At 41.3% G+C, this 60,948-nt stretch overlaps 4 protein-coding genes across 6 annotated transcripts; 1 reads left to right on the top strand and 3 right to left on the bottom strand.

Moving 5' to 3' along the window:
• Positions 1–262: 262 nt before the first annotated feature.
• On the bottom strand, positions 263–8,083 carry fem1c (fem-1 homolog c). Its single transcript, XM_085425755.1, has 6 exons — positions 6,699–8,083; positions 3,635–3,804; positions 3,361–3,549; positions 2,557–3,068; positions 2,076–2,252; positions 263–1,908 (listed from the first exon to the last, which is right to left on the bottom strand). The coding sequence occupies exons 1-6, from the start codon at positions 7,240–7,242 to the stop codon at positions 1,644–1,646; spliced, it is 1,857 nt and encodes a 618-aa protein (XP_085281881.1). The 5' UTR covers positions 7,243–8,083; the 3' UTR covers positions 263–1,643.
• Positions 8,084–10,248: 2,165 nt separating this feature from the next.
• On the bottom strand, positions 10,249–15,407 carry tmed7 (transmembrane p24 trafficking protein 7). Of its 2 annotated transcripts, none has more exons than XM_085425754.1 (4): positions 15,268–15,407; positions 14,789–14,984; positions 13,161–13,406; positions 10,249–12,193 (listed from the first exon to the last, which is right to left on the bottom strand). In XM_085425754.1, exons 2-4 carry the CDS (start codon positions 14,945–14,947, stop codon positions 11,957–11,959), a joined length of 642 nt encoding a protein of 213 aa, XP_085281880.1. In that variant the 5' UTR covers positions 14,948–14,984; positions 15,268–15,407; the 3' UTR covers positions 10,249–11,956. The 2 variants fall into 2 exon arrangements, with proteins under 2 accessions (XP_085281880.1, XP_085281879.1); XM_085425753.1 differs by having other exon boundaries at positions 15,260–15,355.
• A 1,637-nt stretch (positions 15,408–17,044) lies between these two features.
• Positions 17,045–24,689, top strand: LOC146657568 (RNA-binding protein MEX3B-like). The gene is made up of 5 exons (XM_085425752.1): positions 17,045–17,789; positions 18,709–18,947; positions 19,138–19,183; positions 21,750–22,465; positions 22,782–24,689. The coding sequence occupies exons 1-5, from the start codon at positions 17,201–17,203 to the stop codon at positions 23,190–23,192; spliced, it is 2,001 nt and encodes a 666-aa protein (XP_085281878.1). The 5' UTR covers positions 17,045–17,200; the 3' UTR covers positions 23,193–24,689.
• A 3,899-nt stretch (positions 24,690–28,588) lies between these two features.
• On the bottom strand, positions 28,589–43,744 carry LOC146657567 (SMAD family member 4-like). 2 transcript variants are annotated; one of them, XM_085425749.1, is made up of 10 exons: positions 43,465–43,744; positions 42,086–42,444; positions 38,819–38,993; positions 38,020–38,277; positions 37,760–37,864; positions 37,614–37,664; positions 37,185–37,368; positions 34,132–34,300; positions 33,871–34,009; positions 28,589–31,596 (listed from the first exon to the last, which is right to left on the bottom strand). In XM_085425749.1, exons 2-10 carry the CDS (start codon positions 42,323–42,325, stop codon positions 31,385–31,387), a joined length of 1,533 nt encoding a protein of 510 aa, XP_085281875.1. In that variant the 5' UTR covers positions 42,326–42,444; positions 43,465–43,744; the 3' UTR covers positions 28,589–31,384. The 2 variants fall into 2 exon arrangements, with proteins under 2 accessions (XP_085281875.1, XP_085281876.1); XM_085425750.1 differs by lacking the exon at positions 43,465–43,744 and adding an exon at positions 42,788–42,933.
• Between the last annotated feature and the right edge of the window lie 17,204 nt (positions 43,745–60,948).

Raw genomic sequence — 60,948 nt, 5'->3', positions numbered from 1 at the left:
GCCCTGGGTGTCCTCAATACATTTGCTATGTCTGCTTTTTTTCTTTTTAAACTGTAATATGAAATCCTAAGAATTATGAAAAGCCCTTTTTTAAAATTTCCAACCCACACATCTAAAGCTAATGTGCAAATGAGATAATTCACAAAGCTTTCCTATTCTGTATGTAGAGGCATCCTCCCACTCGTGTCTTCAACTCCTCACACAGCTGGATGACAGCTGTATAAGACAAACAGATCTACCCTTGCTCTGCTCTAGTTTGGAGTGTAGGTGTTGTCATGAAAGGTCTTCTGCAGTGATTGGTTGGTTGATATGTTGCTGCACGCGAACAGTGGGACAATGTTTACCCAAACGTTTTTTTGGGGGGGGATAAAAATTATTAAAGAACGACAGTATTTAAAGGTCGGCCATGTATGAATGTTAAAGAGGTCACTTCTGTGTACGAGCCTGCACTCGCCAGCGGTTGTGAACTGTTAGTTTGGCCGCTGTGGTTTCTACTGGCAGTCACGTGCATTGTGGAATCTCCATGAGCGCCACTTCACCAAAATTCCCATTGTCAACAATTTGTGTAAAGTCAAACAAAAAACAAAAGCAAAAAACCCACTCTGCTTACAAGGAACGCACCGTGGGGGGGCACTCGCATTTCTTTCACACACGCACTCACGCAAAAAAAAACAAAAAACAGTTGCTCAAATTCATTCACTCGTCTTACAACAATCAGTACAATGTTTTTTTGCACCCCTCTCCCCCTCCTTTTTGAGTGAAGTAGGTGGATACTGAAGAAAACGGCAGCAATGAGGTAAACACAAAAACTCATGAGAGATATTGCACAGACAAGTGCCGGCACAGAATACAACAGTCTCTCTTTCCAACAGCCTAGCCTGTGCATAGAAAGAATAAAGCACTTATGGTGTTTGCACGCATTAAACCCTTCTTGTAAAGCTTTGTTGTACACTTAAGTGGGAACGACAAATGAGTCTCGAATCCACAGCACTTGGCAGATGTCCAGATTTGCATGACCAAAAACTAGGTGTATTTGTAAAAGTACAAAAGAACTAAAACAAACAAAAAACAAAAAAAAAATTCTAATGACTGAGGAAGGGTCCATGACTGTTGGCAAACCAAAAATATTTTTTAAAAATAATAATAACAACCTGAACTCCCAGTATATGTAGAAATGCCTTGAGACTGAGAAGACGTGAGCAGGCAATGTTGAGACTGGGTTGCAGCCAGCATGGAGAAAAATCTCTCAAGTTTCATTTAATAAATAGAAGTCGATGAATATGCAAAAAAAAAAAAAAAAAAAAAAAAACCTCAAGCAAAAATACATAAACCCCTTTGCTCAGTTCATCCAGAGATGCAGCTGTTTGTGTCAATGTTGCAATCCACTCCTGATGCATCCCCAAAAAAATTGGGCCAGTTAATCCAAATCATTTTAAGTCCATCCTGGTTAGTTGAGGACTTTTTGTGTGCACTTAATTCTTCCAACAAGTCCATACTCTCCATGTAGTTTGAATTTGCAAACCTAACCCACATAATTGTCTCTGTTTTTCAAGCACCCTGTGGGTGAGGCGTTGAGATTATGTTGCTCCTTTTCACACTTTTCCCCGTGCACCCATCCATTCTTCTCCACTCCTTCACAATCATTATCTGTGGAGCAAGACGAAGGCCTCCAGTTTCTCTGGGATGTTTCCCCGGTAGTCGAGGCCGTGCTTGATGATAGCCCTGGCGGCTAGGCACTGCAGAGTGGTGTGGTTAATGGGCTGGATGACATTCCTGGCCAGCTCCTTCTCATCCAGGAGGTCGCAGGCCGTTTGCTGGAAGGCGTTGGTGCTGTCGAAGTGAGTCCCGCAGGAAATGAGCAGGTTCATGATGTCAGGGTGACCGTTGGATGCCGCTATGTGGAGGGGGCTGGTGGATACAAAGATAATAGATCTGTAAGAGGATTATCCTGTACAACATACAAGCACACATGTCTTCTTATCCACTTTCTGCCATTTTCCCCCAGAACAAATCTAGGTGAAAACTAAAAGCTGGAGAGTGTGGGTGAAACAGAAGCGCGATATTTAAAAACAGACCTGTTGTCATCGTCATCTCGACTGTTGACATCTGCCCCACACTCAAGTAGGATTGAAGCGACCGTGAGGGAAGGGAACTTGCAGACGGGATAACGGCCCACGCAGGTAGTGTTGCGGTCGACTGCCAAGTGCAGTGGGCTGAAGCCATTCTTACCACATGGGTGGAGCTTCAGGAATCTAGAGATGCAACAGTGTCAGAATGAAAGGCAAAGAATTATGAATATGAACAATAAGTTTGATTAAACTAATGTTTTTTTTTTTTTAAATCAACATTACTGACAGAATTGCAAAAAGCCTGTGGCAAAGGTCAATTAACATCCTGCCGGTTTGCTAAAAAAACGGTTGTATATGTGACTGAAAGGAACATTAACAAAAATCACTGTCACAGGAAACTTTTAGACCCTTCCAACTGCCATATTGTGTACAGAGACATATGTGACCTTTATAAACAACACTGAGGAGATTTTCAATAGGAACACACCTATAGATGGTCTCCTTCTTGAAATGGTCCTGCTCTGCAGTACATGGCACCTTCTCTAAAAGACAAATGAGGTGGAGAATAATTGAGAGGGCCTTGCTGAGCTGAGCAGGGTCAGGAGGCATTGGTCCACTTTGTTTAATGGCTCGTTCAATCTCCATCACACTCTTGGACAGTATCCCCATCAAGTCCTCAAACGACACCGATGTCCCCAAGAGCCCCTTGGCCCTGTCCTGCAGCATGAAGGAGAAGAGCTCAGCGAATGACAGCAGGCTGGAGGAAGTCATGGGACTGAGGGGGTCCAGGTTGCTTTGTTGCATGTCCAGCGCGTACTTCCACAGATTTATGCAGCGTTCGAAGTTTCCAGAGTCAGCATAGACGGCACCACGGTAACGGATGTAGTAGGAAGTGTCTGGGTGTTGTGGACCGAGGATTCGCTCTCGGATGAGCAGAGCCTGCATGCGCATCTCATCTGGGTCAGAAATAAGTCCATCCAGCTCTTCTGCGTTTGTTACCTAGAAAGCAGATTTAAAAAGTAGCAGAGTGACTTGTGACTTCAGCACCAAGACGCATATCGATATATGGGTCTTGGATTTAATCTATATAGCTAATTAACAAAGTTTTAGGCTACATCTCCAATACTAAAGACCAGAGTGTAACATTAAAGGTTTTCCCCAGAAAAATGAAAACATTTACTTTTTCCATCTTGATATCAAAATGTGACATCATGTGAAAAGAAAACCTATTTCAAGAGCTTTAAACACATTGCAAGCCCACTTTAAGGTGGTGCTGGGTAAATGCACTCACCTCTCTAGCATAATCGTATGCCATGATCAGCTGCTTGGGTTCCGGCTTCTGGATGATGTTGTTACTGTCCATGTACCTCAGATCCATGGCTCTTTTCCAGTATTTTAAAGCTCCAAGCAGATCTCTTTTTTTGTCTACAAACGTAGCTCCCAAGAGCTCCAGGGCATCAATGCGCTCTGTGTGCCTCGTCTGCAGAGACAAAATATGTGATTTATGTGATCCTCACACAACTCTACACAAACAAACTTTAACTGTAGGTGACAGGAAGCCTGACCTGCTGATGCGTAGTCAGGTAGTCTACAATATTAGTATGGCCTGTAACACTGGCAGAAAGTAAGGGTGTCATGCCGTAGCCATCCTGCTCCATGGTTGCGCCATACTGCAGTAACATCCGCATGATCTCCAGGCTGCCTGACTCCGCACAGTCGTGAAGCGCCGTGTTGCCTGTGAACAAAGAAGACGCATGTTGTGCAGTGAGTTAAACATAAGACCTAGATTAGCTCACAGAAGACTAGCAGGAATTCAGTTTGCAAATCCATGACTACATCCATCCTATTACCTTGATATAGACTTAAGGAATTTCTCTCTCCATGTTATCATAAGCTGGTAATTAAAAAAAAAAAACATTTAAAAGGCTCAATGACTGATGCTAAAGTTCTTATGGATGCTACCACTTTACATTTATTTATTCCATAAGATGAGTCATATTCACTTTTTTTAGCGGTTTCATCAGTTTTAGAACAGAAAAAGAGAATCAACTTCTACAAAGGATTTGAGCAAACAGACACACATCACATGAAGTATTTTTCAGCACAACACGGACAAAGAAAAACAACAACAACAACAAACAAACCAAAAAAAACCATGCAACACAATAAAAAAACTAACAAAAAAACAAATAAGCAGTTCAAAAGACAAAGACAAATATGAATGTCTAACTAGGAAGAGCACAAAATGCATTCTTTAAAAGTTTAATCCATTTAATTTAGTTTCCTTTTAATTGATAATGTTCCATTCCAGGGATACCAGAGATCTAGTTTAATCCAGTTTAGCAACAAAAATAAGACATCTCTCCACCTTGGGGGTTTCCCAGGAATTTACCAAACTCAAAACAAGGAAGTACTCCCAATCACACTTCTGTTTAACTCCATTCACTACTGAGACTAAATACAACTATTAAGAGTCAATAAGAAGAAGACAATTAGTCACCAAGCTTCGAGTACCTTGGTGTTATTGTGGTGCTGAATTTCAGAGAAGCTGTTCTGATAACAGTTTCTTACGACTGCAAACTTACAGAGTGAAAATGCCTGAAGCGCGCTTAAATTAGCATATCAGACCACCGTATGGACCTATGTGGTTCACCATTAAGGAAAACACAGGGCCAGACATTTGTACAACAGAAAAGTCTGAGAAACTCCACTGGTTCTTTGGACTGCAGGACGTAAAGGTGAGTCAAGGGCAGATAACTTCCATCATGAATTGTAAGAATATTTAGGGATGACCACAAACTTCCAATGCCACATTCCTCAGATAAAAGGGAGAAATTGCACTTTGTAAGGTGAGCTAAGCTATTGTTAAAAAGAAAAAGGGAGAACCTATTACAAACAATTACAGTGAAAAATGAAGTTCCACCAGCAGTGTTTTCAGTCTTGACTTGTTTGCCTTCGTTGGAGGGTATGTCACATTGTCAGTGAAACCGTGCAAGAGTCACACAGTGGTATTGTAGCCAAGGAAAAAAACAACAACAAAAAAACAATAAAACAAACCCACAATTTGAAAGTACAAAAAATAACATTCAAGATCACTCATGGAGCAGAAGCAGGACCATTTCCACCACTGCTACATTTACTCAAGTCTGGCATGTTAAAAGTAGGTCACTCAGTCCTGAAAAATCAGGTTCAGTTTTCCCCAAAGAGGAAGGGATCTACAGACACACACACGTGCTTACTGAACTTTGAGTCCCATAAAGATAAGTAAATCCCTTTGAGGAAATTCAACACATGCCATGACTGGGAATTATAAACACTTCAAGCTCACCCCCCCTTTTTTTTCTTCTGGTTAACAGTGCGTTTGTTTTTCTTTCTGCTCTCTGAGGCTACTCCACACTCAGTCAGATGAGACCAAACAGGGTTAGTTTGGGATCAACCAGCAGTTATATTCTTTGGTTTCTGCAAACATAACAATTCTGGACAGAAAACTGCAGCAGCAGCAGCAGCGCTACAGTTTCCCCCCTCAGTTAAATATGTACAAGCAAAACTGGGTAAACAACAAGAAAGCCATGTTTATACTAAAAAATGGTTTAAACTGACTTTTGATTATATAATCAGTGTTTTAATGTGGTTTGGATAAATAACACTGATTGGAAAAACTTCAAGAAATGATTTAAGATTTGTTTGTCTGCATTAATCGATTCAAGATGACACCTCACCAAACAGGTTATTTACTGAAAGTCTTTCATGAACTGAAAAGTGATGACTTTTCTGAGAAGGAAGTGAGCAGGGCACAACTTCTGAAGCAGTCTAGTCATCTGTGATTATTTTGTCAGGACTGTTTTTCTCCTCTAACTTGCTCACTTTCCTGCCTAAACATAAGCTTTATTGTTTTTGAAATGTTTCCAGTCATATCTAATAATAGAGATTTACCCTCTTATGTCAATACAGCTGTTTTGTGAAAAGCAGTGTAGAGAGGGTGGTTTGTGCCCTGCTCTTGAGTTTAGTGCTAGTCACAGGAAATTAAGTATAAGCTTCAACTATATAGTTCTGATCACACAAGAGCTAAAAGTAGGGACTTTAATGTGCCAATCTAGGTAGGTATCCAAAGGTCTGTGGTTGTAATTCACTGTAAAACCGTGAATTCAAGCCTACCAAAGCAGCCGTTTCCATAGAAAGAGAAAATAATGAACATCCTGAGCAGTTAAGTGCTTTTATTTTTAACCACACGTATAAAAGACAATGATCTTAAAGACAAATTCTTATTGTTCCTGTATTTAGAAAACACCATCCAAAGTATGAGCTTCCAGACACACCCTGACACACACGCACGCATCCAGGCTGACGTAGCTAGCTTGCAACTTTCCACTGTGAAACCAGAAGTTCATGATTTGCTGTTGAGTCATTTCATACAGGAAAAAAAGCAATTGCAAATTAGTTAATTTTGTCATCCGATAACAAACCCTATATTTGGATGCATGCGTGTCACGTGCATTTTGCCCATTTGTTGCTCGATTTTCTCAAACTATCTGCTATCGGCTCAAAAAAATAAAAAAAAAGGAAAAAGAAAATAGGGCTTATCATCCATGTAGTCAACATTTTACTGTGGAAAGCTTTTTACAGACTCACCTTTGATGCTTTTCCTGTTGACATCTGCCCCTTTCTCCAGCAGGTACTGCGCTATCTCCTTGTGCCCCTTGTAGCATGAAATCATGAGACAAGTATGGCCGTGTCTGTTGGCTACTTCCAGGTCAGCATTGTGCTCCACCAGGTATTTCACAATATCCAGGTGGCCGTCAAAGCAGGCCGCCCTCAGGGGCGTTGAGTTGGTCAGCGTTGTGCTGTTGACAGAAGCTCCGTGACCCAGCAGGGACTGGACTACCTTCAGATGTCCCGCTGCCGAGGCAGCCCAGAGAGGGGGCGCCCCCTCGATAGTCTCCCCGTCAAAGTTCACCGATCCACCGACCTCGACAGGAGCACTGCAGCACTCCAGCAGATACTCCACCAGGTCCAAGTGGCCGTACCGGGCAGCCATCAGGAGCGGGGTGGCCCCGTTTGTCTTCTCGCCCATTAACTTGGTCACCTCGTGCCCATCTTTGTTCTCCAGCAGCTTCTGAAGCAGCCGGAGCTTACCATCTCTGGCTGCGTTAAACACCGCGGTCTTTAAATCCATCCCCGAGACTTAAATTCACGGTTTAATGGTAGTTAAAAAAATGGCAGCGCTGTCTGTCAAACAATGGGGTCGACGACCCGTGGATGTGTATGGTCGCTGTGGACAGGTGAAGCTTGGCAGCCTTTGTTTATAACAAGCTTCGACTTTCTAGCTAACTGTTAAACCAATGCGCTACCTTTTCTTGTTGTTGGGGATTAAAATCCGCAAATAGTTCGTGACTTTCTAAATCTCCAGCTTTAAAAAGTTGACACCACTTAAATCTTAATCTATATTACTAACTCAGACGTTTTTAGCCCAGTTAGCAAAAGTGGCTAGTCAACTTCCTCGATCCGTTTAGCTAACCGACTAGCTCCGCTTAGCCGAACCACTCTTCACCGCTGCTCATCCACTGACATGTCCGCTCCACTCGAGAAGCCCTTCTTCCTTAGATCTGTCCCCTTCGCTGGTCATTGTTCCCCAGCATAACGTTACTCCTCAGTGGGTTATTTATATTTGCTTTCCAAGGGCCGAAGCGTAGAAATCCACCCCCACCCGTTTACGCTGCTGCTGCTTATGCTAGCTTAGCCAGGAAAAACGACGTTCAGTCAAACAAGCGAGGGGATATCCCCCACTAACCGTGCCGCGTTTCTCTCTCACAGACACACCTCGTCCCCTTCCAAAAACCAACAGGCGTTACCACAAAAACGGCAGGTTACCAGTCGTCCACACAGCCGCTCAACAAGCTGGCAGGTCCGCCAAAGGAAAAGAAGGTAAACAGGGGAGGCTAACTAACCACCCACGGCTCAACCGGATGATCACGACTCGGTTTGTGTCAAATCACAAACCCGACGCAGTCTTTTTTTTTTTCTCCAGTGGAGCACATGATTGACAGGTGGACAGCCAATCAGAGAGCTGGAAGCCCTGTTACGCAGACAACAACAAAGAGTTAAAAGAGAGTGTTTTTCAAGCACCAATGAATTTTCTTACTACCATAGAAAGAGAAACAGAGGCACAGGAAAGACTCAAATACTGCACTGATAGCTGAGGAAGACACACGGTAATGCACATCCTCAGCAGCTTCCAGAGGCAGTTTGAAATTAAAGAGACAGCATGAAAAATGATTAAAAAAAAATTTATATTAATGACTATACTTATTTATTTATGTATGAAGTTATTCATTCAGTCTGATCTTTTATTTTTCCTTTAACTTATTTGTTAGGGTTAGATCAACTATTGCAATAAAAACGCGGGACTCACAGTCATTTGGAGATTCCAGTCCCACTAACATCTGCATCAATACCCTGTAATACATTAATCATATATTGTATGCTTTATTTATTTAGTTTGCAAATTATTGTTTTTTGTTAATAACTGTAATATGCTTGGTCAGGACAGTGAGACAGGTTGATGAGGCCAGACAGGATTCTTTGTTGACACTGATGTTTGCAGATGACATTGTGATCTGTAGAAAACAGTAGACAGTAGAAAACAGGTGAAAGAGAGGTTGGAGAGGGGGGAGTTATCACCTTTTTTCAAGCATTTGTCTTAGGTGAATGTAACTGACATGTATAGATAAACCACAAGGCATATAAATATACAATCATACTGAAAGTAAAGTTAAGTCACGTTTTCCTATATGGATATATATTTAATAGAATAAAATCTTGTATAACAATTTTTCACCATAAACTTAATGGGGATAGGTGCCTGATGAGTGTAGTAGCATATAGTTATTTTTGTACACATACCAAGGTCTTGTAATCATATGTAGATGTATGCATACATTTTACTGTATATAAACAGAGAACGAGTCCCTATTGATCTTCTAGTTATATAAATAACATCTACCACCTTTTTATTTCAACTTTTCTCACTTTGATTATGCACATCAGTTTGCCAACAGTACAAATGCACCAAATAATACTATAACTTGGGATATAGTTATAGTTTATAATAACAGAACCCAGAAAACATATCAAGTGTTCAAGCTGTGTTTACCCCTGCACAGCATCCACTCTTCTTTGACAATCTGTAAATATCTGTGAACTTATGAGACCAGGTGTTGGACTTCTGGGAGATGACATCTGTAAAAGTCCCATTCATGTCTGATTCTAGATGCTCAACAGTTCTGGGTGGGTCTGCTTTTTCATATTTATTCATTTAGCTGCAAAATGTTTTCAGTTGGAAAAAGGTCTGGATTGCATGCTTGGCAGTTCAGCACCTGGACTTTTCTACTATGATGCCACGCTGTTGTAATAGCGGAATTATATGATTTAGTCTCGTCTTACTGAAATATGCTATGTGCAGGATCCATCCATCCATCTTCTATTGCTTAGCCAGGTCTGGGCCATGCGGACAGCAGTTTCGGCAGAGATGCCAAGACCTCCCCTCCCCAGCCACTTACTCCAGCTCATCCGAGTGAACACCGGGGCGCTCTCAGACCAGCCAAGAGACATCATCTCTCCAGCGTGTCCTGAGTCTACCACGGGGCCTCATCTAGAGCTTTTCCACATTCTACTGTGAATAAAATGCAGGTTTATGAGTTTTTCTACACAACATTCTACACACTTCCTAAAGATCGAGCTGTGTGTAAATTTGTTTTTTAAAATGAGAAAAATAATTAAATAAAGAATAAGACTGCATGTGACAAAGGAAATAAACGGAGTCTTGACACCCCTGACCTAAAGGAAACCATGAACATGCTTTAGAAAATTGTGATGGCCTTGACAATATCACCCCCCTCAGGATAAAAGAAGCATGAGCAGATTGTGTTATCTAGAAACCCAACACCTCAATGTACAGTTTATTAATTAATGGTGACTAAATAAGTGCAGAATTTAACATTTAAACAAAAAGTTTATTCATCCATCCCACAATAACTTAACAACTTCCCACAATGCCTCGGAGCTAAACCTGTGCAAATGGAAATGCCAAAATTGCACCACATAAAACATGGCGACCTCTGGAGAGAGAATAACAGATCAAATTGATTGTTCTTGAAGTTTTTGTTGTTTTTAATCACTTCTATCCCAAGTAGGACACTTCTATAAACCTGGACAATAAAATGAAACAAGCTTTTTTGGCTTCTTTCAGTGGGATAATATTTGTACACTGAATTTTTTTTTCCTTTTCCCATCCCTGACTGAAAAGGTTTAACATATAACCACAATCTTTTAGCTTTCGATCTGTTCTCATCTCTTTTCATATAGCTGTGTATAGTAAAATTATGTAGGTTAAAACAGCTTCTTTATACTTGTGCTTTAGCCAATGTCTATGTGAAAGAGATACATTTACAGTAAGATGTTTGTAAACCACAAATAAAGATCCACGTGATTCCTGCCTGAAAGTCAAAACCACCCAGGTGAACTAAGCCCATAAACCATTGCATGTGACCTACACTAGTACAAAAAAACTGCTCACCGAAATTTGTAGTGAAACCCCTAAAAATAAACATGCATGTTTAAGATTTCTTTCTGCACTGCTAAATAAATGTCAAAAAAGGGTGAGATGAGAGTTTTGAAACATCAAATTATAACTCGTATTCACTTGAATTATCTTCTATTCAAGCAACAATTCTTCCAACCACACAAATGTTACAATATTGTTGTACAAAACCAAATGGACAGCGTCGGCTCAAAGAAAGACAGTGACTTAAGGAACTGGTGCACCTCTAACAGCTGGGATTGCCACTTAACAGACAAAACGATGCGGTTTTAAATACAAGAATGAGTCATTTCTTTTTTGTCTGCCACAGAGTCACACAGATGTAATAATAAAAAACAACAACAACAAAAAAAACCTACATCCCATATGTTAGAATTTATGTTGCACACTTAAACCGATCAATATTTCCCCCAATGTAAAAGAGAGCAAATGGAAACAAAGCAAAAACGTACTTTTAATTTATAGAGATTTTCTTTAAGGAATTAGGTTTGCAGTCACTCGTGGTATACCTTCTGCACTTTAATTCAATCCTTCAACCCAACAACCACCTTATGAACAAAGGGTGTCAAACTAATATTGGATTAAAGGACTGCTTACTCTCTGCAGAGCACAGCAAACTCCTTTCTAACTACTATCTAAAATGGCAAAGCCGATCAAAACAAAAAACACAACATCTACCATTTCTCACTTAATAAAGTGAGTTTTAGTAACACAGGAAAAAAATGCAACAGATTTTTCATAAACAAATCCAACCTTCGCACTGAGAGTGTGGCTTTTGAGAGCTAGTGCAGATAAAGACAAATATCTGCAGTATCCTTATAATATGACTACATTTAGTCCCAGTATCCACTTGGGTGCTTATTTCAGAGCAGTTTGGGATGAAAATTGGAACAGATCATGAAGACAGGGGTTAGAAAAGGACACATTTAAAATAAGAACACATTTAGAAATCATTTCAAATATTCAAATGACTTAAAGTTTTTCTTTAGCTATATGGCCGGTGCTTGAACTGCTTCAAATACAGATAGTTACAAGCAACACAATCAAGTCTTCCTCCTGTTTTTTTATTAATCCTCAAAAACACTTTTAACCCACAACTATTTTTTCTCCTCAAGACTAATTTGCATAAAGTTGTAAGAACAGCTGTACTGATTTAAGAGGCCGCATCAGATTGTAGGACCTGGCCGCTTTATATGATTCAATTACAGATCAGCGCGGCTGTTCCTATGCACTCCATGCACACAAGCTCAAGAACAGACAAAGGAAGTGATGAGTCAGATCTCAGAGGCTGTTATGAGCCCACACGCGTTGTCGTGGTCTTCTTGTCAGAGAAGAAGCTTCGCAGCAAGACCACCTGGCTGATGCTGACCACCAGAAGGATAATGGCTTCTCCGATGGACCAGAAAGCGACGCGGGTATTGAGGTCCTCGGCGCGACTGCGTCCCTGGGCCTCACGGAGGCGAAAGTGTGTCTGATAGTCGATCACCGACTTCAGAGCCTCATGGATGGACACGCAGGCTGACTCCATCTGTAAATGGTGAAGATTGGAAAACAAAACTGATTTTAGATTTTTGGAAGATGGCTGAAAATATTTACTAAATTCATCCACCAGGAACATTAAATCTGCAGGGCTGACAAATATGAGTCTGTCACTTAAGGGAGGGGTGGTTCTTGTATTTATATCATTGGTATTCTTTTGGCAACAGTGGTTTTGGCAGTGCTTTTTAATTATATTTCCTTAGCTAATATTACAGTAGGCAGATTATATTTTGTGCTTTTTCTAGTCTGTCTGAACAGACATATATTTCAGTATTTGAACATCCCACATCTTGCTGTCTTTTTCTGCCTTTAGTTTTGTGCCTGATAAATGACAACCATCATTTACTTAATCTAATGAAACACAAAAAGGTGATAAGGTCAGACATTTCCAGAAGGAGGGGACTAACATCTGCAACATTTAGCAGGAATTTTCCCCCCATTATTCTAAAAAGAATGACTCCAGCTCAGCCATATTTTTAGGATGTAATCAGCTTCCCTGAAGTAATTGCACAAAGTTCAAACGGTCATTTTCTGGGTTTGTCTGGGTCTCTCCAAATGTCTTTTTTTTGTTTGTTTAAAATCGTTCTTTGGTAGATCACTGGTTAGGATCACCGTCTTGCTACATCACCAAATTTCAGCCTTCTTTTAGTTGATATTATCTTGTGAGAGTAGCCACAGTACTGAGATTTCATTTACAGATAAAGCTTGTCTGGTGACCCTTTCTATCTGAATAAAATAAACAAACTCTGCAAGGTGGCTGCTCTGCTTTTTGGGGGTTATTTATCACCAGGATTTATTTGCTTTTAATTTAAAGAAACTGTGTTGGTTCATTTGTGCAACCAGGATGAAGACAGGGTAACCGTTTAGGTTATTTCGCCCTAACAAATACAATGAAGGAAACATCAGTGAGAGAAACAGGCAGTTAACAGGTTTATGTGTGCATCCTCACAGTTTACCTGAGTAAGAGCAGTGACTCTGTTCTCGTTGGGGAAAAGTGGAGGGTCATCGCCAACCTGGAAGTCAAAGTAAACTGTCTTATGGGTGAAGGTGGAGAACTCATTGCTGAAGCAGAATTTGTAGGTGCCGTTCTTGGCTGCTGTGAAGGTAAAGCTGTCATATTGCTTCTTCATCTCCTTATAGAGTGTTGTGCCATCTGGGTCCTCCAAGCGGCAGTCCACATCGTAATGACCACCGGTCACCACCTGGGAATCGAAAGCACAGAAGGAATGAGTAACAAAGCCAAGGAGGGGTAGGATGGATACTGACAAAGTGTTTTTAAAAATATATATGGATAGCGTTTTTGCTTACAGGTCAGATTCTTTATCAATTTCATGTCTGAGTCCTACACATGTTTTCAGTGTCAGTGCAAATTAATCTGAACACAGTGTAGAAACAGAGTTTAAAACAACTGCCCCAACATAAGATAAGACAACCTTTATTAGTCCCACACGTGGGAAATTTGTTTTGTTACAGCAGAAAGTGGACAGTGAAAAGTTATATATCATCAGATTGTTATTACAGGCTAATTATGCACACAATTAAAAATAAAAACAATCACCCAGATTAATCTTCATTTATTGCACTTTTTCTCTTTTTTGGCAAATACACTTGAGGCACCAGTATGTGATTATTGCACTTTAAAAATAACACAACACTATGATCCTAATGCATACTTGTACAATAATTCCCCACTCGACCTGTGGGCTCGTCAGCCCTTGGTATTGCTCAAGCTTCTTGTATTCCTTCTTCTTGATTCACTTGGTATAGCTACATCCATCACCGTGGCCTTCTTCCTCTGATGGTCCACCATGTGGACATTATATTTGATTGGTTAACCATCACCAGTTTGTTTGTCTGCATCTGGAGGTCTAAATGGATGTTAGCTTGGGTTACTCTCAATCACCTTTGGGGTGTATCCCATTTTGACCTCCGGATTTCCAGACCATACTCGTCAAAGATGTTCCTGTATACGATGCCACACACTTGGTTATGGTGTTCAATGTATGCCCTGCCTGCTAGCATCTTGCACTCTGCTGTTATGTGCTGGATTATCTCTGGGGTATCTTTGCACAGCCTGTATGATAGACCTCGACCTCTAAGGATCTTTTGCTACCATGAGTAGTGTTTCTGTGCCGTCTACCCTGTCAAGCTTTAACCAGCCATTGGTAGAATCTTTCAATATCAGCCACTTCTTGTGTTTGTTATACACCCTGCATGTGTGTGTGTGTGTGTGTGTGTGTGTGTGTGTAGTTCTAGTGAAATGTTTAAGGCACATGTCACAGATAATGAACAAGATCATTTAATAGTATTTATTACTTATAACTAGGCCTGCGGCTACCTGGACACCTCTTATTAAATTTAAATATTTACCTGAAGATCTTTCAGGTAGAAGTACAGTAACTGAGTTGGTTTACATTTCTAATGTTTATCAGACATGCACATGAAGCTGTTCATGTCCCTGGGTTTTCATCTTTGACGCCTGATACAGATTTCAAGGGGACAATCTATACTCGATTTAATTTGGGGGGGAAAACGACAAGGATGATTCGCATGGATGGGAGGGATCGAAAGAACAGACACGCACCTGGAACTCCAGGGTGCATTTGGTGCCCATGATGATGTCTTCGTAGAAACACTGTTTAGCGTTGTCTGGCAGCTCAAAAGTTAGCTCGGAGCCGAGCACCCACCCACAAAGCAGCTGGGCCCAGAGCACCTGAAGCAACACCCGAAGCGATCCGTGCATCCTGAAGACTGAGAGCCGACAGCTTCTAAGAAAAAAACTGTAAAAACAACAGATTTAAAACTAAAACCGTCACCGAAGGTGGCGAAAATACCGACAAGGAAAACCCGGACACTGATATAAGCGGCTAGCTGCTAGCTTAAAGCTAACTAGCGAGCTAGCTGGTCTTTATATTTTAGAGAAAGAAAGAAGCTCGGGATTTGTAATATGTTTCAATGGTTGCTGTGTTGTTGTTTTATTAGGATATAAGTAGTAACAGGCGTTAAAATAAATCCAAATATTTACGATTTTAGATTATGTTTTACTTAGAATTACCTACTCACCCCAGTCCTCACCCGGATGCAACTAATGCTAAGACGCGTATTACTAACGACACATCTCATTGGCCGTCATCCGTAAAAGCCCGCCTTTGCTTGCTCTCACTGGTGGAAAAACATAAAAGGAGGAGCCATTGTAACATCACGTGGGCCACAACCACGTAAGTGTGAGCAAAGCGTAGCTTCCCTTTTAGTACCTGAATCCAGGGCTCCAACGTGGCCGCCGGTTAAAATGAAAGTGAAGGCAGTTTGAATGGAGTAGAAATGCTGCTTAAGCCCTATCGGTATAGCATGGTGGTTACATTTATGTTACTTATAACCAAATTTCATTAGACACATTAAATGTTTCGTAACAATTTGGGATATTTAACCCCTATGACAGCGTCACACTCTGGCAACAAAACATGTTTTTTTGTTTGTTTGATTTGTCTTTTTTGTTATTACACTGTGCCTTAAGTTTTATATTCATTTATTTTTATATAATGACACAATATATAAGGAGTAAGGGGGTGAAATAATCTTTAAAATTTACCTGTATGTGGATGAATGTGTGAAGAAGTATATTTGGTTGTTGAAAGGAAAATTTTGATTTCATTTATTACTAGAAAAACATTTTGGCTCATTTTCTCAGTTGCATTATGGGTTTAGACCACTTTTCCAAACTACTTTGAGCTCTACTTTGGGTCCTTTCTGTATGGTGTAAAATGAATGACTGACTTAAATATTAGTGGATAGTTTTCATTCACAATATGTAGTAGACTTGATTTTAAAGGTTATCGTGCCAGATAATGATCTATTTTCCCTGTGTGTTTAAAACAAATATATAGAAAAAATTGTTTTTAAAACATTTTTGCTGGAGTTGAACATTGCAAAGTAACCCCTAAAATCATGAAAAAGAAATATTGCTCTTGAGTACATATTAGCATTTCTGTTGTGAATTGTAAGAATGAAAAACAAAAACAAAACTATATCATTCTATTCATAGCAGGCTTACCTTTTAAATGTTCAGGACAGCTGTCTTCAAACCCTTGCACTTTTCCACTTAGAGATGTTATAGATGGCAAGGAGCCAGACTTACATCGATCCTCTTGCCTTGCAAATAAAAACTCTCCATGCCTTCATTATACATTTACATCCCATCCCTATAAGCATTTATATTTATCTCTCAATCTTTATGCCAACAAAACGCACACTGAAAACACCACAATGTCTTTCTCTCACATCTAATATTCATGTACTCATTTAATACTTTTGGGGTGTAGACCATGCCAACACCCACAGATGTTGTATCATTTTAATATTCCCATGACACAACGCCCCTCATAATGTACGTTGAGTGCATCTTCCTGATAGTTGTGAAATTGCATCTCACCCTGAAAACAAGCTTCACATGAACATGCAGTGTGTATGCAGTGAAAGCAAAACATGCCACAGAAATCAGTTAGATGGATTTTATGGTTGGGTTATGGTTAAGCAGGAAATAAAGCAAATGCATTATGAAGCAGGTGTCGAATGAAAGGTATCAAAAACAGTCAAAGGTTAAGAGGAAAGACTAGAGTTTAATTAAACGAAAGTGGGAGAAAGTAGGTGTGGAGAAAGGAATGACTTTTTCATCAGACACACTGGAACATCATTAAAATATTCAACTGTGGAACAGCTTTGCGTCTTTCACTTTCACGCCCCCCCGCCGCCTTTTCTGAACGTTGAAATGATTGGGTCGACGCTCACTCCATACCACTTGGGGCAGTAGTGCGCCAAATAATCGAAAGCCAGCTGTAAATGCGCCTCAATAAAGAAGAGAAGAGGAGCGCCGTAAAGACAAAACAAAGCCACACATTTCAACGAACAGGCGCTGGTCGCTTTTTTATTTTTTGTAATCAAACAAATTTCATTCATTATTCATAACGATTACCGGCAATATCAATAAAAGGCTTGCATCATGCCGAGTAGTACGTCTTTGCTGGAGGCCGATGAGGGAGAGTCCGAGGTCCCACCGCCGCTCCTGCACGCTTTCGCCGGTATGGGCCTTGACGAGCAGCACGGCGCTCATAGCCAGACGCCCGAACTAGCTGACGAGAGCCTCCCCTTTCACCACCTCCCGCTCTCCCATTTCAGCCTCCTCGGTACGGTCCTCGACTTGAAGCCCTTGCCACTGCCTCGTCCGCCCTCGGGAGACGAAATTAACAAAACGGCAGCGGCTGAGGACGAGCCATTAGTTGCAACCGATTCCTCGTTGCTAACGCAGGCCCACCACCGCAACCAACACCTCCTTTCTGGGCCGGCTAGCTCCGGGATGGAGCACATCGAGACTGTGTTGCTATACAACGGAGACGAGCGGGACGATCCTGCGGTCGGCGGCGCTCTCCCGCCGGCTAACAGCATGACGATGCTACCGTCCGGCGGGTTCGGGGAGCCGGATTACGGAGAGGCCGAGACATCACTGTTGAACCGGCGTAAGAGCGTAAACACGACCGAGTGTGTGGCCGTACCGAGCTCGGAGCACGTCGCGGAGATCGTTGGCAGGCAGGGTGAGTCGCTTTCTTTTTGACTGCTTGTGGAGCTAACGTTAAGGTGCTAACGGAGTTTAGACTAAACTTTGTGGGGAGAGTTAGGCAGGACCGAATTAAGGGACAAAATAAAGAAACTTGAAGAATCGCGAGTTTATCTTCTAATTAATTAAAGGCGTGGAACAGAAAAGCAACGAGATAAAACTAAGTTATAGCTTAAAAAAAAAAAATCGTCGCGAAGAAAAGTGGCATAGTCAGCTACTAGCTTAGCATTCCTCCCCCTTCAAACTGGGTCAACAATAACACCCTCGCCCAACACCCTGAAAAAAGTTTACAGCTAAAGTTTTATTGGTCTCCGGAACCCACTCTGTGGCCTCGGTGCAGTAGCTCGCCTATATCACGGGTATGCTGTCAGTGAGCCTCCCCGTAGCCGTGTTTCGCTGAGCTAAACCAGCCTGGGCTTTGTCTCGGAGGAGAGGGCACCATTCTTTTGCCACATCAGCTGCAAGTTATAGTTAGCTCCGTGACATAACCGATATGATTTCAGCTAAACATCCCCTCGCTGTTCTTAGACCCTTATATGTGGTCTTTGTTTTATCTAAACTTTACATAGATGGCTGGACTCGGTTAGTGGGGCAGTGTGATTATGTTTGAGAGTAAGTTGGGGGATGGTGCACAGACTGCGGTGTTGACAACAACAGGAAATGGCTCTGGTAATGATGCTGGACTCTCAACCACTGCTGAATGGAATATTAAATTTATAAGCTATGCAACTTTTATGTGGCATTAATGACTGGACACCTGTGCTGTAGTGCTTGTGTCATGATCTTTTATTAGTTCATTAGTTTATTAGGAGATGCAGAGTTTCAAGAGTTCAATGTTGAATCTGTGAAGGTTAATGTGGTTCCCTTATGTGTTTTTTAACTTGCCCATGTGACAGGCTGTAAGATCAAGGCACTTCGAGCCAAGACCAACACCTACATTAAGACACCAGTGAGGGGGGAACAGCCAGTCTTTGTTGTGACGGGGCGTAAAGAAGATGTGGCCATGGCTAAAAGGGAGATCATGTCTGCGGCTGAGCACTTTTCCCTTATCAGAGCCTCTCGGAACAGGACCGGCCCTCTTACTGCAGGAGCCAGCCTCGGGACTCCGGCTTTACCTGGACGGACTACCATTCAGGTCAGCAAGCTTGACTTTAAATGAAAAAAAAGAAAGAAAAGAAGTCATTCAGGGGTTGAGAACAACCGTTAGGATGACTCTGTGTTATTAGTGTCAGTATCTAGGCAAAATTATTGTATAAATAAGGCTCTCTGTTGTGTTTTGTATTTTAAAGTGTGTGTAGCTAACCTTTATCGTTTTAACTGTACAGGTGCGGGTACCATATCGTGTTGTTGGGTTGGTTGTGGGTCCTAAAGGTGGGTATTTAATTTGTATTGTTTGCATGTATGTAACTGCTGAAAGTCATAGTTTTAAAGAAAGTCTCTAAAACAAAAATCAGAATTGCCCTTTAGCTTAATTATATGTTGTTTTAGCATAGATGGCAGGAAAGGTGTGAAACATACAATTTAGGACAAAAAGAGTCAGAAAAACAAATTTCATGTTAGTAGATGCAGACTAAAAGTGTTTTTTGGATGATATAGGCACTATGGGACTGTTCAGTTGTGTAGCTCTGCTATCAGGCCCCACATCTAACGGCTTTCTGTTTCTGTGTTGTCTAATGGATATCCTGTATTTCTAAAAGCCTCTGCATCTTGATATCCATCAGCTCAAGTCCAGAAGATTCCCTGTCGCTCTCAGCTAGTCTTTGTACACATTAGCACCTGTGTGTGGAAAAAGCCCTGAGGCTGATTATGATTTGCTCACTGTCTTTAACTCTTTGCCCTGTTGACATTACCAGCTGTGTGTCAAATAGCATGGGCTGTTTTTTTGTTTGTTAAACCAACCAAACTTGCGATAATACCTGTAGAGGAAGTGGTGACGTGTCAAAAAAAGTCACTGGAGTTGAAAATTTAGGATGAAACACTGCGTCACACAAACACAGAGTCGAGAGGTGTGCTGTGGAGTATTTACAAGCATCAAAATGCACTCTAGGATATTGTTCTCGGTTAAAAACACAGTATTGACATTTGATAAGGTTTCCACACTGGATCTGAATTCAGTGTTTTGGTCAGGTGGTGTGGATTTCAGCCAGATGAGTCAGTAGGCCAGCCTGTAGTTGAGCACTGTAATTACTGCACAGCTGTGCTGTTTCCATTTTCAAAGCAACACACACAATGATTAAATAGATCTGAGTGTGGGGCGCTGGTTTGACTCACTGGGTTGAGCAACGGTGATGCATATGCTATAAGGTTAATGCTGAGGCCCGCTTTTGAGTTATGTCTTTCTCCAAGCTTCTTTCCTGTCCTGTCCAAAAAAAAAAAATCTATAAAAAAAACAACAACCAAGAAACAAGTGTAACTGCCGTAAATGCACAATACTGTCGTTTAGAGCAGGGCGATATGACCAGAAATATTTATCACGATATACATTTGAAAATTTGCGATAACGATGTAACTGACGATATAATTGACACTAGACAAAATACTTTACAACTCCACAACTTTATTTGTGCAAAAAAACCATCAATGTATTTTCACTTAAACAAGCAGCTGTTTTTTTTATGTGCATTAAAGTTATATAAAAACTTAACAGTGCAAATTCCTTGCTGACAGTTTAACCAAAAGGCATTTCCAGTGGAAATTGGCCGACATATTCTCAGTATAACCATGTATAATATCCACGAAACTTAAAAAGAGGTTATACACACACAATACGGTAATATTATGTTGAAGCGCAGTACGTATCACTCCGCGAGACTCCTGTCTACGATAGCCGTAATGCTCCGACAATCCATCAAGCGGTGCGGGTTCGTAGCTTAGCAAAGTCGTACTAAAACATTCGACAGATTTTCGAGTGCGGTGTACCACATAAAATCGTTTCGAGGTCAGTAAACACAACCAGAATTCATACATAAGGCACATGGGATTATAAGGGGCACTGTCGATTTTCAGGAAAATCAAATGATTGATTTTAAGTGTGCCGTATTTTCCAAACAACACGGTAATAACGACGGCCCGCTAGCATGCGCTACCAAAAATAGTGCTTTGTTGTGTATCTGACGGACGAAAGCTAAACCAGTTCCACACCACTGAAGTTGCAGCATTTTTACAAACCAATTCTGGTTCATCCGTTTCATTTAACGATCCACTTTCGCTCTTCTCATTCTGCTTTTTCTGCCATGTGTGTATGTAAACAAAGGCACTGCACATGCGCGTTTTACCATATTCTATCGTGATATTTCATTTTCCTATCGTTGCCCAAAATTACACCGGTATCATCATGAACGGTATGATATAGCCCAGCCCTACTGTCGTTGTGATTAAAATCTTGAGTATTTAGCTGTGACTGCAGTTTCTGTGTGACTCAGCTTGGCCTATTTTGTCAGATTGTCAAGCTGCAGTTGTTAAAAGACAAACAAGTACACAGAGCTGTTAGTGATGCAGTCTGAGATTTTGATGGACTATTATTTGATTTATGAGATTTGTACCACCAGCTACTAAAAATTAAGTGTCCATGTGCCATTTGTTTGCTTTACATTGGTGGCTGCTCATATTAAACATGGACAAAGTTTCTGATCATGAGGTTAAGGTTAGGTGACACTTTTGTTCAAGCACTTTTTTTCTACTCTTGTATCTGTGTGACGTCAAAGGGGGGAGGGGTATATCCCCAATACAGCAATCTCACTGCTCTGACTATGAGGACCTAAGCCCCGCCCACGTCATATTCAGACTCTTGAAAATGTGAAAATGAACATATTATATCCACTTCAAACTATAACCGACAGTCATGTTGCAAAGTGAGCAGAACGTTGATTGAGTCTTTGTATTCAACATGTGTCTCTCATGTTTTGAGTGAAAGAGCTGGTCTGGTCATATCTTTCAGGAGCAACCATAAAACGCATTCAGCAGCAGACCCACACCTACATTGTGACGCCGAGCCGGGACAAAGAGCCAGTGTTCGAGGTTACGGGCATGCCGGAAAACGTGGACCGGGCGAGGGAGGAGATAGAGGCCCATATCGCCCTCCGCACCGGAACCTGTGGGGGCATCGAGGCTCCAGGTGTAGACAACAATGACTTTCAGTTCAACGGGACAGATGTCAGCTTCGAGACATCGGCTGTTTTGGGAGAGGCCGGATGGCTTCAGGCAGTTGCATCATCACCAGGCGGCGGTGGCTTGCTGCCACTAAACATCAGCGGTACTCAGCGAGTCAATAGCAATATCAACAATGGCGCCAGGATGTCTTCCAACTACCGCAACGACAGCTCCAGCTCCCTGGGCAGCGGCACCAGCTCAGCCGATTCTTTTTATAGCAGCGGGAACGTCAACCGACTGGCAGACGTCAGCCCGACCGGCCCGTTTAATGCCAACGCTAACAACAACAGCAATGGCGGCAGTGCAAGTTTCTGGTTTGGCGAGGGCCTTCTTCCCGTGGGGTCTGAGGAGCTGGTTGGGCTGGGAGGTGGAGGCTCCTCCTCAGGATTTGACCCATTAACCATTTCCACTGCCCATTCGTCACACCCTACTGCACAGCCACACATCTGGAGCCCCTTTGTGGACCACCAGCCCCTCCAGGCCTTTGATGCTCTTCAGTCTCAGGTAAGAGAAATTTAACAGCTGCAGTTTTATGGCCTCCTGTGCAGTTTTATTTTAGTCTTTTTATGGTCAGCAGCGTGCAGGGGGAGTTTGATATGCAAATTGCAGGCTCAGAACTGTGATTTATCACAGATGTGCATTTATAAGGATTTTGTTATAACATTAGAAATCCCTTAAAAAATGATGGTGGATATAAAACTTGGTAAGCTAAGTTAATATGTTGTTTCTCACTAACTTATTTGCCTGCATAGCTCAATTTTAACATAAACTTTTTGATGGTGTCCATTTATCTAATCTTCAACACCTATGATGTCTCCAGACAAGCCAGCCTGGGACACCCCGGCTCTCGCCAACCTTCTCTGGGACCGATGCCCTGGAGCATCCTCAGGCCCAGCGTGTTCACCGGGGACCGTTTGGCTCGGCCGGGGCTCTCGACGCTCACAGGTTCCCCTCTTACAGCTCAGCCTTCTCCTCCTCAAGTGAAAGCACCGCCTCCTCTTCCTCCCCTCCCGAATCCTCGCTCGCCTATCGACTGGGGCTCGGATCAACAGGGAGGGGACAGGATTTGTGCGTCCAGTGTATGAATAACCAGGCGATCGCCGCCTTGGTTCCTTGCGGCCATAACCTCTTCTGTCTAAATTGTGCCACCCAGATATGCCAGGGTCCAGATGCTGTGTGCCCTGAGTGTCTGTCCCCAGCCACCCAGGCCATTCAGCTTCACAATATGTGATTTTCTTCTTCTTCTCTTTTTTTCCCCTTAATTTCCTTTATAACTGATTAGAGATCAGCCTGCCCAACACTTATGGTTCATGACGTGTGTGTGTGTAGGGGAGGGAAATACAAAACTGACCCCAGGTCAGTGTCTAAGTGTAATTCTCATCTGGCTTCCTTTAAGCTGGTGAAGCAGAGTAGGTGAATAAGGAATGATGTTGATTTAGGGCCGAGGTTAGGGTGCTGAGCCCGTTCACGTGCCTGGTATTGTGAAGTCTTCTTCCTTGATTGATCAACGAGAGGGTTCGAAACCCTCTATGTAGCATTGGGGGGAGGGTGGGGTTGGGATAGATATATTTTTTGATTCATATTTTCTTTTTTGTCCTTAAAATCTTTAGTTATTGTTATTTTTTTGTACCTACCTATAATTTTATTTGTTTTAAATTGAGTTTGAATTCTATTGGCCTTTTTTGTCTACATCTCAAACGTTTTTTCTTCTTCTTTAAAATACATTGAATTATGGCCAAGACCCTTTGCCTTTATTTTAAGTAAAAAAAAAAAATAAAAAAAAAGTAGAGGCAAATGAGTTTCCATGAGTTCCACATGTGACTGTATAACTACACTATTAAGGAAAAATAGTGTTCTTCTTGTTACTTAAAAACAAACAAACAAAAAACCAAGTTAATGCAGTAAATCTGATACAGCGTAGGTCGTCTTTTCAGAATTCATGTTTCCCAGATGATTGGTGCAAATATCATCAGGCTACCGGCGCACACCTGCGCGTCTTTAAAAAGGATGTTTACATTCAGTAGGACTTGAATGAGAGGTTTTGAGTACTGCTAATATAATAACAGTGTAACACACACGGACACACACCCGCGGCGTGTTTTGACTTTATTAACTACAATTTGAAAGTTGTCGCACTCCAACGGCAATCTCTCGTTGCCTCATTTCTTTATTCTTTTCCCAGAATAACACCGACAAGTGAGTAACTTTTTTTATTACTTTTGGGGTCGAGATACCGCTTCAGTATCGCCACGTTGCTTTCCACTTATACTTACAAACTGTTTACGGTAAACTTGTGCCTAATTCCACTCTGAGTGTAAACAGAAGTAAACCGGTTCAGCGGACACATGGCGTTGCTCTATCTTTAAACAAACTTGTGGCCTTTTTTTGGGAAGCCAGTAATGAATTCACAACACTATCTTCAGATCCAGATTTTCGGGCTCAAAAGAACACAAGCTGACAGACCGAAGTCTTAATATATTTGTCGAGGTTCAGTCTCCCAAGACGCTCCTCGCTGGAACAAATCTTGTCTCACGAGGACGCTTTCTTTCGCTTCCTATTTTCCCAAGCTGATATCGAGTGTTGCGTTCATATTTTTTGGCACCAAACTTTCTTATTTTGTCCATTTCTGTTGTCACATTTCCCCACCCCCACCTGAGTTTATTTACTTCTAATTTATATGTCCGTTACGACCTTGTATGGAAACAAAGTACTGTTTTTCAGCCAAAAACAGATATGCACAGCTTGTACCTTTGGAAACATTCCTCCTCCCTGTTGTTAAAGTATTTACTCTTACTTAAATCACACCTGGGAGCAAAGAAGAGATTTTTCTGAAACTATGAAGACAGCTGTGATCTGGAACAAATCCCTGTACTGTACAGGCAGGCTACTGATTCTTTTCTTTTTTCTTTTTGTAGACATCTCAGTAATATCCTTCTCTTTCACTTGAATGTCGACTCGTTTGGACGGCTCCACCCCGTGGCTGTCTCTTCACAGCTTTTCGGTTGGAAGTCAGGAAAATGATTCCAATGGGATGCAAAACTGAGATGAAGGCCGCTCGTTGCTTCACTTTTGTAATCCCACGTCTCTTCTGCCAGGCCTATGCAAAATTCATCTCAGCACGAAGCACTAAGTGAAGCTTCTCGGGTTTCAAACAAACAAACTTTGGGGTTAAACTTGTAGACAGAAATAATCCGTCTGTTTATTTTAGTTTTTTATTCCTATTACATTTCAGTTCTTTAATGAGATGTTTTAACGGTACACACTTCACCTTTAACCAGCTCAGTTGCTTTTGTCCTGTGCACTACTAAACACAGAGCTTCCCCATTATCATATCACACTATTGACTGGCCGGGACAGGCATGTTATCGACTTTCCTCTCACCTTCTCATCTCAAATCGTAGCTTTAAATATCTGTGTCTTTAGACTAGTACAGGACAGAATGAGCTCACGGACACTTTTAAAAGGGGGAAGCACTGGAACGAGTTCAGCTCGGACTGCGCTCGCACTACATTAGGTCACTGCTGTCTCTCTGGTGTGTGGACACTGGATTGCAGTCCCTCTAGCATTCCAGCTGTAAACAGTATTTTGGGAGTTTTTACACAGCTTTGCTCCGTTTCTTTTTAATATCCATCATCTTGGCTTTCATAACAAAATGCAACCAAACAAGTCCCGCTTCTGCCCCCCTCTTTGGGTCATCCATCCGTCCCGTTGTATTCTCAGCTCTACGATGAGCCGATCTCCTTTTAGTCTTTCTCTCTCTGAGGGAATGCAATACACTGTTGGCCCTCAGTTTATCGATATGAATCTATTTACATTTTTGTGTATGTATTATATAATGTTACTGTTAATGACTGATAAATATACAGAACTTATTTTTATTTTGTTACATTTCATATATACATAAATATATATATCTTTAAAATGTTTACAATAAGATTTTTGTAAAAAAATGTTTCTTTTTTTTCTTTAATTTTCTGAGTGATTAGGTGAACGAAGAGTTGGAAACACAGACATGTTTCCACGCAGGAGAGTGTCAGTGCTGTCTGCTTGTAGTCTAGGTATTAGTTTACAGTATTGATCATAATAGTATTGATAACTGCCGTTTAAACCTAGTGGAAAATGGAATGTGCATCACGAGCATGTCTTCATAATTTACCGCCAATGTAAAGCATCACACTGCAACTGTAAAAAGGCCAAGGATCCAAGCTGCCTGTCATGTCTGTACACCACCAAATTAAGAACGGTATACTATTAAAATGTATCTTAGATTATCTCTATATAAATACATATATTGTTAAGCTGTACCAACAGTTCAAAGTATTTGCTAATTTTACTACTTTTGTTATGTATATGTAGGGGGAGTCTTATGGCATATAAATTCTTTCAAATTGAGTCAGGAGTTTAAAAGCAGACTATATTTTATAACGGCCTTTTAAGTTATTGTGGCCAAAGCACTGATATTATATATTTGCTGTAAAGAGAATTTAAGAGTTTTATTTTTCTGATATTAAAGTTACTTAATAAAGACTGTTTCATTTTAAGCCATGCCAGACTGCTGTCATTTTTTTTCTTTTCATATTTCCCGTGGGATTGTTTTCACGAGGAGTTCAGATTTCATCAGAATTACAACATACGGGAGGATGTTTTTTGCGATTGAGTGGGAAGGTTCAGGTGAAATTTTAAGTTATTATCTCAAAAGTTCAACTCAGACTTCTAAGTAAGTTGAAATTTTGGAACGCTAACCTTGAAACTCTTATGAGAAGGGTTTGTTTGTTTGTTTTTTCCCACCAGTGGCAGAAATAAGCTTTCATTTTAACAGGTATTCCTGACGAAAGCAGCACCACACTCCTCACTAGTGAGCATTAATGTCCCTCAGGACCTGCAAAAATTGAATTATTGGATCAAGATTGCAGAAAAAAGAACGATGCAAAGTGCAGCCTTTGAAAAAAATATTGATATGGAGTTGGGTAAGCGTTAAATAGCACGAGGACTTTGTTCTTTGAATTCTGCTGCTCAGACTAGGGTGAAGTTAGAAATTGTGATTAGAAATTCCAGTTTGGAAACACAGCACATAGTTGTTGTTTTTGGTTTTTTTTTATAGATTCAATAATTTGCCGCTCATCATCTCTGTAGATAAAGCAAAAAAATAGAAATACAGTGTGTGTCAGTGTTGGAGCGTTTTTTACATCCATTTTTTATGGCTTTCTCTACATTACTTTTTCCATATGCTTTACAGTAGCCGTAGGGATTTTTGTACTTGTGTTTCTTTTATTTATTTCACACCACTCAAATATCCAGCCTTGTACAGAAAGAAATCAGATATTAGAGGCAGCACGACTGAACGTAAGATGTACACGACTGCTAACGGTTTTCATCAGGCAGTAAATTTGAAAAAGCCCACCCACATGTGCCTTCTATTCTTTTTAATTAAACATCAGCTGAAGTGCACGTTGTTCTGCTGGTATTATAAAGAATGTGTGTATTTACAGAATGCTTGTTGCCCCAGAGGTTTTGAGCTGTGACAGTTGGAAAACTACACGTGTAAATAAGGCAGGGTCTGCTGTGTCCTCTGACCTCATGGATGTCCTTTAAAAATCATTTTCTTGATTTGTTGTCCAAATGTCTTCTGTGACAAACGAACATGGAAAAAAATGGGTGCAACAGAGCAAAAAGAAGAATGAGGGGAGATATGAAATATAGCAAAAGTGCATTTGAATGAGGGGGTGGGGTCAATATTTACCCACTTTTCTTTGCAAAGGGCATCTCCAGGACACAGGTGGGATTCAGGTATGGGCTCTGAGTGGATGGGGTATTGAAAATCTTCTTTGTTGAAGTCATTTTTTTGTTGATTATATGCTTTAACTTGTTACAGCAAAAGATAAAACTGTTCTTTATCTTTAGATGTCTTCTTGTGTTAAAACTTCTACCACCCTGACTAAAGCACAAGTCCCAGCAGAGGAAAATCAGCCCCAAAGCATAACGCTGCCACCGTGATCATGATGTCCTGGTGATGTGCAGTGCTGTAGGAATTATGGCTACAAAGTTCAACATGGCCCCACATGCTTTTTAATAACCTGGTGTACACGGTTGCAAAACGTATTCAGGGTTGGATGGTTCATGTCTTGCCACTACAGCCCATTTAGTACACGACCATTGCTCGCCAGAAATTCCTGCAGCTCCCCTAATGCTGCTGTAGGCCTCTCAGCAGCCTCCAGACCAGTTTTCCCATCAGTTTTGGAGGGATATCCAGGTCTTGGTTGTGCCATATATATGTGTCTCCAATGATCGTGTGCCATGGCATACCCACGCACCCTTCTCTTGATTGATATATTTTTCATTACTTGTTTTATAAAACATTTGTCTCAACTCTTCTTTGTACACTTAAATCACCTCTTAAGATCAGAGGAATTATCAAAAGTGGAGCCAGTAAAAGTAGCAGCACTGAAACAGACATCAGCTGAGCTTTTCAATCCTTTGTTCTTTGTTGAAATTCAAAGTGTTCTTCTAACTTTAACTTGAGCTCTGGTGTAACTGTACACTCCCGTGTGTCTATCCAGGCCTTTTCATTAAGGATCACCTCATTTAATAATTGCTTTCTTATGTTGCTGTGAAAAAAAAGAACAGGACACTGTGTAGAGAATATCAGGCCATTTTTAATTATAGACTCTCACATAAGAAATACAGGTAAACTTTATATCTGCAATTTGTCATAGTAGTCAGCATCAACTCATCTGAGCTGTCTTTTGGCTCCTATAATAACCGCAAGTTATATAAAAACATCTGTCCACCTTAAAGCACAACATCATATAACGGACTCTATTCTTCAGCATAAATTCTCTATCCTGTTTCCTGCCATGCAATAGATTAGATCCATAATAAGAAGTGTCAAGATTTTAACATTTTTGAACACAGCTCTTCAAAATGATGGTGACATAATGCAAACAGGGATGAGGAAAGCGAACCACGGCTTAGTTATGGTTACTTGTTGGGTTGTGAAGATCCCTGTGAACAAAGAATAAAAGGACAGACGGACATTCGTGAAGAAAAATCCTTTTCATGAAGCTATGACTGAGCGGAAGTTTGTGTGTTAAAATAACAAGCGTGAGTTGATGGTTGCGAGTGATCAACATGTGACAACTTGCATCAAACAGTGCAACAGAATCCATCAGACGCGCTTTTCTTGACTAGTTTGTCACACTTCACCTGTTTCAGGTTTCAACCTGCAAGCGAAGTGGTCGTTTATTAGAGGTGGACCGCTAATAACCAGAGATTTATGTCTTTAAGGTGCCTTTTTTTAATAGGACGTGCTAAAATTTTACATGAATTCATTAGATCATTTGAGTAAGTTACGTCTATGCAGATTCCCTCTATTTGCCTTTACTACAACACACAAACATCAGTACACAGCAGGTGCTGGTTTCTACTCTCTTCTGATGATAATTTGCATGTAATGCAGAGCAAATGAATCACTCCATTTTAAAAAGGGCTTTCTTTGACATTAAAATTCATGCAAACACTGACATGCATTTCGAAAGCAAAGTTATTTACATGGATTAAAGAGGAAAACAAAACTGCAAATCAAAAGAAGAGGAAAAAAAGTCTGATAAGCCAAAAGAAAAACTAAGATGTGTTTAAATGAAAAGTGAGAGGGCAAAAGGTGTCCCAATGCTGCATACAGTATGTTTTCATTACAAAGCATCACACGATGCTGCCTGATCACAGCCCTGCGTTAGCTGTAAACCAGCCTATTTGCTCTACTGTTCATTCGCCACCTCAAAACAATGGTTATTGAATTAAATCGAGGAAAAAAAGTAAAGTGCTAAAAATTTACAAAGAAAGGTAACAAAAATAAAACCAAGAAAATATATCAATATTGCTGTTAACCGCCTTAAACTCTCCTTCTCTTTGTGGGTAAACTACACACAGGTGACCTGGATAAGTGGGCTGCAAGTCATAAGGTATTTAAGTGCAATTAGGTCTAGGCCTTTAAAATCCAATTAAAGAAACCTCAGCTAACAGAGGTTGAGAAACAGCTGCCAGTGACTGGACTTTCATGCTGTCACGATCACACATTTATACCGTTTCTCAGTATTTATCGCTTTGGTTTGCCAAAACAAAGCCTGCTCCTTATTCTGCAAGCACATCACAGATAAAAATTAGCAGTCTGCCTCTGCTCTGCTCATCTTATCGTACCCAAAGAATCTCAGCTTTTCTCTTTGTGTTCTCAGCACAAAAGTGAGGAGGTACAGAGCCCGAGTATCATGGCGGCATTATGGAGGGTGTATCTGAAACCGATGGGAGGCGACCATGGTTTAAAAGAAGACTGAATGATCATCTACAAAGGCCTCTTGCCAGAAATGAATCATTTGTGTATGCTTATGTGAATTTTGTTATGTGCAGTGTGTGTCTGGTGTAAAGCATGTTGTAACGCTGGTTTTGAAGTGCTAAGCTAACAAACGTTATTACTTATTTTTCAGTTATTCTTGAGACACCAAACGTCTGCTGGGAAATCTTGACTCTGAGCTTTTGTACGAATGTTACTTTGACGCCCATCTAAATGCAACATCTAGCATGACAGAAGGCTCTTCTAGTATGATAAAACACCCCGCCACAAGATCTCCAATCCAGATGTTCTGCTCATTGCACAGAACACTGTATAATAACTGGTGAAACTAGGACATCAGGACACCCATGGGCACAGACTTGCACCTATCACTTGAAGTCCAAACCTGTACTTTGACAACACCACACCAAAAAGCAAACAAACAAAAAACCCCAAGTCCACAGAGATGTTTCAGTTAGGGAGCTGGAAGCAGTCTTCAGGCACGGGGGCATGTTGTTTTCTCCTGCAACATTTGTGGATGGGTGAGAATCGAGCTGGTGTTGAGGGGTTTCCCTCCTCTGAGTGTTGGGGGTGCTGCTGCTTTGCTATTCAGCCTGACAGCTGAATGAACCTGTGCCTTTCTCCAAGTGTAAAGCAGTCTGTAACAGTTTAAATAAAACTTGACACAACACAAACCAGTAATACACAGATGTTTTTGCCTGCGTGTGATTTTAATATCCGTCAGTAGTGGGGTGGTTGTGTTGGTGAACATTCCAGTTTAATGGGGTCTGCAGGTCAACCTTGTGCATGTTTGGTGATTTATACTTTGAAGCTGTGTGACTTTAAGCCATTCCAGTCATTCCAAATTAAAGCCATCTATCAAAAATGTGGATAAGCATTTTTAATAAACTGCTTCCGCTAATTTAGTGTCACGAGCTAAAGTTAGGGCCACAGTGCACAGAAGGTGCTTTAAACACACCTGGAAGTATTTATTCATGTGGGACAGCTTCAGTTTCACCTTCTCTACCCAAAACAATTCACAGAGGAAGACTTTCCATTGCCACTGTATACTGCAGCGACATGCTGCTGTTACAAAGATCTCAGTCGAGAGGCTGTGGGTCTGCTATAGGCATAGTGTGCAGAACCTCGTCCAGTAACTGCAGAGCTCTATGCAGGTGGATCTCAATCCAGCAGGGGGTCTCCTTGATGCTCTGGCGTGGGTAGTCAGGCCCCCAGCCTTTAACAAAGCTCATCCTGAGAATACATAACCTCCGCAGGTCGTCCACACCGATTCCAGCTGCTGCTGACAAACCTGACAGGAGACAGAAAGACACAATTAAAACCACTGTGACAAAAACAAACCAACCCAAAATGCATCCCTCAATCAGGCAATTTTCACAGATGAATTCGGGACAATGTTGGGAACAAGTCTAAAGTATCCATGTCTCTGTACCAGAGCACAGCAAGGGGGATAGTGTGCTTAGTACACAGCCTGCAGGAGGCCAGAAAACCACTAGCTGTAAACTCACTGGACTATCAGAAGCAATATCCCCAAAAACTCTATGAATAAAAGCAACCATAGAGAATTCAGTATCTGAGCTGACTATACAGTGGGGCAAAAAAGTATTTAGTCAGCCACCGATTGTGCAAGTTCCCCCACTTAAAATGATGACAGAGGTCAGTAATTTGCACCAGAGGTACACTTCAACTGTGAGAGACAGAATGTGAAAAAAAAATCCATGAATCCACATGGTAGGATTTGTAAAGAATTTATTCGTAAATCAGGGTGGAAAATAAGTATTTGGTCAATAACAAAAATACAACTCAATACTTTGTAACATAACCTTTGTTGGCAATAACAGAGGCCAAACGTTTACTATAGGTCTTTACCAGGTTTGCACACACAGTAGCTGGTATTTTGGCCCATTCCTCCATGAAGATCTTCTCGAGAGCAGTGATGTTTTGGGGCTGTCGCCGAGCAACACGGACTTTCAACTCCCGCCACAGATTTTCTATGGGGTTGAGGTCTGGAGACTGGCTAGGCCACTCCAGGACTTTCAAATGCTTCTTACGGAGCCACTCCTTTGTTGCCCGGGCGGTGTGTTTTGGATCATTGTCATGTTGGAAGACCCAGCCTCGTTTCATCTTCAAAGTTCTCACTGATGGAAGGAGGTTTTGGCTCAAAATCTCACGATACATGGCCCCATTCATTCTGTCCTTAACACGGATCAGTCGTCCTGTCCCCTTGGCAGAAAAACAGCCCCATAGCATGATGTTTCCACCCCCATGCTTCACAGTAGGTATGGTGTTCTTGGGATGCAACTCAGTATTCTTCTTCCTCCAAACACGACGAGTTGAGTTTATACCAAAAAGTTCTACTTTGGTTTCATCTGACCACATGACATTCTCCCAATCCTCTGCTGTATCATCCATGTGCTCTCTGGCAAACTTCAGACGGGCCTGGACATGCACTGGCTTCAGCAGCGGAACACGTCTGGCACTGCGGGATTTGATTCCCTGCCGTTGTAGTGTGTTACTGATGGTGACCTTTGTTACTTTGGTCCCAGCTCTCTGCAGGTCATTCACCAGGTCCCCCCGTGTGGTTCTGGGATCTTTGCTCACCGTTCTCATGATCATTTTGACCCCACGGGATGAGATCTTGCGTGGAGCCCCAGATCGAGGGAGATTATCAGTGGTCTTGTATGTCTTCCATTTTCTGATGATTGCTCCCACAGTTGATTTTTTCACACCAAGCTGCTTGCCTATTGTAGATTCACTCTTCCCAGTCTGGTGCAGGTCTACAATACTTTTCCTGGTGTCCTTTGAAAGCTCTTTGGTCTTGGCCATGGCGGCGTTTGGAGTCTGACTGTTTGAGGCTGTGGACAGGTGTCTTTTATACAGATGATGAGTTCAAACAGGTGCCATTCATACAGGTAACGAGTGGGGGACAGAAAAGCTTCTTACAGAAGACGTTACAGGTCTGTGAGAGCCAGAGATTTTCCTTGTTTGAGGTGACCAAATACTTATTTTCCACCCTAATTTACGAATAAATTCTTTACAAATCCTACCATGTGAATTCATGGATTTTTTTTTCACATTCTGTCTCTCACAGTTGAAGTGTACCTCTGGTGCAAATTACTGACCTCTGTCATCATTTTAAGTGGGGGAACTTGCACAATCGGTGGCTGACTAAATACTTTTTTGCCCCACTGTATCAAACAGTTGTGTTCTTCTGTTCACCTCCGTCAGGTAATATCCAGGAAAAGTCTTCAGGTGAGCTTACAAGTGATTCTCATCAACTACAAGTGAAGCTATTTATTAAACTTAATAGTAAGGACATTTTAAAATCAAAATATGTTTTTCAGATGATTGTTTTTCTTATACTTAGATGACAGTAAACTCAATATTGTGAGGTTTTGGATGTACAGACACTCAGATTATGTCTATATGAAAAGTAACACATCCAAAGATTTCCAGCTTCAGTTTTGGAGTGGGGTAGTCAAGACTCTACTGAGCAGGAGTCCATAAAATCATTTTGATTTAATTTCTGTTCATAGCATCAGTATTTGCAGTTGCTATATCTTACTAATAGCTGGAGCTATCCCTCCTACTGATCCAGGTCCAGGTATATTTCCAGCCACAGCTGCTGCTTGAGCTGCTGCTGCTGCTTGAGCCGTAGCAGCCTGCTGTTGCATCTGTCTGTGGCACTGACGCAAGTCGAATACCTGGTGGGACAGACGACACTCTGAATACTGTTTTTATTTACATTTCTCAAACCAAAATATATGAAAGCTGACAAGTTTATTACACAGGAAAAATTGCTGTGGACTGAAACCTGTGGCCTCACCTTGATGTAAGCGCTGGGGTAGATTTTGTGAACTGCGTCACCGGGGGCTCGGCCCGCCTCTCTGTCCAGGTAGTAACTCTGAACAAACACAGCATGGTCACTGAGGCATCGCACCCACACATCTCCCTCGCCTTTACACTCCAGCTGGACCCCTTTACCAATGTGTAGTCTGTCAGAAAAGAAGGAAAACATGAGAAAGAGAATGAACTGGAGTGACTTTCTCCAAAACATGGTGTGCACTTCCTATAAATGTCAGCTTTGCACTCAGAAATTACACATAAACAAGGCCTTGATCCATAGATCATTTCAAAGGTAAACACACAATGTGACTGTCATTTTTGATGTGGACACATATTTACACAAAACAAACAGCAATTCCAAAATCTACTTTCATTCAGCCTCAGAGGTAAATGTTTGAAATTATTCCTGTAAAATTCATGTTTATAGGAGACTCCAGCTGCCTCCTCTGATATTCCTCTATTATGCAACTCCTCACTTCTCTAAATCTATAGTTGAGGATGGCATGACCCACAGAACACCCATTGTCACATTTACAGGAAATACGCAAGTTGTCGCTTAAAATGTAGCAAAAAGTGCCAAACGTTATGTTTCAAGTCAAATGACTTCTCATGCCAGTAGAATAAAGGGTCTCTTTAAGTAAACAGGAAGGCATAAACGGAAGTTATAAGAAGAACAGATTCTTCTGAAATTTCTACCTACAGTCATGTGAAAAGACATTTTTCTCTTGGCAATCTTACTGCATCCATATGATTTAAGAGGGTACGTAGAAATTCATCAAATGGACTTTATTCTTTGATCACCAGCAAATGTGACCACCTTGACAAAAGCAGAAATTTTGGAGCATCCAGGTTTGTGACAAGACAATACTAAAGAGGACAGACATCAGCAGTGATCTTAGAGAAACAATTACTGCTGTCCATCAATCTGGGAAGAGTTGGAGGGTCATTTCCAAACAAATTGAAGTTTGTCATTCTACAGTAAGAAAGACATTAACAAGTAGAAAACATTCAAGAGAGCTGCCAATCTTCCCTGGCCTCAAGGTCAATGCTCAGAGAAACTGCAAAAAAATAAAACAAAACAAAAAACCCCACAAACATATCACTCATCTAAGCATGACGTTCAAAACAGTGTGGCTTGTATGGAAGTGCTGCCAGAAGAAAACATCTCTCTACAAAGAACACGGCAGCACGGATTCGTTTGCAAAGTTTTATATGAAAAAACTGCCAGATTTCTGGAAGATTGTCCTTTAGACTGTGGCTATAATCCACAGCACCACATTTGGCATAAAACAAACAACATATTAGCACAAATACCTCATAACAACTGTCAAGCACGGTGGTGGTCATGTGAGGATTTTGGTGTGTTTTGTAACCACAGGACCTGAGCACCTTGTTCTAAATGAGGCAACCATGAAATCTCCTGTATAGCAACGTATTCTAAAGTCAAAAGTGAGGTTATCAGAAGGACAACTACAGCTTGGCTAAAAGGTCGTCATGCAACAGGACAATGATCCCTAGCACAGCAGCAAATCTACAACAGCATGACTGAGATGTGGATTTGGCCCAGCCAAAGTCCAGACCTCAAGACCAATACTCAAGAAAACCAATACTTAAGAACACCATACTCAAGACCTGCTTTGACAGGACCTTTAGAGATCTACACATAAACAAATGGCCACAAATCACAATAAACCGAATCAAAGGTGTAAAGAAGAGCACGCCAAAATTACACAATGATGTAAGAGACTGATTAAGTCACACAGAAAATGATTACTTTGAGTTATTGCTGGTAAAGGTGGTTTGCTGGTAAACAGTTGACTGGTGTGGTGCATTTGGTTTTTCACGTGGCTGTATGTAACATATGGTACTGTTCAGTTTCAAACATTTAACCAAAACTGATACAACTAATCTGTAAAAAATAGGGATGGGTATCGTTTAGGTTTTATCCGATACCGGTGCCAAATCGGTACTTTTGAAACTGTGCCGGTGCTCAAACAGTGCTCAAAGAATGGAGAACACCAACTTTGTCCAAAAACCTCTCATGTTCAGCTGGGTTTTTTTGTAAAAAGATAACAATGTTAGCCTTTTCTGCAGCTATGGGGCATATATGGTATCACTCTTGGCTGGAAGCAGTGCTTAAACAATGGAAAAAACACAAACCTCTCATGTTTAACTGTTTTCCACTTTTTCTTTGGTCATTTTAGCCTTTTTGGCCAGGGTGAAGGGAGTATCTGCCATCAAACAAGAAGACAGCCGCATGTAGCTATGAAGATGTTTGCTAGTTCACCTTACCTGCATTAATGTAATAACGTGGTTAGCCTACTCAACGTAAATTACACACGAACAACATTAAGCTACTCACGCAGAGAAGAACGGCTGCTGCTGCATCATCATCCTCATCATTTCTGCTACACTGGCAGGGCTAGGGGCCAGGACTCTATTCTTCGGGTTTTTGGGGGATGTTGCTCTGGGTCCGATAACAGGCAACCCACCCGCAGTAGATGTGCACGGAGTGAGGTCTCGCAGCAAGCTATCAAATACGGCGCATTTCTCGGCTTAAAAAAAAAACAAAAAAAAAAACAACCTCTATGCGTCGCCAGGTGTTTCATTGGATTTGAGGTGTTACCTCCTTTGACAGTATCACAGTATCAGCTTAAAGCACTTGTTGCAGGGTGCTGAGTTTGCATCTTTTGCTGTGAAGTACAGCCATACATTTGACCGCTTCGCCTTGGGCATTTTAATCTGTAGCTCTGCTCTAAAAGAACGTACGTACCTGGACCCGCCTACTATCCTCGGAAACGTAAAATGATTGGCTAGAATCTAAAGTGTATCACAGCTCAGGAAAAAAAAAGCACCGAAATAAAGCACCGAAATGTGCGCTGCTTTTCGGTCTGGTTACTACCGTTTATGTCAGAACCGGTGCTATTTTACCCATCCCTAGTAAAAAAACAATACAAAACAAACAAACAAACAAAAACGCAAACCAAGCAAAACACGTTAAAATCTCAGTTCATTATTCTTGTTGGTGCCTACCTTGCTCTCTCGATAGCCTCAGTGCGATGTACATTACTGAGCTGGCCCAAACAGAACCTGTCACCGCCTGAGGGGTCCACATAGCCATCTACAGTCACTATGGGGCACGAGGAGGGCACTTTAAATGTCTCCCCAACCTGAACATCCATCTCAAAGTAGGCAATGGAACACCAGTAGTCAGGAGCTGAAACAGAGGGTAAGAAGATCTCAATAATTTCACATCAATAGAAATAAACCATAGTTAATCCTCAAGGCTACATAAACTTTCTTATCTTTGAGTTATATATGTATATATAAATCTATAATGAAATAAAAACCAAACTACATTTTACATTTCTAAAAGTGTGATGCTTTCAAATCAGACTTTCTATTGTATTCACCCCTGAAACAGGGTTTGTGTATTTGGGTGGGTGGGCTGCGTTTCCTCACCTGGATGATTGGATATAGGAGGCTGAAAGGCGAGCTCATTGTGCACTGGCCCTGAGAAAGAGAGAGATGTCAGCGATCACCTGCTCTGCAAAGAAAAGTCTGTGATTTTATAAACAGTTACAGCTGTAGTGTCAGTGTGTACCTACAGTAGTGTGCTGGATGTGGTATAGGAGGGTGATGCTGTAGATGCCCATTGCTGTGGTGGGGTATGGTGGGAGTGAAGCCGTTCCTGGGCCAGGCGGAGGTGGGATCTGAGGAGAGAACGAAAGTCAGATCTGAAGCTGGACAGACAAAGACAAGGAACTCCAAAAAGTGCAACACACTTTCAAAGACGAGAAGCAGACTGTATGAAACGTTCACACTGACAAGCAAGTTTACGAGGTGATGTTTTATGACTGTATCTTACTGCCTGATCCAGCAGCAACAGCAGGAAAGGATGCCGTTGAGGCAGAGGTGGAGGGCTCAGGGGGCGGGAGCAGAGTTGGAGTTGGAAATGATTCCGACGGTGGTGGCCGACTACTGGTTGGGGGATGCTGGATGGTCTGAAGGGAGTGGCTGCCATCAATGGAGGACACACTCTGCTGTCCGTCAAAATCAAACTCATCCTTAACGATCATGGATGAGCTGTGCCCGGCGGAGCTGTTTATGGTCAGTCCTGATAAGTCTGCACACCGAGAGAAAGGACAGGTGGAACAGGTCACTGGCAGCACCAGATGCTCATGGGTATGCAGATGTGTGTAAATATCACAACACTTAAGGCGGCAAAGCAGCTGTCAAACTACAATCTGTGTTACAGACCAGAGTTATTATAGTTTTGTGTTTTTTTTTAATTAAATTTTGATTCTTGTTTTTGATTCAGTTTAGTTTTTATTTTTGAAAATGTTTAGTTTGGGCTTATTTTTGTATTAGTTTCAGTTTTAAAATATTATCATATGGAGGGCATATGTTAGAGACAATATTAGAAAATCAGCACAGGTATTACAATAAACACATAACCTTTTATCCATCAATACCTCATCAGGCAAGTATTACCTTTTTTTTTTTTTTAAACAAAACTACCAAATGAATGAATAAAAGCGAAATGCTTCACAGTAACTTTGTACGTCCACAAATGTGTTTTATTAACTGTTGGTAGCCAAATTTGTAACTCAGATTATAACTGGATCAACTGCAAATCTTAAATGAACCTCACCAACATTACTCACCTATACCAGGAGACACCACCCTCTCATAGTGATAGGGGTTCACGCACACACAGTCACACTTGAGGTCAAAGGCAAACTGGCAGTATTTCACGTGCTTCAGTTCATTCTTATGCAGGTCAGGCCAGCGCCACAGCCGTGCATAGATTACATGAGGGAAGCCTTTACGTCCAGCCACCTGGGAACAATGAGAAACAGAAAACAGAGTTAATTCATTTATATGCTTGCTGCAGAAAAGAACGCCTATTGTCAACTTTTGTGTAGCTCATTGATATTTCTCAAACGGAAACCGATGTTTTAATAGTTTAACTGTATATAATATCTGTAAATACAATACCATTGCATTTATGTGTCATAAATTATTATAAATGCAAACAAAGAAAAAAAAAAGGAAAACAAAATCATTGACAATTAACAATGTCAAATAAATGAAGGTACCGTAATTGTCGGGCTATAAGCCGCTACTTTTTGCACAAGCTTTGAACCCTGCGGCTTTTCTATGGATTGTCCATGATTTTTGTCATATTGTAAGACGATTTGTTTTGTTTGTTCCGCTGTTGTACGGCACTACGTTGCCTGGCGGAAGGGCATGCAATCAGACACACAGTATCGGGGTTCAAGAGTGGTATGTTGGTCACATGTCCATCCGCCAGGCAACATAGTGCCGTACAAGTAGCGCGAAAAACAAACTTCAAAGTAGCGCTACGCGTTCAGCGGGAGACGTGGATGACGAGCGGCAATAATCTTGCGAAAAGCAAGTTATGCTCAACTCCACCGGTGGAACCTGACAGCGTGGAAAAATGTGAAAACGAAGGAAGGAAAGCTGAGAGTGGATGACGAAGCCACCCTGAGCCTGTTCGTTTCCGACACTGGAGAAGAGGACTTTGGTGGTTTTAGTGCGCAGGAAGAAGAGAAAGATGGTGAATGACTGACTTTTCTTCTTGTTACAGCCGTGTCGTTGCACCTGAGCCTAAAAGGTAGTCTGAATCTATTTTTCTGGTGTGCTGTAGGTTATTGTTATGTACTACATTTGTTACTCATTTATGAAGCACAGTACATGTTTCGTATTTGTAATTACCGCTACTTGTACATATACCTAAAAAGTTATGCAAATATGTACCCATAACTTGTTTTTCAAAATATTAATAAAAGGGATGTGTCTCCAAACAGCCATCTCTTTCCTGACAATTCCCTTTGTGCATATTCTCTTACATATGATAAGACAACATTGAAACACCTGCGGCTTTTAGTCAGGTGTGGCTAATGTATGTACAAAACAGGATTTTCCCCTGATTTTAGCTTGTGCGACTAATATTCAGGTGCACTTTGTAGTCCGGGAAATACGGTACATACAACCTAAAGTAAGGCATAAAAATTTCCTCTTTTTTTCTTGGAAGTCCTTCTTACATTAGCAGGAGGCAAAAAGAGTTCTGACTGGATGAATTACCATTAGGTTAGGGCTGCCACAAACGATTATTTTGATAGTCGACTAGTCACCGATTATTTATGCGATTAGTCGACTAATCAGATCATCATCCACTGGACGTAAAACTACAGCTTATTGCACCAGCAGCATCTGCTCTTATATAACTATCATTAGCTTACAGCTTTAAGTGTTTAAGGTGCTAACTAAAAATAAAGACAAGATGATAGTTTATTCAATTTTAATGAAATTTGCAGATTGTTTCGGTGAAGTTTAATGAACTCCTTGCTATCTAAAATATAACAGGACAACGGAGTATATTCTCCAGCATCTCACACTTCTGATAATCAGCTGTCTGCTTGACGTTTATTCAGCTGTGTAAAAACTATAACTTTAATCTCAGACAAACCGATTTACTCAGGAACAAATAAAATACAAAAAAAAAAAGCCAAACAACAACATTTTTAATTTATCTAAGTGACTCATATATATTTAACCTGAGTAGCGAAAGACGGCGGTGGGTTAGAAAACAATTTGCCGGGAGTCCGGTGTTCTCACCGCGCTAGTGACCTAGCCCCCGGCTAGCTATCGAGCTGGTGGGTAACAGACGTCTCCGAAAACGTCGGAGCGCTTTTGAAAATATGTGGTGTCCTGATAAACTGAGCCGATATTTGAGGTTTACACAGCTACATTCTCACCTGAAAATACGTTAAACGTTTATTTTCTGACCCAGAAAGAATAATAAGAGTACTATTAAAACTAACTAGCTGCCGCCATTGTTGGAAACTAAGCTGGGCCGCGCTATGAATTCTGGGACACAGCTGCTTCTTCTTCTTCTTCGGGGTTTAACGGCAGCTGGCATCCTTGTACATGCAGTGCTGCCATCTTCTGTTTCAGTCCGTTATTACACTCTTAAATCCTGCTACTTATTCCTGCGTCTTTTGGGATCTTACAAAGCTTCAAACGACGCGTCGACTATTAAATCAGTCGTCGACGATTTTGATAGTCGACGTAATCGTGACTAGTCGACAAATCGTGGCAGCCCTACATTAGGTATATGTTCACCTGTGTGTCGGCATGTTTAAACATGCTAGTAAATGAGTGAGTATGTGTGTTTGTAAGCCTTTAAAAGAAAATGTGGCGGGTGCGCTCAAGAAAAGCGAGCATATCAGGATTCTCTGAGGTTTGCCCTGCACTTTGATGTGACGTTTCCTGCTGCAGATAACAGACGTTCTGATGGAGTAGATGTTAGCATACAGTTTAAAAGCCCTCGGGTCAGTGGATCAGCGTTTTATTGGCCCATGTATGTTTTTTATGGGCCTCTGGGGAAAAAGAATATATTCATGCAATTTTCAAACTTACATGATGACAGTGCAAAACCATGACATAGTCTCCACCGTGTTTTACTGATGGCTATAGATTTTCACTGTTGTACCTCTCTCCTGGTCTCATCTGTGTATATCAGTGACAATTTGATCCAAAAATATCAAATTAAGTTTCTTCCCTCTCACCTGTTGCCACTGATTTTCCGCCCTAGTTTCCCTTCCAGTGACACCATTTCTGGCAGATGGCTCATCTTAAGGGCCATTCCTTAGTTTAGTTTTAAGGCCTGCCACATATTTTGTCCTCCTCTTGTCCAGTTTCCTCAAATTTCTTTAAGAACTCACTGCACACCATGCTGAGATCTGCCAAATCTGTTGGATAATAGCTCTTTGCAAATTACCTTTGCGGTGCAGAAATACTATTTTTTTTCTGACAAGCGGTGCTATCTTTGGCAATTTTCATAGATGTGTAAAACCTCATGACCACTGATGTATTAAGCAGAAACAGCCTTTATATTTAAATACCTGCAGCCGTCCATCAAGTGTCCTCTGAATGGTCACACACTTGCTCGGGTGAGCCCCATTGGTGGTGATAGCTGTAATGAGAGAGTCAAGTTCGTCTTTTTTCTCCTTCAGCTTCTTCACCAAGCTCTCGATGGCGCGCTTGGCAAACGTCTCGCTCTCGCCGCCCTGCCTGTGACACATGAGGCTGTGTACAATGCTAAGGCAGGCATCATTGCTGGTAGGAGTGTTGGTGATGGACATCTCGGCTAATGTTTTTCCCACTGCGGCTTTTTGACACGGTTTCACCTCATTGTCAAGATGTTAGGGCAGAGAGACTGTCACAGTTCAGCAGTGCTTCTTAATGAGACTGGTGACAAGCTCTAGAAGTAAAATGAAAAGCAAAAAAATAAAATCAGTTTAGCTGAAAAGCTGATTCAGCTTTTCAGTAATTTTGAAACCTCTAGAATAGATTATGGTGCTGCACAGCTCAGTAGGTAAATATAAAGACATAAGACAAAACATTTTAACAGCATTTTTTCCTGTTGAGTTACTGCCTTGTTAATTCAAAAGACAGATTAGCTTTCCAGGAAAACAAAACAACAACAACAAACAAACAGGATTTCTGTTTTGAGTCTGGGTGGCTGGCAGCAGGTGTGAACCAGAAACTCTAACCTTATAAAGAAAAAAGAAGTTTTTAGCCGCATAATGACAATGCTAGCTCACCAACAACCAAATGACATGTCGAAGCGGCCTTCCGTATATCCACAGCCGAGTTTAGAAACTCCCGTAGCTTTTTATTCGTGGGTAAAAATTAAGTTTGAGTTGTTGTGTTCGCTAGCTGCTCAGCTAACTAGCGGCGCCAGTCTGGCTGCCGCTTGTTCAGAAGGAAGCTTCAGGAAATTACTCCCAATTGACAGACATAACCGGAAATGCGCGCACAATCTCTTCAAAATTAAAGGTTGGGCACTCAACAATGGTTTGGTCTACAGGCGCATTAAAAGTTGGTCATACAAGCCACAAAGTATTATTTTCTTTTCAACACAAATTCAGAGGGATCAAAATATATATTAGGTGCATAGATTAATCGCCTTTGCCTGTAATTTTATTTTGATGTGCTTTCACGGATATAACTGCTTTAATTAAAGCCAACTCTCTTGTAGTTCTTGCTACCCGATACCAAAATATCAGCTAGCACAGATGACTGTTGATAGCAAACTACGTAGCGTGCAACCGTGAGGTTAGCAGACATGTTTGTTATTGTGGCAAGTTCCGCCGCACACGACATCAAGCAACAACGTGATCACTCACAAGTAGTAAAACACTCTTTGGTGAGTAAGGTCTTTGTAGTTTAAAAACACAAACTCGTTTTTAGTGTTTCAAACCTTCCACTTTACGCTTACCTGGAGTTAGCAGGTGTAGCGGCTAACAGACGAGCCCTGTCCCCAAGTAGCCGTGCCGACAGGGGCCAGCGATGGGTCTGTGCAGGTCCTGCACACCGCCTAGGTTATCCTTATAATTTCCAGCAGGTGTTTTAAGGAAAGACGGGGAAAAGCTCCGACGTCCGTAAACCCCTTCTTTATACTCTATAGAGTGAAGCGGGGATTAAATCAGAGTCAAATCTCAGATTTCGTGGAAACTCACGACTGGTCTGCTCACTCCTCTCTAACCATTTCCTTCAGTGGCGCGTTGCGCATGCGTAAAGAGCGCCAGCTCTCCTTCTCATAACTCATGATTTTAATTTTACTTTTAGCTGTATTAGTACACCTGCTGCTATTACAGATATTGTAACTAATTATTACTGCTGCAACTTCTCACTACATCAAAGACCTCATGATTTCTCTGAATGCATTTACTTTGCCTGCCCGTCTATTACTCTGACCTGCACCTGGCGTGTTTTCTCTCCGTTTTGAAAACTTTAAAGTAATATATTTACATTTCTTTCTGTGTCAGAAGAAGGCCCTACAGATATAGATGTTTTTTCCCCTTTTTCTTTCATATCATCAACTTTCTAATAAGTGGATGACCTGCTCTGTCTCCTGAGCTACAGCTATCCCAAAACCAAACCATTCTACCTTCGATATGGGGTATCTTGAAATTTTGGGGGTATTTCCACTGCACTAGAGTGCTTTAGAGGTGGTTTTCAACAGGTCTCCAGTATTTGCGTGATTCTGGACTGAAAGGTTTCAGATTATTTAGCTTTTGGGCAACAGTTAAGTTTGTGCCTATCTTTAAAACAAATGCTGCAAAACTCAGCTACAGATGAGAAAATACAGTAAAATACTTATATGAGATATAATTTTTATTTTATTATTTTTGTTAGATTGTCCTTGACTGAAATAGAACTTTATAAATCATACATTTCCTCAAGGTATGTTTGTATGCAGGATGGCTCTTTAAATAAGGATCATGTGGAAACATTTGTGCTCAGTCAATATTTGATACTGATACTGTCTAGTAAGAATATGTCAGTTTACACATTTCTGCTTTCTGCTGCGCTCTTTAGGGGTTGCCATAGTGGATCGTTTGCCTTCATTTCACCCCATCTCTGCCATCCTATTCTGTCCTCTGCATGTCCTCGTTCACTACATCCATGAATCTTCTTTGTGGGCTTCCTCTTCTCCTGCCTGGAAGCCCAGTATATCCACAATTCCTTCTCTCCACATATCCAAACCATCTCAGGCTTGCCCCCTTAACTTTGTTTCCAAATCGCTCAGCCTGAGCTGTCTCTCTCATATACTCATTTCTAATCCTGTTCACTCTAGTCACTCCCAGCGACAATTTCAGCACCTTCAACTCAGCCATCTCCAGCTCCACCTCCTGTCTCCAAAAAAAAAAACATAATAACAAGCCTTATTACCATCTTGTGACCCTTCCCTTGCTGCTATTCTCCTGTCACAAATCACCCCTGACACTGATCTCCACCCACTCTGCCTTGCCTCCCGAACACACCTTTCCCCTTCCTTTACCTTAGGTGAGCATTAGGACCACCACAGTGTTGGCCAACAACACTGGAGAGATGGAGACTGGTCCAGTATGGAAATCTCAGTTTTTTTGCTGGATGCCCTTCCACACTGTTGACAACTACTTTCCTTTTTTCACTCACAAGAAATAATAATAATAAAAAAAAAAATCGAGACGAAAATTTTCTGGAGAGACGAGAGCCAATCAGAATTAATTAAGTTGTGTAGAGAGGCGGAACAAGTTTGGAAGTGATCCAAACAGAAGTAGTCTCTTGCTACAGCAAGGTTAGATGTGCATAATTTGATCTGCTGCTTACAAACAGGGTGCAGAAGCTCCCATGCACCCTGTTTCTCAGGAAAATGCGGCAAAATGTCAACGCCCGGGAGGAAGAGAAGAGCGGATGGGGACCAGGTAAATCTAAGAGACTGAAACCAGCAATAAAAGATTTACAAATACACACAACCATATGTTAGAAAGAAAGTTACCTGAGGGTCTAACATTTACAATGAGGCAAGAGGTCACTGTAATTACATATTTACATACAATCTAACACATACCTTACAATCTCTGTGTCATAGTGTTATATATCTTTAGTCAGTATAAACATTGTTAACACAGGGTTGCAGTTACTGCAAACACGATTCTCAGCAGAAGGAAATGTTTCGTATTGATCTTCCAGCGTTTAGTGAAACATGAAGGTTTTATTTTAGCTGCTCCTCCACAGCTGCTTATTTTATTTACACATTATTTTCCCCTCTGCGCTTAACGAGGTGCTAATTACAGACGTGAAAACATCTGCTGCGGTGTTTATTTGGGATGAAGAGTAGACGCTGTTTATCTTTGATGGCACACTCATTTTACCCTCTTCACGTTAATGAGAGCATGTTTTGCACACACGCACGCACACACACCAAAGTTTAAATGCCCCACTGGTTACCCATTTGTCCCAATTACAGATGTGACTATTACCCACTGACAGGCACACGATGATGATTAATTATCAGCTTTGGTAGCTAATGTAGTTGGCATGCCCCCATAATATGACTTTAATTGTCTATCATCTTTCTCTTTGTTTCCCTTTCTTATCACCCCCTCACTGAGCTCATTGTGCTCTGATCTTTATTCCTAGCAAATAACCTTGACTGAAGAAATTGCGAGGACAATTATTTTTTAATTCTCAGTGCCTCCCTTTTCTCTGTTCTTGTCAGTTGCACTTTATTCCAATTTCTCACTCTTAAGTGATACTTCTTTTTCTTCCCCTCCCACTGTCCATGAGCAACATGATAATTAAAAATCGTTACCTCGTTATTTTAGTTTCAGTCACAATTCATGAATAGAGGGAGCACCAGAGCTGAAAGGGAAATGAAAAACTGATCTAGAAATATACACACTCACACACGGCCTGACTTGGCTGTATGTTGTTTAAGTCCCATCACTTACCAGCAGAGTGCAGTAACCACCAGCCTATAAACCACCAGCTCTGCTCTGTGTCCACCTCCCGACGAAATTTATGATGAATTTTGTTGGTTCATTTGCTGTGACAAATATGTGTAATGCAAGCTCTAAAAATAAAATCTCTTTGGGTTCCACAGAACTTGAATAAAGGCTAAAGAAGTGCAATCAAATACACATATCCTCATAAACCAACAACAATGCTTCATTGCATTTATAGTAAACTTATGTACTATAAGTTTACTATGCGTTATGTAAAATGTATTTTAATTTACGTTCAAATGGCATAACAAAAAGTGTTTTGTGAATATTTTAAGCATTAAACCAGCACACATCACGGATGCCACTTAACGAATTCATGCCACAAGCTCACAAATAGCTCAGATGCACTGAAAGGCAGCAAGGTCTGCACCATTACACCGGAGACAGAGCATTTCAGAGGTGAATATTATCATTCTAGTGCCTTAGATATTTGTGGCTACATACATCCTAACTGGAAATCCCTTTTAACCCTGTAACGTTACCTTCCATGCAATGTGATGTGCACCTCCAGAGAAAGGTAACTACATGTCAGATGTATTTAAGCCTGCAATGTCTGAATGGAAGAGGGGTTTCTGGTTGCATTGTAAGGTACGACACAGATTTTTAAATTAGGCTTTGGTGTGTGGGCTTTACGCTGTGCACCCATGGTCAAAGCTGTAAATAAAACAGAAAAGCAAGACAGGTGATGTGATTATCTCTCTGCCGAGAGGAAAGAATAAAGGGACGAGGTCATTCACCTCGTCACTGCTTGTTCACTTGACTTTGACCATCAGTCCATTAGCAGCAGTTCTCCTGCTGCACCTCCATTCACCAGTCTATCAAACTCCTGAAGTTTGCAGATGACACCACCCTCATCAGGTTGAGAAGGTGATTGGCTGGAATCTTCCTTCCCTCCAACACCTCATTTGTGTGGAAAACATGGCAATAAATGCACTTCTGATTCTGACGTGCTTTTGTCTGCACCCTGTCCCAGGGGAACAGGTTACATCCTGTGGTTATGTAGAAGGAGAGTCGAGGTACACTGTGGACAGGTCACCAGTGTGTCACAAGCCTAACACAGTGAGACAGAAAACCGCCCGCACTCACATGCAATTTAGAATCACCTCTGCTGACCAACTGAAGGAACTGCAGCTTCAGGCACTTCTGCTCTGGCTTCAGTTTTCAGCCTGAGAAGTTGCTGCTTGTTGTCACACTGTCTTCTGTCTCCTGCTTTTGTTCTTATGTCTTTCCATTTCTGCATCACTTCTAAAAGACCTTTTGATTTAAGATGAAAAATTGTGAGACATGATGTACAGATAATGATGTCTCTCAAGGTTGTTGAGATAACGCCTAAAAATTTGCAATGCTTCTTGATTTCAGACAGCTGTGTGTCTAATCATGTTTCAAACTACTGCTTGTGGCCACTAATTATGCTGTCTGAAGTGACTCGTGACACGAGGAGATTCTGTCATCTGTGAACTAGATTTGTAATTAAGCTGCCGTTGGCTGAAATTGCTGTTGATTGACACCGCATGTTAAACAGTGTATTTCACTTTTAATGTCAAGGATAAAGACAGACTGCTGTGTTTGAATAATGTAAGAGGACCCTGGGTAACGTTTCCCTTCATTCATGTATTCATCCTACAACTTTGCTTCTGCTGCTTCCCGTTCCCTGTCCTCCATCGAACCCCTCACCTCTTCCTCTGAAGCCTGAGCACATCACACGAGTGGGGGATGTATTAAATCTGAAATCCTTCCACCTCAGTGCGATTGTGGAAATTGTGTATCCCTGCGGGAAGTAAATGCAGATTGAGGGATGGGTACATGGAACGAGGAGAAGTGAATGGAAGAAGAGATGAATTTAGTGAGGAAAGGTTGGATTGATTGGGTGGTATTTAGAAGATGGATGGAAGATGGTGAACACGAGGGAGAGAAGGAATGAAGGGATGGATGTGAGAGGAGGTGTGTGTGAGACGAATGAGCTGTCCGTTTGAAGATAAATCAGAGAGGCAGTGTAGTGAGGAGCTCTATAACTACACGCACACACACACATATACAAACAGATGCGTGTGTGCGCACGCTCATGTTTTGACTCACACACATGCAAACACAAATACACTGACTGACTTACTCCCTCGTGCACATTCTGCCCCACGGCGAGGTGGTAAAAGGCCACGGCTGATTGGATGCTGGAGGCTGATTTTGCCCCGAGTGGCAGAGCAGGGCATGTTGGGATGTTTGGATACAAATGCAGTCATCCGTGAAGGCATGAGGTAGGTCACCCCTCTTCTCTCTGTTTCTTTCGTCCTTCCGATTTTAACATCTCTTTCCTTCCTCACGTCCTCATTCTCTTGTTTCTTTCTCCGTCTTTGTTACGTTTCACACATTTCACCACTGGGCTTTTCAATGACGCCCTCTGTTCCCATCTATCCATCTTTCATACAGAGTGCTTTCTCTCTGGGTAATAACTGCAGCTCTCATGGCTCCTCAATTTTTCCCACTATTGTTCTCCTTTGTCTGGCCTTATCCATTTCCATCTGCCCTCCATATCCATATCTCTTATATATCTCCCCTGTTCTAGCTACTAGCTGCTCGCCCTCCATCTTTCCTTGCTTACAGCTCCCTAACGCATGCACGCACGCACACACACACACACACACACACACACACACACACACACACACACACACACACACTGTATCCCTGCAGTGTAGTGTGCTAACAGAATAATTAGTCGTGCTTGATGTCTCTGACAGCTCTAATCCTTCTAAATGGCCACCACATGCCTCCCCTCATCTACTCATGGTTAGACACGCACACGCACGCACGCACGCACGCGCGCGCGCGCGCACGCATGCACACACACACACACACACACACACACACACACACACACACACACACACACACACACACACACACACACACACTCTTGCTCTCTCATGGTTGTAGATACACACACATTCTTGCACCGCTTGTTAGAAACCAAAATCTCTTCCATCTGTGTTTAAAGCATTTTGGGATGCTGTTTGTTAAAGGTTTTCTTCTCTAATAGCTAATTCAACTGAAACAAAAAGTTGGATATGTTGGGCAAATGGTAGGAGCCACCCTCCTCAGGCTGGGAAGCAGACAGACTGCATAATGTTGAGTAAAATTGGTCCTTTGTGGAAGGATGTCAGAGATGAGTGCAGATTACTTCAAAAGAAATTCCACCAGATTCCGAGATATTTTTTTCTTCGTTTGCAGCCAAAAGAACACACCTCTGATAGAAATCAAAAATGTCTAAGAGAAATCAAACACAACACTTCTTGATAAAAATCTAAAGACTTGATAAAATGTTATGTTAGAAAACCAAAGAAGGTGTTTGTAAAAGATTTACCAGCTCTAAAAGAAATTCAACCAGTATGATTATTTTCAAGTATTTATTGTGTTTTTCTTTTTCTTTGAATTTAAATGTTTTGTTTGCTGCACGTCTTTGCCATGAGTAAAGTCAAAGTTATTAAAACAACCCAGATAGGGGACAACATGGAGTCCAAAGTGCAGGGGATAAACAAATAATGGACTAAATCATGGACTGCTCCAAAATTTAAGAAGGATATTCCAACAAGAGGAGATGAGGAAACAGCAGAACTCCAAAAGAAGGGAATGGGAACAAACCCTGAGACAGACTGGCAACCTCTCGAGCAGCTGGGTTAGGGTTCAGCTCTCCAGCGCTGTGATCTTGAATTAGATAGTGGTTAAGAAGATGAACGCTCGACACTAAAACGCAATGGACACAGAAAGGTGAGCATACAATCTAACAATGAGACACAACAATCGGAACAGTAAAGTGAAAACAGCACATCAGAAAAGTAACTAAAAAGAAATGACTAACAAGCAAATGTGAGAACAGAGATGAGGGCACAGTGGAGGATAGAAAAAACAGGGAAACACAAAAATGAGTAATTCATCATGAATTTTCTTTTATTTGTGGTATTTACCCCAAAATTCCTTGGTGCTGCAACAAGTGGTGCAAACAAAGAAGCACTTCAGAAAAGTTTATTTTAGTTTCTCTAAAAGAGCTCAGAAAGTGTTTGTTGAATGTGTTGAATGTTTTTGTGACTCTATTGAGAGTTTGTTTCTGTTTGGTACGCTTTGTGGGTGGTAAGAAGCTCACTTGGGACACAGGGATAAATGCTATCAAGGCAACACATCAACCCGTGATGCTTGGATTGCTCTGGGTTCCTCAAGGACACTGAACCTCCTCGAAATTGATTAGCTGTATGTGCTTCTGAATATTGTTTGCCTAAGTCTGCCGACGATGCCTCTGGCCCCAATGAACCAGTCAACATCATACTGGGAAACATATTAGCTAATTGTATTATTGCGCCGTAGTCGACTGTGTGTATCAGGCCGAGGGATGCAAACCAATGCTGTTACGTCAAAGGTGTAGCTGCATGTCTTAGTAACTCATAGGATTTCCTTTGGTGGGCCTTCACAGCTCACCAGATTGTGGTATTAGTGCCATACAGGGAGTTTCACACAGGATGTTAAATTCAGTCTGCTGGCTGGTGAACTGATAACGGTGACACCAACACCTCTCCAACCTCCTGCAGTCTTTAACCCCCAAACTGGACTGCTGTTTCTTTTTTTAGTGGTAATTACCACTAAAAAAAGAAACAGCAGACCAGTATCTTAAGATATCTACTATTTATCAAATAGATGTAGATAAGAGTACTTCTTGTTAGGACTCTAGATTCTCCTAAGCTGTTTTCACACATACTAGCTTGTCCCGAACATTATCTGATAGACTGGATGTCCAGAAAAGGTAATGGTAAAAACCAAAGAAGAGCATATCCGCATGGATACTTCATACCAACTGTCAAACATGGTGGTGGAGGGGTGATGATTTGGGCTTGTTTTGCAGCCACAGGGTGCCTCGCAGTCACTGAGGTGATGAACTCTTTATACCAAAGTATTCTACAGTTAAATGTGGCAGGAGCTGAAGAGAGCTGTGCATGAGCAAATGTCCACAAACCTTTAAGAATGTAAACAAGTGGGCCAAAATTTGTCCACAAGGATGTAAGAGACTGAAAAAAATCACAGAGGACATTATTGCAGAATGTAATGCTGTATTTTTTATTAATCTTATATTTTTTTTACTCACTTCTTCCATTCCTGGTGATCTCTGGCCCACTTATCAACCAATCGGCATTCAACCAATACATTATTATTTTTACTGTTAGTATTATTATCATCACTACTGATGCTGCTACTACTAAGAATCAGAATAACTTTTCATGTTCCCGTGAGCAGATTAACCCACATTTGATACTGAAGTTAACACAGGATTAAAATCAGGACTGTAACAGTGTGAGAGAGCTTTACTTGTGCACAAAGATACATATGTGAGTGTTTGTTTGCTGCTTCAAACACTTGTGGTGGTGGAGTTATCCAATCCCCTGTAGTTATTTATTGTCTGGGAGTATATTGTACTTATTTATCTGTGCAGTTGTGACTATAAGCCTGAAGCCTGTAGAAGCCCTGTGTGTGTGTGTGTGTGACTATAAGCCTGAAGCCTGTAGAAGCCCTGTGTGTGTGTGTGTGTGTGTGTGTGTGTGTGTGTGTGTGTGTGTGTGTGTGTGTGTGTGTGTGTGTGTGTGTGTGTGTGTGTGCCCGCACACATGTGAGTAGGCTCATTCTTTGTTGTGGAACATGACAAGCATCATTACAGCGCTGAACTGAGTCAACATGGAATAAATACAAATAGCTGTGTTCACTCTGTTTCGCTCTACTACACAAACACACTCTAATGTGAGTGTTGTTTGTGCCTGCATTAGTGCATATTTGTTTACTGTATTTGTGTGTGTGTGTGTGCACTCTCTTTGTATGGTGAACCTTGTATTGCCATGATAGGAAACTGAGACAGAGTCACAGGGGGTTTGCAGCGTTGTACTGCTCTTCTGAAAGATTTCCCCAGAGAAAACACCGATCAGCCAAAGAGAACCACAGGTAAGAAATGGAGACCCCCCCCCCCCCCCCCCCCCCCCCCCATCATGACATGCTAGGTAGACTGGTGAAGAGAAAAGTAAAAAGGAAGGAGGCAATAGTTCTATTGAGACTGAATGAACTCAATCAAAATGGAAAAGGGACAAAAAGAAATAAAAAAAGCAAAATACAAAAAAAAGAAGGAAAGGTGTGGTTTGGAAAGATGAAATGATTTGGCGAAGAACAGAGAGAATGAGAAAGGGTGTATAACAGAGCTCCCAAAGGAATTCCTACCAAAATCCTTATCCTCAGATGTTCACTGGTGCTATTTAAGTTGCACTACAGCTCCATCAGGTGTCCATCCCCATCCTGACTGGATGTGATACAGTAGAAAAACATCCTCAACCAGTCCCTTTTACAGCAACCACATTCGGTTTCACAGATTTAAATTTACTTTGTTGCTATAGTCATTTTATTTAAAGCACAGAGATTAGCATTTAATGCCTTATGTAGCTTTAGATATTTAGATTTCTAAATAGTGTATGTAGCATGTGCAGAAAGAACAGGAGCAAATAAACGAGACAAAAGTGTTTTGCAATATGTGTTGAAAGGTAAAGTTAAAGCTAACAAAGAGCGCCTTAAAACAAATAAGTCTTTGTAAGGTTAGAATTGAAATTATTTCATCAATAACACTTAGAAAGTCTACAATAACTCAGCTCTTGGTCTGCTTTGTAGCCTCCCAGTTGGATTTTCTTCCAGTACCTCTCCAGAGATTTGTCTGGATGGTATCACAGTCAGAAAACAAAACCAACTTCGTCCGAGCTCCACCTCTGTCCTGAAGTATGAGTCCACACTCCTTCCAGCCACCTGTATCTATGATCTCTTCACAAACCAAAGCTCATAATAGACAAAATCATGGATCCTGCCATTTTACTGAATTTTACATTTTACTTGAATTTCTTCCCTATCTTCTTACACATCAATTACTGCTCCTCCTCCTACATTTCTCCAGTGGTAGCAACAGCATCCTCTTGTGACTGCCAGGGCTTTATTAGTTATTCCTGGCACTACTGTTTACCGTGCAACTGCTAATGTTTCCGTGATTCTGACACTATTTGCTGCATCTATTTCTAGTTCTCTCTTAGCTTTTCAGCCCCACCTTTTGTTTGTTTTTGCTTTTGTTTCTTCATCCTTATCGACCACTTCTTGCACATTAAACTCCGTTCTGCAAGGTGCATGAGCGCACAGCGAAGGCCAGAAGAGGGCCGGTTGGAAACTGAACTGAACTGGAACACTAGTGTCACGGTGCATGGCGGCCATAGCATCATGCTGTTACATGGAATAATGAAGAAGGAGGACTACCTCCAAATTCTTCAACTTCACCTCAAATCAACAGCTAAATGGTTGAAATGGTTGCAGTTTGTTAAGGGACATTTCACCAAATATTAGTGAAGGTGTATATATTTGAGCCTGTGGGCATTAGAGATAATCCAAAATAAATCCAATCTTGTGCACCCAAGTCTTATTTTTTAAAGTAATACTGTACAATAATTCCACCTTGGAAGAAGAACAGTTCCCATAATTACTATGACATTCATGCCCATAATGAGTGTGAGCATGAAACCTTTGACCCAAGCTTTAGGTGAGGAAAGAAACATAGACTGACAGGTAAAGTGAAAACTTCACTGAGTCTCAACTCCCTCTGCACCATGACACAGGCTAATATTGATAGACCAACACAAGAACATGAATTGCTGTTGGGAATGGATAACGGTTCTGTTTGTATTAGTGTGCTGTCCATAATCTATTGACCAATCCAAGTTAAGTGGGTTTTTCTGTATGCAGGTGAACACTCCATGTGGAGACCAAAAAAGGAACTGAATTTGCTGAATTACAACCTGCAGCTAGGGTGCGACAAATATTTTGCATTTTTATTTTATTTATTAGCTTCTTAAGTTCATATTTGTAAACAATGCCTGGTGCATGGAATCAGTTACCACTTATCCAGATATTGTGGTTACACAGGAAGCCGAACAATGACTGTTGCCCACAGAGGCTAGCTTTTGTGTTGTGATTTTGTCCGCAGGCTAACAAAGCCCTGACAGAATGACTTGAGTTCATGATCCAATCTGATCAAAGCTTTCCGAGAATACCGTTCAGCCTTTTTATGTATACGGCTGCAGTTCAGCAGCTATGAAAATAGCAAACAGGAGCAAGTGTGAGTGAGAGATCTTATCAGTCAGCTGTTTAAATGGGTTTGCACAGTCAAATAATAAGTAAGCGAGCGCACACAGGTATGGTAATCCCTGAAGCAGCAACGTCAAGAAAAGACAAGCTAAACAAAGAGATGAGACATTTGACCAGCAGCACTCACAAAGAAACAGAAAGAGAAAAGGCTGAAGTCAGGGTTCAACGGTGGTTAAACAATTCACAAGACAAACATTTACGCAGTCAAACCATCTTCAAATACACTTTCTTTTTTCTTCTTCTTTCTTTTTCAGGATACACAAAGGCAGTCATGCGTCTCTTCTGATGTTCCCTCGAGCACAGTGTTACAATCATCGTAATCAGTGACAGCAGCAGTTTTTAACTGAAAGGCGTTTGCGCACAGTCGCCTCAAAATGTAGCTTGTAACAAACTACTCATAGACAGTATGGATGGACAGGTAGCTTCCGGGTCGTCACATCCATGTTTTTTGCAAAAAGATGGCGATGGCCCAAATGCTCATCTCGAGGCTTCAAAATGGGACTTCAGAAACTAGTTGGTGTAGCTACGTCCATCTTTTATACCATCCATGGAACTACTTTAACTGTAACTCAACAAAAAGTTCACATGAACAAAAATAAAAGCGAGTGTTATAACTAAGGCTACAATGCAAAACTTTCACGGTGAAATAATGAAACATTTCGTGTGAGTAAGATTGAGTTCAGTTTACAAAAAAACCCCCAGTTTTTAAAAAAGGGCTAAAATGTGTTCCAGCCACAGAGCAGTCCTTTGAGTCAGTCCTTGTTTCTGTGTGATCAGTGCAGCTGAAGGCAAATGTCACTGGATTGGTAGTTGCACAGTACTTTGCTAAAACAAATGTTTTCACTTGCATTGCTCTCTCCCTCTCAATTGCACACACTCTTTCTTTTTGTGCCTGTGTGTGTGTGTGTGTGTGTGTGTGTGTGTGTGTGTGTGTGTGTGTGTGTGTGTGTGTGTGTGTGTTTGTGTTTGAGGCCATTAACTCATCACATGTGTAAAGTGAACATGTGACCACACACACACCGTATGCCCCTCTGTGTCTCAGAGAGCTGCATGTGGAGATCAAACACTGGTTCTGTCATATGGTTTGCATTAGGTTCAGTCTTCATGTTTCATCATAAAACTTCAGTAAAGCCAGACGCACACACACACACAAACACACATATGCTCCCCGTGTCAGGGTGTTTGGTTTATGTGAGCAATGTTTGTTATGATGTGTGTCACACTATCGAGGGTGTTTTTTCATGTGTGTGCGCATGTGTGTATATAGTTTGGCACGACGGTGTGGTTATGTGTGTTGTGGTTAGTGTTGATGTGTGGTTGTGGTTCGGAACATTTTTTCCTAAACCACTGACCCATAAGCTATGAGAGGTTGTGGGCTAATGGGCCCACCCACAATCAGGAAATATATATACACACAGACACAGACAGACAGACAGACACACACACACACACACACACACACACACACACACACACACACACACACACACACACACACACACACACACACACACACACACATCTGCATGAACACACAAATTCGATGTGTGAGACATTGGCTTTACACACATGAATGTCTCTCAGTGGGAATAAGCTCCCTGATTTGCAGCTGTGCTTCAGATACAGATGGGTTCACTTAATAATAAAAACAAATCATGTTCGGGATCAAATATTTACGCACAGGAGATGAAAAACACAATGTTATAACAAGAAAATAGTATATCCTATTACAATTTTTTTTCATTAAAAGGTTTGGTTTCAAAGTCAAAATAACATCTCCGACAATTCCTCCAGTTGGATGATTATACTGGTTGTTTGTTCCTACTGTCTCAACTGACCCATGGAAGCATTCCTGAAATTAGAAATAGGACGGTTTCCACATAAACGTCTGCTTTAGGAGGAAACTTACTTTCAAACAGGGGGAGCTTGAATATGATGTAACAAAGAGCTGTTTCATTACTTGCTAGGAGGAATTTGCATTTTGTTTTAGGTAACGACGAACGCTTTTATGTGCATGTTTGCACTTTAAGAAACATGGTTATGAGAACCCTTCAATACTTAATGAGCTATTCAGTGGATGTTGGGCAGATGCTGTGAGATAAAGAGACAGTGTTAGCCACAAATGCAATTGATTATCATTTGGTTAGGAATAGTGTGGGTAAAAGCATTTGTGCAAATATTTTGAATATGAGTGATGATTTTAGTGAATTTATGACATAATAAACACTCACCTGTGTTCAGGCAAATGTGTCCTTGGGGGTCTGAACACTAGTTAAAGGTTCTGGGACAGGTAAAGGATAACATTTGGTGGGTGGGGGGTGAGTTAATTGGGTGATTTAGGTTCTATTTGGGGATTTATAGGGTCATAGAGCTTTAATGCAAGTATAGGGTTTATGGATGCTTTTGCGTGATAGTTTTAATGACAGATTATGATGTACATATGGTTATATGGCTTATCTGACTATGATAAGCAGTGTTGGTCAAGTTACTTGAAAAAAGTAATCAGTAACTAATTACTGATTACTTCCCCCAAAAAGTAATCCCGTTACTTTACTGATTACTTATTTTCAAAAGTAATTAATTACTTAGTTACTTTTTAAAAACACGATTTACAACCTGAATAGGTGATAAAGCGATAGATCTTTCAGCCCAATTCTACTTTTTCTGCATAATCCATCATACAAAATGTAATCAAATGGAAAGGTCCCTTTTTAAAACTTGTTTTATTAGTTTGAATTTTTAACTTTATGCATCAAGCAAAAATTTGATTATATGCAACATTCTCTGAAATTTGTTTAATATTTAAACCTATATTTTCTGCACATTCCAGCACATAATTATTATTTTTTTGTGTGTGTTTACACTCAGTCTTTCAAATAGATGGAAGTAAAACACAGCAGAAAATAAATAAAATCAAAGACTAGCGGTCCTTTGGCTCTATTTTCACCTGTAAAGCAGGAGTAGGGTTTACCCTGGTGCAGGAGAGCCGCAGCGGTCAGTGGAAGAATCCGCGAGTTTCTCTGAGTTTTCCCATTACGTGGTAGCGCACTTGGTGCTTGCTTGGAAGTTTAGGGTTTTTTTTTTCGCTGTTAAAAGAAGTTTTCTTCCCACGCACAACGGACGTTAATGTTTTTGTCACATTTTATGGAATCAAACTCAAAATAAGGTCAGTACTTCCACGCTTTAAACGCTGCATGCTCATACTCTCTCCCGCACTGATATATGATCCACTGTTGATCTGCACACAGCTGTTGTCACAAACATCGCACTTGCTTAAGTCACTGTCATGAGACATTCTCGCAAAAAAATCACGTTTTTAGTAACGCAGTAATGCAGCGTTCCTACGGTAAAGCAACGGTAATCTAATTACTGTTTTTGCAATAGTAATCCCTTACTTTACTCGTTACTTGAAAAAAGTAATCGGCATCTCTGCAAATACTGAAAAAGCCAACACACTTGAGCGTAAATTGACAGAAGCAGAGACACGAATAGCGGAAGCGGAGAAATTAAAGGCAGCCATGAAAGATGCTTTAATCAAAGTTATGGAAAACTACAAATCTATACAAAGAAAGATGACGGATTTGGAAGGACGATCCAGGAGGAATAATATTCGACTTTACGGAGTCCCGGAAGGAGTAGAAGGTGAATCGATGCCACAGTTCGTGGAAGATTTATTGAAAAAAGCTCTTTCATTGCCACAGGATATGAGACTACGGATACAACGAGCCCATAGAGCCTTGACGGGAAAACCGGGTCAGAACGCACCGCCCAGGTCAATAATAATAAATTTTCAGGAATATATATGTAAGGAGGACATCTTGAAAAGAGCCTGGGCTGGCAAAGTGGAGTATGAAGGTCAGCATATATTATTTGACCATGATTATGCCACAGAGGTGGCCCAGAAACGTCGGGAATATGGGAACATCAAAAGGGCATTGAAAGAAAAAGGCGTCAGATTCCAAACACCGCTTGATAAAATTCGTATCCATTGGGATACGGGTGTACGAACCTACGGCAGCGCAAGGGAGGCTGCGCTTGAGCTGAGAAAGAGAGGATACACTGTGCAGCTGCCAGGAGCAGATTCAACGGATTTGGGACCGGAGATGGAGCATCTTTCACGAGCAATACTGTGGCAGTGAATCGACACAGTAAGAGGATAATACAAGCTGCTCTCAAGACATGAAGATCTCATCTATGTCACTCAAGGTATCGATTATTTTTCCCACGGGGTTATTTAACTTTAGAACTGTGAGTCCTCAATTATTCTCTACCCGGGGTTTCCCCCTTTCCCCCCCCTTTTTTTTTTTCTTTCTTCCTTCCTCTTCAGAGAGTGACAATCTATTCCTAAGTGTGAGAACAACGATCAAAAAAGAGCACCTTACTGAATAGTTTAATAGAAAATAGACTTCGCTGTGACTCTAAATATCGCTGCCAGAGATCGTTGGACTTTTGGATGTGTGAAACATTATGTATCACCGCCAAGGAGGGGCCCTCTGTGAAGAGACTTTCTCCTCAGCCTGCCAACGGGGATTCGGGGTGGGAAGCGTTCACCCCAACGTGGAAGTCGGGTGTTATAGGGTTTGTTTGTTTTTTCTTTTACTTATTTTGCACTGTTGTAATGGTATATGGTGGTTGGCCAAATGTCAAGGCCACAATTTTTTGTTGTCTGGAGAATTACGATCTACAATCGCGTGGATTATATGCCTTTTAATAATATAAAACTGGTGTCACTGAATGTGAATGGTCTGAATAACCCAATCAAAAGAAGTAAAGTGGTAACAAAACTCAAAAAAGAAAAGGCACAGGTAATATTCTTGCAGGAGACTCACCTGCCCCAACAGGAACATGAAAAATTGAAAAGATTTGGTTATAAAAACACCTATTACAATTCCTACAGACAAAGTCAGAAAAGAGGAGTAGCTATTTTAATAGCAAACTCTGTACAATTTGAATGCCACAAAGAAGTGTCTGATAAAGAGGGTAGATACTTACTAATTAAAGGGAAATTGGAAAATAAACTAGTTACCCTGGTTAATATCTACGCCCCACCAGGAAGTAAGAAAAGTGATTATAAAGATTTATTCAATTTAGTGACACAAGAATCTGAAGGTCTGGTGATATGTGCAGGGGATTACAATGTTGTGCTAAATCGGGATATTGACACTACCAGTGCTGCAACATGTAAACATCGTTTGTCTAATTTTATGAATACAATATTACAAGAGGTGGGACTGATTGATGTATGGAGAACACGTAATCCTCAAACCAGGGACTAAACCCACTACTCTGCACCTCATGCCACATATTCGAGAATTGATTATTTTCTAATTAATATTGAAGAACTTCATAATGTTACAGATTGTAAAATAGGTGTGGCAGATGTCTCAGACCATAGTTTGATTAGTCTAGAAATCAGTCTCGATAATAGGAAAATACATACAGCATGGAGACTTAATTTGGGTATTTTAAATAGGGATGAACATGTTAAGAAAATTAAAGAAGATATAAAAATGTATATAGAAGACAATGATACCGTAGATGTGAGCCCAACTATACTTTGGGATGCATTAAAGGCAGTCTTAAGGGGAAAACTCATAGCCCTTAACAGCAGCACAAAAAAAAGCGCGACTGGCCCCAGGGGACTGTCCTCTCCCCCTTCCTCTTCACCCTCTACACCACAGACTTCAGCCACTGCACAGAGACCTGCCATCTTCAGAAGTTTTCTGATGACTCTGCGGTGGTTGGATGCATCAGCAGGGATGATGAGACAGAGTACCGGGCTGTGGTCGACTCCTTTGTCACGTGGTGTGAGCAGAATCATCTGCAGCTCAACGTGGCAAAGACCAAGGAACTGATCGTGGACTTCAGGAAGACCAGGAAACACTTGACCCCTGTTTCAATCCAGGGGGTCAGTGTTGACATTGTGGAGGACTATAAATACCTTGGAGTACACATTGACAATAAACTGGACTGGGCTAAAAACACCACAGCACTTTACAGGAAGGGCCAGAGTCGTCTCTATTTTTTGAGGCGACTGAGGTCCTTCAACATCTGCCAGAAAATGCTGAGGATTTTCTATGAGTCTGTGGTGGCCAGTGCGATCCTCTATGCTGTTGCATGCTGGGGGAGCAGGCTGAGGGTCGCAGATGCCAACAGACTTAATAAACTGATCCGTAAGGCCAGCAATGTTGTGGGGATGGAGCTGGACTCCCTCAAGGTGGTGTCGGAGAGGCGGA

This window comes from Rhamphochromis longiceps, linkage group LG12 (assembly GCF_057381845.1).
Source record: "Rhamphochromis longiceps isolate RC_006_pf linkage group LG12, R_longiceps_female_GT1.1, whole genome shotgun sequence".
Taxonomy (NCBI): Eukaryota; Metazoa; Chordata; class Actinopteri; order Cichliformes; family Cichlidae; genus Rhamphochromis; species Rhamphochromis longiceps.
Note: the sequence above shows the minus strand (reverse complement) of the source record. Positions and strands in the feature narration are given on the sequence as shown.

Coding starts and splice junctions, on each gene's coding strand:
- fem1c (XM_085425755.1), bottom strand. CDS start 7,242: ATGGATTTAAAGACCGCGGTGTTTAACGCAGCCAGAGATGGTAAGCTC. Junction 3,805..6,698: donor CAACAGGAAAAGCATCAAAG/GTGAGTCTGTAA, acceptor CTTTGTTCACAG/GCAACACGGCGCTTCACGAC. Junction 1,909..2,075: donor CGAGATGACGATGACAACAG/GTCTGTTTTTAA, acceptor TGTATCCACCAG/CCCCCTCCACATAGCGGCAT.
- tmed7 (XM_085425753.1), bottom strand. CDS start 15,327: ATGAGATGTGTCGTTAGTAATACGCGTCTTAGCATTAGTTGCATCCGG. Junction 14,985..15,259: donor GTGAGGACTGGGGTGAGTAG/GTAATTCTAAGT, acceptor TTGTTTTTACAG/TTTTTTTCTTAGAAGCTGTC. Junction 12,194..13,160: donor GAGTCACTGCTCTTACTCAG/GTAAACTGTGAG, acceptor CACCATTTACAG/ATGGAGTCAGCCTGCGTGTC.
- LOC146657568 (XM_085425752.1), top strand. CDS start 17,201: ATGCCGAGTAGTACGTCTTTGCTGGAGGCCGATGAGGGAGAGTCCGAG. Junction 17,790..18,708: donor GGAGATCGTTGGCAGGCAGG/GTGAGTCGCTTT, acceptor CCCATGTGACAG/GCTGTAAGATCAAGGCACTT. Junction 19,184..21,749: donor GTTGGTTGTGGGTCCTAAAG/GTGGGTATTTAA, acceptor CATATCTTTCAG/GAGCAACCATAAAACGCATT.
- LOC146657567 (XM_085425749.1), bottom strand. CDS start 42,325: ATGTCCATCACCAACACTCCTACCAGCAATGATGCCTGCCTTAGCATT. Junction 37,865..38,019: donor TGTTGCTGCTGGATCAGGCA/GTAAGATACAGT, acceptor TTCTCTCCTCAG/ATCCCACCTCCGCCTGGCCC. Junction 34,010..34,131: donor ACCCCAGCGCTTACATCAAG/GTGAGGCCACAG, acceptor CTGTCCCACCAG/GTATTCGACTTGCGTCAGTG.